This window comes from Scatophagus argus, chromosome 15, assembly GCF_020382885.2.
Source record: "Scatophagus argus isolate fScaArg1 chromosome 15, fScaArg1.pri, whole genome shotgun sequence".
In the NCBI taxonomy this organism is placed as follows: Eukaryota; Metazoa; Chordata; class Actinopteri; family Scatophagidae; genus Scatophagus; species Scatophagus argus.
In genome coordinates, this window is record NC_058507.1 from 13,179,284 (window position 1) to 13,240,231 (window position 60,948).

The following is a 60,948-nucleotide window of genomic DNA, read 5'->3' on the forward strand; positions in this document are numbered from 1 at the left end:
ATCCCTGTGGAGCAGGTATTGAGAACAGAACTGAAAACATGCTCTTCCAATTGAATAAAATGTAGTTAATCTGTTCCAAAGTGTATGTACGTAAAGGGAGCAGTACCTCATTCAACAAAACCTCATTAGCAAAAACATAAAAGAATGAATGACAAATGAGTTACACTTACGTGGAAGTCATTGGCTTTATTGTAGTGCATGTTCAGCGCTCGGAACAGCTCTGAGTCCCTGCTAACTGTAATATCTTTGACATCAACGATGCCCTCAGCAATGGCCTGCCGGGCAAACTTCTCCATCTGGATGTAGTAAAACTCCCTGAAGTTACTGAACCACTTGATCAGCTGAGAGGTGATGCAGCGGTTGAACTGGAAATGGAGAGAAATAAAATTACTTCACCAAATACCATCCGTAAGTACATAGCAGAGGATTCAAGGGACCATCCTGGAAACCCAAGCCCCTGCATTCACAATAATCTGCCCAGCTGAAGTGTCCCTGAGCAAAACAATGAATGTCTGGCTGCTCCAGAAGTGCTTTTCTGACCTTTGATCTCCCTGTGAAGAAGGCAAATAAAAGCAGTGATCATCCATTTCAGCATCAATAAAATTTGTGATTTCAGAATTTAATTTCCGATTTCAATGAGAAAATAAACAAATTCCAAAATATTAATCTCCGTGCATTTCAATTTACAACCAGACCCTTTTCATAACTGGTGTTTGGGACCTGTAGGGTGAAATGTCACTCTAGTGGTCTGTCACTCTACATGACATTAATTACTCTGATCCTTTCCCACCAATGTCCGGGGTGAAAAAACATCTGTCAGGCCTCTGTATTTCTAAACTCAGTCTTGACATTAGTCGTGTTATTCTATCTCCTCATCCAGAAAGACAGAAAAAAAATGCCTAAGGGCTGGGCAGGCATCAAAGACGCTTCTTCTCTCTGGTGTGGTGGGTGAGAAAGCGGCAGCATAAGGACAGAAGGAAGCTTCCCTCTCATTGACTCAGGGTGATAGGATGGAATCAGACACTGGGATTAGGTGCTCTTTTGTTCAGTGCCACTTCCCACCACAGGATTGTAAGCAAGGAGGAGACGTTCGCAGGGCTGCAGCAGCAGCATCATCCCCCCCTGACCCTGGGGGTCAGAGCAAACTGAGAGGCAAAGGCCTGCGCTGGCTCAGAGATCCATGGCCTAGGTGGAAGGAGACGAGTTAGGAGAAGGGATGGGAAAGAAACTCGAGAGGTGTTTGGAGAAAACTGGAAAGGAGCTATGAGTGGGAGCTTGAGCTGTAAACGTAACAGATATGCTAAAAAGACTAAAAAGAAGGGTGTGGGGACCAATAGGATGAATGAAAAGAGTTAACAACAGGATGCAGATAAGGAGACAAGAGAAAAAAACAAAAGATGAGATAGAAGAGGAGGCATGACACGAGACCAAGGCCAAAATACACAGGATGTTGTGTTTAGGGCCAGCTCACCGCCGCCTGGTTGCTGCCGCACAAGTCTCTAATACCAACTCTCTGTTGACACTCAATAGTAATGCCTTGCCTACAGAGTCCTTTGTCACGCCATTTGCTGACTGGAGTGGCTTTTTTAAAGAGAGAATGCCCCTGTATCTCCCTCTGCCCCCAGGACATACTAGCAGCTCACTGGCTTTGTTATTTAAACCCTCTGCGTTTTTGTTTCTCTCCTCCGACACACTGCTGATTTTTTCTGTCCCAAACACACACTGACAAGTCAATATCAGGGAGTGAAACACAGGACAAACAATTCTGCAGGTTGTATGACACATCCAATTTCACATCCAACCATTTTTTATATGTTAAAAAAAAAAAAAGTACCTTGACATCAGGGAAGAAGGTTTTCAGCACATTGGAGCTTGGGTAGCGGGTGTAGAAGAACATTAGCTTTGCCTTCTTCAGATGGCTCGGGGTGAGACCCTCCTGGATGTTCACGTTTACGTTAAGGCAGAAAAGCTTACAATTAAATATAACACGCAGCATACAGTCCTGTGCAAAGTGATAGCAGACCAGAGTATTGTGTTGCCTTAATCTCCAACTAAATTGAATTTCCCTAAAGAACAGCTCGGCATTAACCAGGGAGTCAATAATGACCCTAACATGTGCTTATTGGCAAAACAGAATTACGAATTAGATTAGGGATTTTTAATTAGAGAGCGAAGCACTTCATGCCTAGCAGTTAAGACAGCTTGTTTTGAAATGTTTTGAAAAAGGAGCTGTCTTGATTTAAAGACCACATATGTCGCCATATATATTTTCCTTGGAAAAGCCCTGCAAACCGGGAAATTTTGGTCAAGCGTTACAAAAATGTGAAAAGTTGCAGATTATATTTATTATATTAAGTGCTATATTTAAAACAATTTAAATTGTGTAAAGATGGTTCACCATATATCACGACATATATTTTCTTTATTGCGAATATGAATAAATCCAATACCTGCTCAAGTTTTACCCCCACGGCCATGAAGATATTCAGGAGCATTTCCTCTGTAGTCCACCACCATGCCTTAGGTCATAATATATCCTTATCAGGTCACCACACCATACATTTTATTAGGGAATGCTACCTTTGAAATAAGGAAGTTGGGATGAAAGATTTATGTGGTATTGTTCAAAGAGAAGCTCTTTGCACTGTAAAGATAAAGCGAATCCTGAGAGGCACCACATAATATTCTTCTCTAACGCCTTGCAACAAGAGAATCAACAAAACTGAACACTTCTAAAATTATTTTTGTTATTTTATTAAAGATTATTTACATTATAATCAGAACGAAATGATTTAGCTCATTTAAATTAGGCAAACAGTGATTGAATGTGGATACTATTTAAATCACATTGATGGTGGATGTCAGCATCCACATAATTCTTTTTTTTTTTTTTTTTATATTATTTTGGTTTCCAAACAATGGCCAGATTTTTTCCTGAATAGAAAACTTGATTTTCTTTGAGCTTCCATGAGGCACAGATAGTGTTACCTTACACTCTTTTTCAATCATGTACATTCTAACAAAGGTATCCAACAACAAATGCTCAAGACAAGAGCTCAAGTGTTATGGTTGGGAGGCACTTTTGATTTCCACCAGCACTCAGATGTGACCTTTTAGATGTACCCCTATCACTCTGATGATGGAGAAATAGATCCTGCACCTTTTCAAGTCTGAAAAAACGACGCTTCCTGAAACAGCAACCGATGCTTTCTCTGCCTTTGAAAAATTGGCTTTTGTTCCTGGCAATTCTTATCAAAGCCTTGTATTCCTTTTTATTTGTCTTTTTCTAAACTTAAAGTCATTACTCTGCTCAGATTAAAGAAGATGCTATAATTTTCTATGGGGTTAGCGAGATCAAAGAAAAAAATTCTCCTTGAAGTTTGTTAGTGGAACTGCCCATGCTGCAATGAAGCCCAACCAGCCACTGTTCAGCTGGAAGAGGTGCAACGTAGAGAATTTGTAGAAAATAAAAAGGTAAATACAGCATATAAGATATTATGGAACATTTCCTGTTATATTAGGATTAGTACAGAACAGTATGATGTGACATCAAGGTTTTCACTGCAATTTTTTTTCTCTATTTGTGCAGGTAGATATTTTAAGTAAATAAATTTATGCTGAAATGTAGTCATTCTTTAGACAGTAATGTCACAGTCAAAACCAAACATCACTGTCTATATTTTTTCCTCATCATTATGAAACAATATGACTTTTAATAACACATTAACAAGACGCAAAAAAGCAAAGTTGCTCTGGCATGATTTTTTTTTTTTTTTTTCTTTTTGGCAAAAGGATATGTTGAGCGACATGTAGGGGTTTCGTTCAGCCATGCTCTGCAGTTCACCACACTCGATCTTGACGTGAGGAAGACACAGGTTGTCGACTGTTACTGCCCCCAGGGCGGGTGGACGAGGGTGATGGCCGAGGTGGCTGGACGTCACCTTGGACCTCATGGCAATGCTGTCCCAGGGCAGGTCCACTGAGTCTGGGGAGGTCCTGTCCATTGATGGGGGCATGCAAGGGAGACCCCCAAAGTTGGAATGGGGCCCATACTTAAGAAGATGTTCTAGGATGTGGCTGTCATGCAGTGGGGTGCTGTAATTGAACTGAAATGGTGTCTGGTGCACAGGATAGGGCCTCTTCACTGTTGGGGTGACTGAGCTCAGAGGGGTCACTGCTGGCTTGCGGACCACCAGCGACAGTGCCTCTGTCTGGTCCTGTGGGCTCTGAGCCTCAGAGCTTTCATAATACTCTAAGGAGCGGGGTTTCACTGCAGCCTCCTCGGCCTGGGGTTGTTCCTGGGGGGAACTGGTCTGCTGGCTCTTCCTGTCTATACCCACACTGATCTGCATCTCTGGAGATGAGCACATTCGCTGTTGGGGGGACAGGTCGAGCCCTGTGGAGGACACCTTCTTGAACACCCTTTCCACACAGTCATTCACAGCCCTGGTGAGCTCCTGCTTCAGGGTGTCTTGTAGGTTCTGACTTTCTCTTTGGTGTACCAGATAACCAAATACTTTCATTCGCTCCTTACATTCTGCTGTCACCCGGTTGTTTTTCCTCTCAAAATCATCTTCAGTGCTTATGTAGTGCGGCACTATACTTTCTCCCAGGTTCTCGTGCTCAACAGCGACTTTTGTCTCATCTCTGTCATTGCATTCTGGGTCTTCCTGGTTGTAAACCTGAAGAAACTTTTCTTGGAGCTGACGTAGGAGCCTCTGCATACTGTGAAGCTGCTCTTTCAACTTGTGACACTCCTCATCCTTGGTGGTGCAGTTATCACTATTGCTGCTTCCGGGTCTTCTGTTTGCTGGTCCTCCAACACTGTGTTCCTGATGCTGAGGCAACCTCTGTTTACGTTTATTCTCCCTATACGCTTCTCGGGCCTCTCTGGTGTCTCTAGTGTCTGTTTCGGACCTCTCACTGTCTCCAAGCTGCCTACTGTTGGGAGAGCCTGCCATGACCCTGATAATGTTCTCTACTCTGGCCCTCTTAGCCTGCAGATGGTCAGTCATGGGATGCTCCACCTCCGGGCTGGTTCCTGTAGATACGTGAGCAGTGGGAGAGGCAGCTTCCACCGTGCTGTCCTTTGAGGAGACGCTGCTCTGGTCCTCCTGGCCTGAGTCAGCAGCATTTGATCTGGAAAGGTAGAAATGGCTTTCATCTAGTGCCCTCTTGTTGTGGATTGTCTTGCGGAGGAGTTGAGAGATGATGGATCCGTTGGAGTATGAGGCCAGAGGCTCGTCGTACATGTTTCTGCGGAAGCAAGGCAGCATGACATCAGGTTTGTCGTCCTCTAGGCAGCCTTCACTGGAGCTGTGCATGTTCTCGTCGGAATGACTGAGGTTCATCCTCACCGAGGCAACCGGTTAGGGCTTTGGCTACACGCGTTTCAGAGTCAGAGTTATGTGAAATGCAAGAATCTGAAATGACAGCAAATGAAAAACAATTGTATTGTATTAAACTGTATTATTGTTTTTATATCAAATGTCAATTTTTATATTGCTTATTGTCTCTTGTGTATTTGCCTGTTGGTGAACGGTGGCATTCAAATAAACAGTAATGGTGACAGCAAGAAATGTCTCTCCTACCAATTAGTAATGGAAAAAATTTATAGTTGCAGACAATTTTGTAATTTTATTTATAAAACTCACATGTGATTTCACACGTGATTTTAAAATTGTTACATTAGTAAGCAAATGTGGAATAACTATGATAGAAAATCAAAGAAGGCTGCCTTATTTGAAGATTGTCAGTTCTGTAAAAAAATAAAATAAAAGAAAAAGAAAAAAATATCCTTGATCTTAAGCTATAAGGGAGTGCATTCTACTGTAACAGTGGTCTAGTAATAATGGTTAACACAAAGGATATAAAAAAAAAAACATCTGTGATATACCCATGAAAGATAAATTATCAGCTTATGAAAGCACAGACCACGGAGAAGAAACGGCTCTCTGTTTACATTATTTACAAGAAAAAGATCATCTTAAGGAATGATCAAGAGATGATCTTCAGTGCTAAAAATAAAAAGCTCAACCTTCTTCTGCCTCATTCCTTTAGGTGTTTATTTTCAAATATTTTATAAGCTGCAACACACACTTACACGATGGGCTGCAAGTTCATTATTAAACTAATTAAAAACACTTTTGTGTATAGGCACAAATAGCAAGATGGACTTAAGAACAGATTCGAGTTCACATTTCTACTAGACAATGGCTCTGTGAGTCCCAATTTTACTTTTAATATGAATAAACATTATATCAGGAAAACATAGTAGGCCTGTGTAAGAACAGGTGGACTCACCTATCCCACAAAGCAAATAATATAACCTGTGGATAACAATAGTAAATTCAATGTTTAGTTAACTCTTCACAGTTTGTGAAGAGGCTATAGACATAACGATTTGTGAATAAATAGTGAGCCAGCTGATACCCCCTGCCTGAAGAAGAACATAAAATTAGGAGCTGAAATGAAACTAGAACATTTGAAACTAATTATACATATCGAGTGACGGCGCACAGTGATTTGATTAGCTTCTTTTATCCGAATAAAAACAACCTGTACATTCCCCCAATTAGCGATAATAATAACTCAATTAAAAACTCACCAGCTGCACTTAAAAACATGCGTGAGAGTGTCAGAAACATCCACGAAACCAAATCCTTCTCAAGAAAAAACGAAAAACTAAAGAGTGTTGAGGTTTTTGAGGCAAGGTGACTTGCAAGCACACACTCAGTCACACTCCTACAGGGCAGCAGTTTAAGCGCCGTTCACAGACATGGAGTGAGCGGCTGTGATGGGACCTTACCTGTTGCGCTGAGACGTGGTGCGGAGCTGATGGCCTGCGCAGACTGTGTGGATGGACAGTAGCAGTGCAGGGAGTCGATGCTTCAAACTGAGCTGGGGCGTGGCCATGTAAAAGCAATGGGGTAGTCGTACATAGTGTCAAGAGAAGGAAATTATCTGTAAGGTGTTGGGGCAAGGCCGTAACCACTCACTCAGCATTGGGTGAACCGCCCCCACCCACCCCAAACACACACGCGCGCGCACACACACACACACACACACACACACACTGTGGCTAAGGATTTATTTATTTATTTATTTTTAATTTACAAGTTAACTATGTTGGGAAGCAGGGGCATTTGCCCTGCTCTGCTCTCATTTTCTCCACTGGTCCTTTCTTCTCTTCTCCAGTGCTTTCTTTGGCTCTCCAGAACATTCTGGCTTACACTGTAATTCTAGAACCAGTATTAATATTGATATCTATTTGGTAAATATATTCATGATTACATTTGCAGTTGCTATTGTTTAATTGATCAATAACTTTATTTGTCTTCAATTTGCCTCAGCTGTGAAACAGTGATAGGATAAAACACAAAGGACACATTAACACAAAGGAGACAGGAGTGAAAACCAGAGTACACAAACTGAAAAAAAATCAATTATGAATAAAAATGTATTCTCTACATTCTTTATGGCATCTCTGTATGTAACAGTCTGTTCAAAGATTAGTTTGGTCAGTTGACAAGCTATTCTATTCTATATTATATTCTGAGGTTATTTTGGTTCCTGTAGACTTATCTTCTATTTCTTATCAGTATCCTTATTCTATTCTATTCTATTTATTCTATTCTCTGATTTTACATTGGTACACCACCTGTAGACTTTTTAATTTTACCTTGTCTCGAGTCTGTTCTATTCCGTTACACTGGCATTTGTAGGGTATCTTGAAAGTGTGTCTCACTGGTAGTTTTTTGTAGAAGTAGTAAGTAGAGAATGTCGGAAAGGGGCGGGGCGGGGCGGTGCGGGGAGGGGACCACATTGAGGACTTCCCGCTACCCCCCTCCACTAGGAGCAAATGGTTTATTCCACTCTACTTCCTCGGTTCTTGTCCGTGCCTATCCTGGTTTGTCGGTGTGAGCAGAGTTTCCCTTCCGCTTACAGGCTGCTGTCATACAGCTACCATGTTATCCCATTCCCGGTGTCTCACCAGGAATTTTTGCCGTTCTCTCTCTGCTATCCGCCAGGTAGGCATCAAGCAAAGAAAATGTTGTCGTTGCCACTCGCCACGGGACTCCTCGGTGTCTTTGGTTTTGGGTGAAGTAGCAGCTTCTGCCCGTTCAGCTCTAGCAGAGCTAGCACTAGCATTAGCCAGCTCGCTGCTGTAGGCCACGGGCAGGCCGTAACATTGCAAGCCAAGGACAGTATGACACTTTCCCCTCATAAGACTTTGCTGCAGTCTGTATTAAAGTTAAATGCAGTACTCTCTGTGTTCGGTTGGGCTCGTCTTTTGACATTATTGTGAAATGTGTTTGACCTAAGCAGAAAATATCTGATCATTTTTCATTTTTAGTTGAGACAAACTTAACCAAAGATATTTATGTACCTAACAAGAATATGTTAGCCATACCAAGCTAAATATACTGTTAGGTAAGCTAGGCTCCTTTAGCAGTCTTACTGAGGTCATACTGAGGTTGTAGTAAACATAATATCAGTATTTATTTACCTTTTTCATTTATAGTATAACTTTCTATAGCTACATTAGAAGCTAATTCAGCGAAGTCGAATGTGAAGTCCTTGTCAGTCTCTAACTGTTAGCGTGTCAGTAAGATTAGCAGTAGATCATTAAGCTTTAATGCAGCTGATCGGTCAGCGGTTCGAAAAACATTTTATGCATTTGCTGGTTCAGTTATCGTGTAAAACCACACAAGCCACCTGTTTGACAGATAATGCCATTGATTATGTCAAAGGTCATACTCTAGCGCGTAGAAGTGACCTTTAACCGACATCCCTGACTTGTCTTCGTTTAAGTTTATGCTGATATTGATTATCAGTGTCGGACATAGTTATTTAACTTATAAAGCTCATATTTTTATGGACATGTTACGCTTGTGAAATCTTGAAAAGTTGTTATTTTTGCACGATCCTAACATTTTTAAAAGTTGTAAACTAAACTCAAATGATTGACTGTACCTTTTCACAGGGGAATAATGTGTTAGCTCGTCGGGCCACGGCAGGTATGTGTGTTTACTCTTCAAACATGAATTCTCAAATCCCAAGCTTTCCTTAGTGCTTCTGCAATAACTTACTAACACATTGCTCATATCTATTTTCCTACAGCTCTGTCGGTTAGCCATTCTATCACTTTGAACAACAATGTGTAAGTACACTAACATAAAAACACCAAACTTCTTGAAGTGACAAGTAACTGTCAGAATTAAACTACACCATTCACATCATAGATCTGATGAATGGGCTGTATATTTGTGTAGAAGCAGGGTTTCTTGCACGACTCGACCTACTCTGGTCAAAAGTCCAGCAATACTTGCAGTATGTGGAAGAACTTAATTGTTAGACCAATGCATTTTAACTTGTGGCAGCCGATGTAGTGTGTGCCATTGCATACAAACAAACCAGATCTTATATATCTTATATATAAATATATGTATATATATATTATATTTATTGCCTTCTTGGTTAAATCTGTTTATTTGTGGGGTGGGCGGCGGGTGGTGTTAATACCTGTCTGATTTTATTTTATTTCTTTTTTTTTTTTTTTTTTTAAATCTTATTATATATTTGTTTTCTTCAGAAAATCGGATCCCCGGTCCAACGTCTTCCAAATCCAGTACTTCAGGACATCTGTAGCCCACAGTAGGTTTGAGTCTGCTTGCATTTCATATCTGCAGTTATTGGAATATGAAGCGCATTCAATGAAGTACGAGTTGAACTAATGCATTTCTCTTCTCTTGTTTTTGTTCTCCAGGAGATGACGTTGTTACAGTTAAGACTCCTGCTTTTGCCGAATCCGTCACAGAGGGGGACGTGAGGTGGGAGAAAGGTAACTCTTTTAATAAAGATACCAGCCGTATCACAAACAAGCTAAAAGGTGATCAAGTCAGATGCTAAAACAGTTTTCTCCTTGCAGCTGTTGGAGACACTGTCATGGAGGATGAGGTGGTGTGTGAAATTGAAACTGATAAGGTAAAACTAAGTATGTCAGACAAATTCCCTTTGTTTATGATTGTTAGTAACTGTTTGCCTACAAAAGTGAAGACTGTCAGGGTGTGTGACACAACATGAATGAAAGAATTGAACCTTAGCATTTTATATTTCTTATTGCTGACTGTTGTGTGAGAGATAAGAAAAGGGGCAAATCATTAATTATTTGTGTATTTATATTTATATAAATATTTCTGTAAATATTTTATTGAAATATTTTTCAATATAAAACTAACAAAATATTGAAGTTTACGCTTGTTAGTTTGGCAATGTTTGAAAACATATGCTATTCAGAATTGTGTTTTGTGTTTTAAACTTATTTTGACTTTTCTCTACTATTAGACATCAGTGCAGGTTCCCTCTCCTGCTGCTGGAGTGATTGAGGAGCTTTTGATCCCTGATGGAGGAAAGGTTGAAGGCGGGACTCCACTCTTTAAGCTTCGAAAAGGAGGTCTTAGATATTGTATTTTCATTGAAAAATGTACAAAAAATAGTGTTAGTCAGATTATTCTCCAAGGTTAGTGTCATCTTAACCATTAATCCTGTGTCTTTAGCTGGTGCTCCCAAAGCTGCAGAAGCTCCAAAAGCCGAGGCCCCGGCTGCTGCAGCCCCCCCACCACCTTCTGCCGCTGCTCCTCCTACTCCACCTCCTCCCACCTCAGCTGTAGGCCCCATTCCCACCACGATGCCCCCTGTGCCACCTGTGCCAACACATGCTATGGACTCTAAACCAGGTTAGTTTTAATGAGCCAGACGGTCTGTGTCATGTGAGAACACTGTTGCTTGACATCTGTGCTCTTGACCTCTAGTTTACATGATTAATCATTGTTCAGCTTTGTAGAGGCAGGGGCTTTCACTAGTTCCACTAAACTGATATCTAACTGCTTCTTGATGTCCTTTTCATAGTTTCCGCCATCAAGCCCGCTGTTGCTCCAGCTGCACCAGCGGCCCAAGCAGAGGGCGGAGCTAAAGGAGCCAGGACAGAAAGCAGGGTAAAGTGCCAAAATCATTGATGAATCTCCGTTGATGGCTTTTAGATTTGTCCATTGGTCTAATAGGGTCTAGTAAGAGTTGGAACATTTTTTCTGTGTCTGATCTTTTTTTTTTCTTTTTTGATATAGGTTAAGATGAACCGCATGAGACTGAGAATTGCCCAGAGATTGAAGGAAGCCCAAAACACCTGCGCTATGTTGACTACGTTTAATGAGGTCGACATGAGGTAGGAAATTCTAAATAAACTGACCTAGATTATTAAGCCCTCAGTGCCATTTAGGTAGTAAATGTGAAATGTGCTCTGCTATATTAACACATATAAATAGAAGCCATTGAGGGAAAAGGTCAGATTTGATGTGTAGAAATCAAAATCTGTTCAGAATACTTAGAAACACGTTAGTAAATGTGAATTCGAATGCAGCATGAATACAGTATACATATTGTATGTTTGTTGTGTTAAAAGCCAAAACAAATCTTGCACAAGTGGTTATAGATTGGAATCTGCCCAACAGAAAAGCTTTTTGAAACCTGATATCCTTTTAAACGCTGGAATGTAAATATTTGGTCGTAATGCCATCTAAAACAAAGATAAGAATGGTTAAAACAGGTTTTATTAATTTACAAGGAAATGTTATTGTCTGCACTTGCCCCCTGTGCTGAAGAGGACACTTTGAGGATTTCTTTTCCCCGCAAATGTGTGGTGTCAGCTTTCGGCTATTCAGGGTTTTCTGTGTATCCTAATTGAATTGACATTGACAGTCTGGAGGAAGACTTCCCAGGCTAGGGCTCATCTGGAGCCGAAGGAGGTAGTCAGAGCAGGAGGCTGGAGCATCTGCAGGGGCCCACAGAGACCTGCGCTCTGAGTGGAAGAGCTGCCTCAACTGATATGGGCTTTTATGACAGCCCAATAAGATTTACAGGCTCTAGAAAGTGAAGATTTTTATCGCTTCTTCTCTCCTTTCTCGGAGAGTCTGTGTCTTGGGAGGGGCTAATTATGTTAGTGGAGAAACCCTAGAGCTTCAACAGGGTTAGAGACAGGAAAACAAACAATTAAAAAGAGAGATACAAGAGAAAAATGAGCAATGGTGAAATGATTATCAGGCCAATTTCAATAGCTTTAATTCATCCCGATCTGTAACAGCTTTCTTTTTAGCCATAAAAAGGCATAGTTTGTTTTTCCTTTAAAATGACACTAGATTTGTATGTTTCATGACATGGTTACAATACTTGAAAAACTATTTTCGTGACGTTTCAAGCAAAAGCCATGGGTCGTCGTGCTTCGGCTCATAAATAGCAGTTTTTTTTAGATGATCTTGAATTTTTGCTCTCTTTCCTGTGCATGCAGCAACAAAGTAGTAACAAACTAATACCTGTCAAGTGCGTGGAAAAGGATTTTAATAATGTATGAAACAAAAGTTGTGTCTGAAACTATATGAGATTTAAGAAGCACGCATTATGGGTCTGCTGAATTTCATTGATTCAGAGTTACAGGCTTGACAGACATCTTGAACATATGATTAATGTTTTTTGTGTTAAATATCATTCTTAGATAATCATTATGAAAAGAATCCTTGTTTTTTTGTGACTGTATAATTGTACACTTATGTCTTTTTATTTTTATAACTCCCATAAAATCCAGTAACCTTCAGGATCCAATCCTGCTTATTTCCTTAATGCCAAGATCCAAGTTGTCAGTTGAGCCTTACATTTTCTTCTATTTTCCTGCAGTAATATCACAGAGATGAGGAAATCTTACAAAGACGCCTTCCTGAAAAAACATAACATCAAGCTGGGCTTCATGTCTGCATTTGTGAAGGCTGCTGCCTATGCTCTGGCTGACCAGCCTGCTGTTAATGCTGGTAAAATTTTAACTTTATAAGACTGTGAAACTTCACTTTATTGTGTCTTTGAATGTCTCGTGTCAAGTTGCTGCAAATGTGAAGAAAGTTTCAGTATAGTCATTGCCAGACCTCAAAACCAGCACTAACTTATTTACTGCCTTTATACCACCCTGACCTATTTAGAAAAACCACAATGAAGCAGGGATGGTCTGCATTGCTGGTTTTCAAATATCTAAAATAGCTTTACATGCCTGTAACAGAAAGTGGTACACGTGAAAAGGAAATTCTTGCATTATTAGCAGTAGTGCAGAGATGATTTCCAATTATTGTATGCATAATTTGTTTATGGACAATATTAATACTTTCTTTGTTTTTTCAGTAATTGATGACACAACAAAAGAGATTGTGTATAGGGACTACGTTGACATCAGTGTGGCTGTGGCCACGCCAAAGGTAAGACAAATGTATTATACTGTAATTCTAAATTAAAGTGCTTCATAGTCCACTTGTCTCTTGTCACAGAAAATTCTGTAATTTGACTTTTCTCTTAGGGTCTGGTGGTTCCTGTAATCCGAAATGTAGAGGGAATGAATTTTGCTGATATTGAGAAGGCCATCAATTTGTTGGGAGAAAAGGTAATAGTTTATATGCCACATAGTGAGACAGAAAGTCGTGTGGTTGTCATAGATGTTTATACTTTTGGGTTATATAAACCTTAACTATAAACACCTGTTTGTTGTGAAAGGTTCTTGAGATGATGTAAAGTAGTAATTATTTATTAGTTTATTTATTATTTATTAGTTATTGATGTTTGTTTGTAGGCCCGTAAGAATGAGCTGGCTGTTGAGGACATGGACGGAGGAACCTTCACAATCAGCAATGGTGGCGTGTTCGGGTCCATGTTTGGTACACCTATAATCAATCCACCACAGTCTGCTATTTTAGGCATGCACGGCATCTTTGACAGGCCAGTTGCAGTTGGTGGCAAGGTTTGTTTCCTCATTATTAAACAGACAACACATTTGTAAAGATCAGATCTATGTCAAATCAAGCTTATTTTATTGTATTTATCAAATCAATTTTAAAAATCAATTTTAAGAGAAAAACTGTCTTTTTTGCCAGTTCTGTGAATTAGAATTAGAATTTGGTCTCAGTTATTTTTCTCTTGTTTAGGTGGAGATCCGTCCCATGATGTATGTTGCCCTGACGTACGACCATCGTCTGATTGATGGAAGAGAGGCCGTCACTTTCCTGCGCAAGATCAAGTCAGTGGTGGAGGACCCCAGGGTGCTGCTCCTTGACATGTGAAACCTTTGGCCCAACCAAACAAACCACCCTACACAGTTTCTGTACTCACCTGATGAACATTACCGTAACTGCAGTTGATGTCTTGTTGTATTGGTTGACTAGAGAAAAAAAAAAGGATTTTTGGAGAACAGTTGGGTAGTGAAATGAACATTTATAAGGCTGGCAGTGATAAAAGGTTTGGAGATGTTGTGAAGAAATGTCTGGCGATTCTGTGCTGCTGGTCTCTAGATCAAAGAAAAAACGCTATTCTATAACTCATGTGCTCCATATGTTGTTTTTTTTACATACAACTTAAACATTTTCAACTTAATGTGAGATGAATGGCAAACAGATAAACTCAATAGTATCATTTGATTATTTTGGTCGAGAGAAGAACAATGAGCACATGTTGGGCCAGAAACCAAGTAACACTATGTTTCGAAATGTCCAAAGTGAAGAAACCCTCTGAATTTATGCCATCTGTTTCACAAAAAATCTTGTTATGCTGTGTTCGAAAGAGTATTTAAGAAGAAGAAAATTTTAAACAATAAAAGCTGCATTACCCAACTGTAGATTTTGTATTTTTTGTTTTGGAGATACTTGTTTTGTTTTTGGTCTTTTGTATTGACACTCTGGGCTGCTAAATTTACGAGAATAGATGCAGAGCATAGATAGCTTGAAAAGTGATCCATCCAAATACAATATAATGCAGAAAAACAGACAACACAAATTCAGTAGTTTAGTCTCAAGTTATAGTTTGCTGATGACCACTTGTCATGCAGCCGTTCAGTGGAAGCATTTACTGTATGTAGGTTGTGGATTATTTGCCAATAAATAATAAGATAAAAATTGCTTCCTAACCTAAATATAAATCCTCCAAAACTGATTGACAGGATGCAATTGAGTAAGCTGAATCCACCCTCCCACCCTCAATGCACAGGACCCAGAGACTCCAACATTCTGATGCCGTTGACAACAAAACACCCACAGAGGTCCCGTGTCCCTTCTGACAGGTCAGGGCGGTGTGGATTCGGCATATTTCGGTGCATTCCACAGATTCTTGATTGGGTAGTATTAAGACAAAGACTCCAACTGTGAGTAAAATGCCTTTGATAAGAAGAAGTAACAATTTATTGCCTAACATTATTTTTTTAACAGCATTTCATGACAGACAGTCCAAACATTTGTAAATGTCATAAGTTAAAATAATATAATAATACCATTTTCTTAACAATAATAATGATCCACTTAATGTTTAATGTTTCCGCTTTTATTTTGTCATTTTTCTTGGGAAGCACAAGATGTGAAGGAAACCAGGATTTAGTGCTGCATCCATTTTGACCACATAAAAATACTTGGATCCTATGTCAACTTCATTTCCAATCCATGAAAGAGGAATCAGAGATTCAGCATCTGCACCTGCTAGCAGCTCAGAGCTTTCCAGGAGACGCCGCTGAAGAAGGGATGGCACTTGATGTCACACACACCTCCACCTCCAGAGCCCAAGCGATAGCCAGCATCAAACTGAAGCAGCTGTGGAGCAGCACAACAGAGAGTGAAGATACTGCAAGATTAAATTACACTCTGTGTGTGTTGCAATCTAATATTTAGAACAGAAGCCTTGTGGGTGTTTCAATCCTCAAATCTGACCTCAGTGAGCAGAGACGCAGCTGCAGTGCTCAGGTGGTCGGGGATGAGCAGCTGGGTGTGGGAGTGGATTCCTGCTGGATGGAGCTGCCACAGTGGCTGGAGGCACAGTGAACAGTGTGTGAGAAACTGTGACCTAGTGACAGAGTTGCAATTAAACTCTGGAAGACTGAAAATGAGTATAGAGACTTGCTTTACCATTCCTGTTAGGAGTTCAAACAACAAGGCCCCAAGACTCCACCAATCACATGCCTCTGTTACCCTGGACACACCACCAATTTCTGTCAAAGTACAATGAGCTGAGTTAAGATTCATTTATGTACAACATTTCTTTATATTCCCCTTGACTGTGCTGTATTTGGTGCATTATTCTGAATAAGGTGGACCAACTGATCTTGCCACTAGGTGGCAGGTTACACCATGGAACAACAAATGGTTTCAATTTACAGTGACGGATATTTTTACCTGGAGCACAATACATCTGTTCCATGGCTTTGGAGCAAATCTCTGACTGAACCTCACTCCACTGGCCAAAAAATGTCAAACACACCTTTCCTGTGAAAATATGAAAGTGATTTATCAGTATGGAAAGTACTACAGTTTTCCAGATGCAAACTTTTACAGCTATTTGGTGAACTCACCGTTGCTGGTGAGCATAACGTTTCTAGGGTTGAGATCTCGACACAGGATGCCTTGCTGATGCAGACTCTCCAGAGCCAGCAGGATCTGAGCCCCCCAGACACGCACCTCTGTCTCGGGAAGCCCCCAGCAGGTCTGCAGGGACTTATCTGTCTGAGAGGTCTTGACAGGGAACCGAGGCAAGTGGCACCAGCCATCCACCTCAATTATCCGGTCTTCTCCCTGCCTCTCAGATTCTTCTGATTTAAGGAAATTATCCATGTCCTCTCTGCTGCTGTGGGTTGGGCCTTCAGAAGGGCCAGAGATGAACCAGCTCACAAATGATCGCTCTTTTGCTGGTACCAGTTTCTCTCTCGGACTCAATTCACAGGCCTCCTCTACACTGTTTCTTGCCTCAGTAGAACTTGTTTTGTCTTTGTACTTCACCCCTGAGAGGGCAACAGGGACCCCTGAAAATGTCCCCCGTTTTCCTGCAGTGCTGTGGCAGAGGGATGCAGGTGAAGGCCAGGAGCTTTGTGAGGTGTTCTTTGTGTCTGTGTGGTCAGAAAATACTGCTCTGTCGGTGCTCCTGATGACTACCATCCCATTTCTTTCATCTGTGGTGGGACTAGTGCTGTCAGGCTTTGAGTCTGTTCCTATATCTGAGTTGTCGCTCAAAGCAGATCCTTGGTGAGAGTCGTTATTATCCCATGATGCCCTGCTGCGAATCTGGGTTTGGCAATGGAGAGGAAGATGCAAAATGGCTGGGGATGAACTCAAACCATTGTTTTCACTGTTTGGTGATCCTGCTTTTATAAACGAGGTCTGATGTGTATGAGGTGCCGTTTGTCCTAGCGTGCTTTGTGAATGACTGTCTGTCACTGCATAGGGGTTTATTTTCTCACAGTTTTGTGCCTGGTCGGCAGCCTTCCAAGCCACTTCAAACTCAGAACTGCACTCTGTCAGTCCCATTCCAGCTTTCTTTTTATGGAATTCTGACATTACATCAAGAGTTAGACTGACACGGGCGCAAGAGAGAGGAAGAGCAAGCTGTTCCTGAGTTTCACTGGAGTGCAAACACAAACTAGGAGCTGGTGGATGGATGCGGGGGTTGGCCTGTGTCCTTGTTGAGCCAGAATACAGAGTTAGCCTATCGAGTTTGGTATATAATGAAGCTCCAGACCGTGTGTTCTGCAGACAACCTGTCTCCTCAATATAGGAGTGGGTTCCACAGCTCTCCAGTCGCTGCTGTGTCTCATCCCATGTAGTGAGGAATTCCGTGTCTGGACTCTCATTGCCTAATTTCTCTGGAATCACTCCTATGCTCCCTCTGCTGTTGTGCTGGTAGTCTGTGCTGATTGTGGGTGAGGTGTAACTGGTCTTCAGCTTGACACTGTGCTGGCCAGAAGGGAAGCATTCTGGGTGTTCCTTGGCCTTCTCATTTCTCAGCTTATGCAGCTTAGAGAAGAGCCTCCCACCTAGGATTGATGTGAACAAACACTAGATCAGACAGTGTAAAACAGGGAACTTTTCACTGATGCTAATGCTATAGTGTAACCTTGCTTACATGCTTATTATTGGAAAGAAAATCCATTCAACATTATTGCAGCAGCACTGAGACCAGAGCAGTTGCTGGTGAGTAACTCACCTTTGATATGCTCTAGATGCAGATACACAGCATCCTCGCTGACATAATATCTTAGCAGCTTAACCATATATGGCACCCCCTGAGGAATGATGGTTGGTTGGTCCCTGCTTTCCCAGCTCGACTTGACCAGACTCTGAAAGAAGACATACATAATGACTGATATTTTTAGGAAGGGGAAAAATAGACATAGTATAATGAAAAAAGTATGCCTTAAGTCAAACATGATTGAACAAAAAAACTAGAATTATCACCTCACATAATATACTGTATTCAGGAACTGATAGAGAGCTTTGTCACATGGTTCACCAGAAGCCCAATATCAGTAAAAGCAATGCACTTGTCCTTGACTACAAGACTTCAAATATGGATGCTGCTGCAAAGAGGCTACAAATCCTAAAATGTGGATGCTTCACACACGTCTTCAACCCGGCAACACAGAAGAACTATACAATCCGCACAGTTTGGTGTCATCAATTCAGTATCTGACCAAATGATAATTAATTGCAGTCATAAGTAGTTCATTTATGGCCAAAACATGTTTTGGAAGATCACAGTGGCTTTAACCTTTGACCACAAAAATCGAACCGTTTCATCCTTGAGTCCAAGTGGCCAAATCTGAAAATATTCCCCATATGCATTTCTGAGATATCATGTTCTCAAGAACGGGTGAGAGGGACAACCCAAAACCATAATGCATCTGGCCACAGTGGTTGCCGGCACCGAGGCATAAACTACTGCCTGGATTGCCCCTTTCAAGATTAGTGCCTGTCTGTTACATTGACCTTCTGGTCACTGAAATTTGAGGTGCACTTGCACAGACTAAAAGGGTGAGAGCTCTCAGGCAGATCAATGCTGGATGATACTCAGGGAGACAGGATGGAGAGAGCTCCCATCGACTGGCCTTCCACACAATACAAGGACTGGCTCGCTGCCAGACGGCAACCTCCAAAACATTTCTGCTGTCCATGGATAGATGTTGGCCAATGGACCTGACTTTAAATGCATTATAATATGAACAATGCCCGATCAATTTTTTCTTCTAGGATTCACCTAAGGGAACAGAATACTCACCTTAACAACAAATGTCTCCTTATTGACCATACTTTGGACAATCAGGACCTTTGGAATGAAAAATAACATCTTCATACAAAAGCAGAATCAACAAAGAGTGTCAATATACAAAACTGATACTGCAACACATGAGTTCACAAAAGTCTGTCTTACCTTATCAGTTACTCCCACCACCTTACACATCTCCAGGTCCTCCACGGGTGAACTCAAGTGTCTGATTGGACGAAATCTCAGACTGCTGTAACCCTGGTGGTGAAAACCACAGGGGATATTAGAAGCAGTACAATGCAGCACATTGCAAGCAAAAAATTGATTTTTTCCACAATATGTAAGATAAATAAGGCTCAACATGGGGAAAACAGGCACTTAGTCTGATGTAAGGAGTAACACAGGTGTTTTCAACACTCAACACTAAAATTCTGTTCACTACTTTCAGAGCAAAGGAATGACATTTTGAAGCGGTCAACAACACTTTCCTTTGAGAAATGATAGTAAAGGATGAATGTCTTACCCCTAAATGAGAGCTTCCTTTCCCGAGGTTGTCCTGCAGATGTGTTATGAAGATTTCCTCAGCTCTTTTCAGATACTGGGTTGTCTTCCTCTTCACTGCCTCACGACGTTCCTTGTTTGGATCCACTGTAAAACAGTTAAGCTCTATCAAACACCAGCAGAAAAAAGGAACTCTGTAGCTGTGTAAATAGAATAAATCTAACGGACAAGTTCCTTTCGTAACTGTAATAAAGGCCAAAGTTTGGTCTTTATTAGGATAAGGATTGCTAACACACTCAGCTACCTATTGACTCTGTGGTGGAAAATGTCTGGCCAACAGGAAAAATTGTCTTTAACCTTTGGTTTGTGACTTCCTGTTTTTATTCTGGTCCACACGGTCCCGTCACATGTCTTGTGCAAACACGCTTCTTCAGATTCTCCATTCAGAGTATGACAGAGCCTTAAATACTTGTGTGAAGGACCAAAGGTTGTCCACTTACACTGAACTCCATTCAGCAGCAAGTCCACCCCATTCTTATAGTAACTGAAAGCTGCCTCATAGTCCTCATTGACCTCGCTGTCCAGTGCCATGCGGATCTGCTTGGCCGCCTCCACAAGGTAATCTCTCTTTGCCATTGCTGACTTGTTTTGGACCCGTCAAGGACCAGAAGGGCCTGAGCATGAGAAGACAGAAATGACTGTTGATTTAGCTGGGTTAAATTTAGCCATGGCAGATAGAGGTGTGACCAAGCTTCTGCATTAAATTAGAAACAGAAACTCTTTAGCTGCTGTAAGTGAATCACAGTGCTGTTGTTCAGTTCTTAAAGAGTATTTAAACCATAACAGTTTAGAGTGGGACTCACCTTTGCTCCCTTGTCCTATCAATAGCAGGACACATCTCTATCCGTTGTCACTGGGCTCAGTCTGTGTCTGCCCCCAGTAACTCCAGGGTTCAGGACTTTGCACCAGAGCATGATGATCTGAGCCAGTAGAAAAGCAAAGAGTTAACCTCCGGACCAGTACAGGAAGTGAGTACAAGGATGTGCATACTATTTCTGATGAATGGAAAGAAGCAAACGTCCACGATGACGGGGGATGACTCAGAGCACTGAGGCAAATTGTTGTATGTCACAGATAAATTACACAGTCATTTATCTATGCAGGATGGTGGAAACTTAAAGATTACACTGGAGAAGGTGCCGACACCCAAATCTTACATTATTATCCTGAATATACAATGTACAACAGCAGTGTTGTCTGTGTATGCTACACTAGATCAACTGACACATTTAACACTAATCACATGAAATAGATTATTTCCAAGAAGCAAATAAATTCTTTGCTAACAAGCTTTTTCAAAATCACTATTATGACTATTTTTATATTATACTAATGTATTGCCAGCCAGGCAGTGTAAGCTAATGTTGGAAAGCCCTCTACTAATTTAAAATATAATGATTCTTTTCTCCATATTCAGCAAATGACTGAAAGACAAACATCACACAGATACACACCCCATTCTGGTTACAGTCATGGAGGCGACATCATTTAAGGAGTGTTATGAAACACACAAAGCCATCTTCAGGCTCCTCCATCATCATCCATCATCTTCTCAACATGCACTTCCATAGCCATTAACATAGCAATCCACCATAGTAAAAGAAATGACCAAATAGCGCACTAAGCAAGCACACATGTTCAAAGACACACTGTGTACCTGATGTGAGACGAGCATGTCCTGGATCCTCCACCCCAGCAGTAGCATCAGCAGCACCAGCAAGCCCGTGTCTTCAGCAGCCTCAACACACTCATCTCAGGAGAAAGGGGAGGAGGAGAGAGCTCGGGCAGGGCTGCCGATTGGCTGAGCATGATGTCACTTTAGGGTACCATTTCACACAAGGCACTATGTCTACGCTCACTTCCCCCCTCTCATCCGACAGATGCTGGCCAGTTTAAAGAGACAGTACTGTTTTTGTGTACAATGACTAAAGGCCATTTTTCATCCCTGACTTTCACTTCCAAAATGAAAATCATGGATGTTTTTGACTTGTAGTGTAGACTATTGACAAATCCCATACAGAAAAAGGCTTAATTTATAAGATTATCATGAATTACAGTATTTCTTTGATGTCATGCATTATGAATGGAAGGGATCACCCTGCCCAGAATCCATAATTTGCTGGCTCTTGGTGCTCAGTACCAGATGGAGCCAGGCTCCAACCACAGCACAAAGGAGAGTCGTTACCCCAAGGGAAGGCCGGTGGTTTACAGAGGGAGGTGAAAGCTCAAGCATGGTGGGCAGGAGGGGGGCTGTTAAATGTATCAGATTCAACATTATCCAAAAATCCAAAAGACGAGTATGATTTATCACAAACACGTTTACTTACACTGAAACAAAACAGGACATATGTTAATGCTCAGTTTGATTTTATTCCAGAAAAGGTGTTATTTGTCAGACAGATATCAGGATGTCAGAGTGTTAGAGAAAGTCAGTGAAGATTGCTGTGGTACAAATAGAGTCTCTCATCAGTCAGATGGCCCCCTCTGTGGCATAAATTACCCACAATCCTTTCTCATCAGCCGAAAAGTCCAGGTACTGGTTTGTTGAATAACTGTAGGAGACTCTGATGAAGTCACATTGCCAAAATCCAATCCCCCACTGGCTGTTGCCTGAAAAAAAACCCAACACATTTATAATCATATAGTCATTTATAATGAATGACAGATTCACTTGCATGTTTTTATAGAAAATAAGCATCACTTACAATACAGGCCAAAGCAGGATTGAGAGCTTGTAAAAGCAGCAGCAGAGCTGGCAGCAGTATGTCTCACTTTACCTCTCAAGTGTCTCCTGTGGGCTGTCAGACTCTTTTTAAGGACAAATCTTATCACACCATCACAGACACCTTCTCTCTTCCCACAGTTATGGCTTGACAGGCATAATATTTGTTTGTTCACAGCATTTGAAAAAGCCAACACATCAGGTGTGATCTGAACGTACGGTGTGGATGAAAAGAAAAATGCCATATGTAGTGAATTCTGGCAGTACCTTGTTATGGTTATGGCCTGTTGGTTAAGTCATGTTTGTACTATATGGTAGAAAGAGGTCATCCACAGGCAAACACTGTGTCAGGCAGTATAATTAAACTTTTTTTTGCACAGTCACCATCTTCACTCTCAGTTCTCACTGTATTGTGAAGGAAAAAAGCAAATTCCTGGCTTGCTTTGTATCGCTTCCTCATTATCTTCATTGTGTAATCTTATGCATGTGATTTGGGTGGTGCTTTTGAACAGTGTCAGTCATGAAAAAGAGATATTGTGCCACAAGGGAAGAACTTCTGAGTGAAACCAGGAAATCACTATGGATGTACATAGTTTGATTTAGAATAAAAATGATGTGAATTACAGTACCTTTCAAGTAGTCTTCTAGAGACATGAGGAATTCATGCTAAGGCACACTGAAGCTGTGCTGGCAGCTGTTATAGCTCATAGCAGTCCAATGCCTTACTAAGACTTTATTTAGTTCTTTCCTTTAGTTTGTTACCCCTCTGTATGAACTCTGCTGTTTCTGTTGGGTAGTGCCATTCAATTCCATTCAATCCAGTTCTATATGTCTACATTTTTTCAATGTCATAAACCATTGCAAATGCAAATAAACTATAAATAGTGGGCTGCCAACATACACTGAAATTGTGCAAAGTACTACAATGGATGGGTAAAATGAGTGAGGTGAATTAATAATACCTATACTCTCATTTTCTGTCATTATAAAAAATATGTTCAAGAACATTTCGCACAAAGACACAATGAACACTTTTGTAATGCTTGAGCTCATTTATTAGCAATTAATAAGAACAAATGATGCACTGTTAAACATGTAAGAAAAATTAGAGATATACTCACTGATTTACTCAGTGCTGAGATGTCATACCTCAGTAAATCACAGGTAAAGATTTAGCTCAGGGGAAATGGTGACTTCAGCTGTGTGGTTAAAGCACAAATGGTAGTTAACATAGTAGTCATCATTGTACATGCAGAGTCTCTGGTCAGTGGGATTGTAGTCCAGGTTGGAAAACTTATTGTGGGGCCTCTGAAAAGGAACACTAATATAGCTCTCTTGTATGGTTTTGGTGTCATACTTGTAAAATATTTCTTCATGTCACACACCATGAAGGCATTGCGCACATCTGGGTTATAGATACTAGTCTGCCATATCTCCTCAACCCCAAAAGAAAGCTCGTTTATTTTATCAATGACCATTCGGCCACCAGACTCCTCTGTAGCATAGGTCACTCACAGGCCAGTTTTATCAGCAGCACAGTCAAGGTTCTGATTGTTGGAGTTAGAGTAGGACAATCTGTTGCCAGCCCTAGGAATCACCCTTGACTCATAGTTCATGGTGGTTGGGCTGTTGGAGAGGAAAACAGATCTGGTGAACAGAACTGTTGATTGAGGGACGAATGCTGAATATACAGAGCACAACTGTGATTTTTAGAGATTAGAAGCAGGACAAATACTACTTTTATTTTTATTTAGAAATTGTGTGTAACAAAGATGCTAACAGTGTGAAGCAGAAAAAAAAACAGTCTTTCATAGCATTGTATAATGTTTGATAGTCACTTGACAGTTTGTGTGGGATTCTTTGAGCTTTGATTCACACGTTTCACAGTTTTCTTTTTCTTTACTTTCTTGGTTTTGGCTTTAGGCTCTGGCTGCTTGACATTAAGAGCAGGCCTTGATCTGGTCAGGTGGTTAGCCGTGGAGCTTAGCTTGCTGTGGCCCATCTCTGGATCAGAGCGTATACCCTGGGCAGAGATGGACTTGCCTTGAACGGAGCAAGAAGAGTCATCCAGCAGGTTTGGCTGGGAGTAGGAGCGCATGGCTGGGGAACTGGTGGGACGGTAATGGGTGGTGCCTCCTATCATGGGCAGGTGGACATACTCATTGCTCAGATTAGTGACAGAATAACGACTGCTGTTGGACATGACAATGTGGTGCCAAGAGCTTAGAGGAGTGGCAGAAAAGTGCTGAGGGCCACTTGAATCCTCTTTGGCAGCCCCTGGAGATATGACCATGGAGCTGCGTGGTGTTACTGCCTCCACTGCACTCTGGAAGGTCTTGAGGATGCGGTCACTCTTCTGCTTCTCTTTCTTCTGACGGGATTCAACCTTCCTCAGCTGGCGGCGGTGATCCCTCATCATCTGTTTCCTTGTGTCCGCCAATCCCCTGCACACAAACAGATAATCCTATGAACCTTTCAGGCTGCTATGTGGGGCTCTTTTGCAACACCACTGCTTAATGCTTTGCAACAATCGACCATAACACATTACAGGCTTGTGAAGCTTTTAAAAGGCCCATCTGTGAGTGAGAGCAAACAGTAGATGCACTCACCTGTAGTCCACCATTCCTGTCCTGTCACGATCAAGTCTCTGAATGAGCTCCTCAATCTGGTAACGGTCCAAAGGAATACTCGATTGCTATCATATTTTCACAGAATAGAAGGAAAAAGTCAGGATCAGTTAACTTGAAGTTTCTTCTTTCAGTGATTCACCTATCCTTTACAACAGGCTTTTATTGATTCTCTAACGCATGTTGGTCAGTGATTTGCATTAGAAAAGACTTGTGAAAATGATTAGAAGAGAGCTCATCATGCATGATTTCAGAGGATAATTTCAAGGTATGCTATCAGTGAAACTGACCAGTGCAGCACACCACGCAAATGTCATTGACTCTGCATTGTTCGATATATCACTTAATTTGGAAACCTGCACAGCCTTCCTGAAGTCAGCAACAGGGACTCGCATAGTGCCATCTTTGTCAATGTTCCGAAAGAAATCCCACAGACGTAGTTTTCGCTGGTCCAAATAGTCCTTCAAAAACATTGGGAGAAGACATTTTGACAGTTTTGAAATTAATGCAAGATAATATTTTCAAACAAATAGAATGGAAAGCAACCATTCATTTCAGATTAAGGAGTACTTATTCTTATTAGGTGACAAAACAGACCTGGATGACTTTCATGGGATCAACACGTTTTAGTGGTTTCTTAGCTATGAAGCCTCCAACTCCTCCATACTGTACATCTAGACCAGGATGCTCCTGACATGTTACTTCCAGCAGATGCACAAAGTTCTCATTTACCAGCACATTCTGCTTGGGAAAAAAAGTGAACAGACAAGATGGTATATACAACATGGTATTAATTGTGCTTTACTTCATGGTGACAGTATGTTTTGTCTGAACTATAATCAAATGATATGAGAGAAAGACAAAGTGACTAGAGTGGGAGAAGGTGTCACAGTAACTCACACAGCGCCGTTGCTCCGCACATGCACATTACGCACAGTGCGTAGGGAACCAAGTGCCAGCGGGGGCACCAAAAAAAAATCATCAATCATCATAATAGGCTAGGCACTAGTTACGATATGGCACCACAAAGCATTTGTGCTTAGGGCACCCAAATGACTAGCAACGGCGCTGAACTCACGCATATGTTGATCTCCTCCAAGGCAGTTTTTGATGTGTTCTTCACCACATTAACCAGGGCCAGTGCTCCCTCTACTGTTAAAGAGTTGTAAGCCAGCTACAGGAGAGTGAGACAATAAAACTTCAAATATATCTGTAGCCAAACCAATGCATGTTAGCTTAACACAATCTGGTCCACCCACCAGTAGGACTCGGAGTGTGTCATTGAACTCCAGACCCCTGCACAGCATGCCAACGCCTTCATTGGTGAGGCGGTTGTTGTTGAGGTTGAGGTGTACCAGAGTATTATTGAATTTTAAGGCCTCTCCCATGGCCAGGGCACCCTCATTCCCAAAACCATTCCACGATAAGTCGAGGTGTTTCAACATCATATTTACCTATATATGGAGAATGTGATCAGATGTATCAGATTGTATACCAAGTCAGTGATTTTATTAATTTGTCATACAGTCATACCTTGAGACCAGCACAAAATGCCACAGCCCCTTTCATTCTAATATGATTCCAGCTAAGATCCAGCACCTCAACACTCTCATTGTTTGCTGCACAAATGGAAGGTAGAATCATAAAAAAGTACATGGATCCTGTATCCACTTTTTTCTACATTCATCAAGTGAAACAATGCATTTGGCCACATTTACAAAGACAGTAAGATGAGTCAATTTTACTGTACCCAGCAGTTGTCCCAAATATTCCCCTCCTTTTCCACAAAACTCATTATGGCTCAGGTCTACTTCCTTTATTCTGGAATTGCTCTAAATGTAAAAATATTATCAACATAAGAATTGCAAAAGTAACCAAATAACCTTCCATTAGTTAATAGCAAATCACAACTTATGATCCTCAACAGTATGATCACTTACAGACAAGGCACCTGCAAAATATTTAGCATCATCATCAGTAAATCCATTTCCTGTAAGGACAAAATATTAAAAGTTTAAATATACAAAATACTTCTTGGATGACTAAATTCACTGATCTTAATCACAGGGTTAACCCTGACAAGCACCACAAGCTGGTTGAGATTCACTGTTTTGATTAAGGACTTGGTGGAAACTTGAATCTGAATCCATCATTGTGTCTAGCCTGGTCTATGGAGGCCATATCATTACACTGTCAGTACAGTTAAATACTGATGAGGTGCACAGTACCTGAAAGTTTAATACATTTTAATGAAATGTTGTCCAGCAAGATCTTGGCCACACATTCAGCTCCTGCAGACTGCAGATAGTTGTTGGACAGATCCTGAAAACAGGACAGATGCTGGTACAATCTGCTGTATTCCCCATTGCAAAAGTCAAGCAAAAAGTCACCTGAAAAGCGCTTGTGCCCTCTAGTGGCAGGTTTTCTTTCCAACATACCAGGTGTTGAATGGTGAAATTAGCCCTCAGCATCTCTCCAAGGTATTTGGTTCCCTCAGCCTCAATGTGATTGTCTGCCAGTTCCAGAGTATTGATGTGCATATCAGACTAAATACAAAGCGCTTGTCAGAAATGTTTTATTTGTAAAAAGATGCATTCCATAACTGTAACACACTTTCATTTTAAGCTTACCACTAAAGCAATAGCAAGCGCCTTGCAACCCAGGGGTCCTAGCCCATGGTGGCTGAGGGCCATGGTTGTAGAGTCGAGGTTTCGTATAAAGTATGAGACTGGCACCACACCCACCAGCCTGCAGGCCTGAAGGTACAGCTCAGATATAGACATCACCTTGTTGCTCTCCTCTTTTTCTGGAAATGAGTAAGCCAATATAGTATTCCAGTCTATGCATAAAGTCATGAATGTGTGTTTTACACTAACACTTTGTCAAAGCAAACATTGTTTTTTTGAAATTAGAAACGTTTTACCCCTGAATTGTGAATTAAAAGTATAAATTTACAGATTTACAGTTTTAGCGGCATAATTACTTACAATATCAAGAATGAATCCAGAAATGAGTTTAATGTACTTACCATCTGACTCCAAGTCTGTGTCAAATTCATCCTCAGTGTCTTGGGGTGAGGAAGAACAATCATCATCCTTTAAGCAAAGGGACTCAAAAGAGAGTGTCGACATTGCTCTCTGCTGTCAGAGACAATGTTTGAAAGTATTTACCAGACAAGGTAAGCACAGTCTTTGGTTTATTTGTTAATTTATTCCTGTGTGTTCTGTAGGCCTGTGCGCCAGCAGAGTGAAATGAAATAGGTCTGTGCTGGCCGGTGGCAGGTAATTTTACCCCTCAGGTAACATGTCATTAACAATTTATGGCTCAGTGTGGTTACAATTGTGACTTCAGGAAATCCAAGCAAAACTTTAAGCACAACATGACATAGTAAAATAACTTTTCATAGGATGTTGTCAGTTTTCATTTTATCTTTTCTTATGTAGAATGTTGAATAAATTTGTCTTGTTTTATTTATTTTATTCTTTATTTTTTAACAGAGTAAGAAACAACAACACAAAAACAAAAACATCAATTTGGAACCCACACCAGTAACATTTGACTTGACCCTTAACCTCTAACTTCTCACACCATCAACAGAACGCGCATGCGCTGACTTCAGCGGAGAAACATGATTGGCAGCCTGTTATTTTATGCGCTCTATCCGTTGTCACGGTACCTGACTAATCGATTCTCAGGTAAAACTTGCAGTGGTGTCCGTGTTTAAAAGTGTCTTGAATGAGAACCGTGCGTGTATTTGAGTTCAGTAACCATCTGTTGGGAGCTAACGGTTGCTAACTTTAAATGTCGGTCACTGCTGATTGGGCAGTTTGTCCGTTTCTGTCATTACCAGTTTGGTGAGACACGTGTCCTGTTGTCTTCCAGTGACATATAATACATTCTCCTTTGTAAAAACAAAAACCTAATATACATTATGTTGTCGAACTGTACCTAAATCTGACGTTGGCTCGCGGAAACGCTCATGTTTGCATTGTTTTTTTAGCTCGCACTTCCCTCTTTACGTCACAACATCAACACGTGTGACTGCTTTGCCGTGTGGTTTATGTTCAGGTTCAGGTAGACAGTTTTCATATGTGGCGTTCAACAGTAGTTGTCAATGTTTTGGTAAACTCAGTGACACAAATTTTGACTCTGATCTTGTCTTAAAGGGGCCTCAAAGAAGGGTCTGCCACCTGCAGTGGTTTATGGAACGGCAGCGTGGGATGGTGGTACTGTCACAACCAGAAGATTTATCCAGTCTCAGACAACCCTGTTGGACCAGTGCCTCAGTCCAAACTGTGGGGTGGCGGGAGAAACGAAAGAAAGGATGAAAGAACCAAGCCTAGAAAAAGATGACAGTGTTAGGCTTGACACTGACAAAGAACAGCTGACGACTGTCCTGCATGAAGAAACAAAAAATGAGGCTTCACAGATGTTTGAGCTACAACCCCCAGTTAAGGAGAAAGAAGCTGAGACCAGAAATAGACAACAACAAGACAAAGTGGAAGGTCCCATGCAAGAGGATGAGGAAATAATTCACCATAAGGTGTCCTATATGAAGAAAAACACAGAGTATGGATGCATTTTTCCAACTGACCGCATTAGTCCAGAGCAAGAACTTAAGGTACAATTGGAGCACCTGCAGACAGAGGACAGTTCTCCAGAAACCACCTGTCCAGTGCAGAAAAAAATAAAGATACCAAGCTTGGAAGAGTCTGTAACTTCAGCTGAGCCCAGCATATCAGAAACCACCATTCCATTACAGGAGGAGATTCAGACACCAAGTGTGGAAGTGTCAGACAAAACTACAGCAGAAGTGACGGAGTACTGGGATGAATATGCGTTTCCCACTGCTGATGGAATCAATGTTTGGGAAAGCTCTAAGTTGATATCTGCCTCTCTTCTCTCTCACACTCAAAACCACCTTAAAGTCGGTGAGGAATATGATAAACAAACTGGCTGGCACTTTCCTGCAGGTCCTGGTCTGGCCGAAGCGCAGTGCCCACTGTGGCAATGTCCTGCAATGAGCTATTACCCTCCAGCAGACCCAACAGTGCCTTTTGAAGGTGAGGATCTTAATTTTTGTAATTAAGATCCTGGAAATATGTAATATTTCCATGGGAGTGAAATTTGTCTAACTCACCAGTGGTTTAATATCCAACTGTATGGATGTGTTTGTCATCCACCCAGTAATGTGGCGAGTAATGGAGGAGAGGGATGAAACTGCCTCTGCAGCAGAGCCTGTCCTGAAACCATTCCCATTCACAAAGGCCTTGATGGACTTCACTGTTATGTCCTACAACATCCTTGCAGAGGACCTACTAAAAGCCAATCAGGAGCTCTACACACACTGCCCCCTGGAAGTGCTGGACTGGAGCTACCGCTGCAGCCTACTACTCGAGGAAATACTGAAATGGGCACCAGATGTGAGTCAAATGCACCTTTTTTCCTGAAACTAGCTACATTTTATATCTAATCTGAAGTGTCCACTACTGAGTTGCTTATGTCCTGCATGTAGATTCTGTGTCTCCAAGAGGTTCAGGAGAACCACTACCACGAACAACTGTATCCAGCCCTGTCTCAGATGGGTAGGTCATCTGAGACAATATAGTGGAACAGTCATGTTTTGAGGATATTATATTATGACATAGACATTAAATATATTGTCCTCTTGTTTCCTCTCTCTTCCAGGCTACGCCTGTGTGTACAAGCGCCGGACAGGGACCAAGACAGATGGCTGTGCTATTTGCTATCGTAGCAGCTGCTTCTTGGAGTTATCAGTCACACCGCTGGAGTTCTTCAGGCCTGAGACGGGGCTGCTGGACCGTCACAATGTGGGCATTGTTTTGTTGCTTCGTCCGGTGGTTACTCGGGGGTCAGATGTTAAGGCGTTGGGCCCACCCCTCTGCGTGGCCAACACCCACCTGCTCTTCAACCCCAGGAGGGGTGATGTGAAACTAGCTCAGCTAGCCATAATGCTGGCAGAAATCGACAGAGTGGTCAAGTCCTGTAAGGCCAAAGGTGAACACTGTAACCTTATATTGTGTGGGGACTTTAACTCTGTCCCCCACATGCCTTTGTACCAGCTGATCACCACCGGTGAGCTCTATTTCCAGGGGATACCAGCGTGGATGGTGAGACTAAAACATTGCAAAGACCAACTTAGTATAATCAGTGACTATAAAATAAAAAATGATCAGCTCTTGCGGGAATTACCTCTGTAACTATGTGTGTATACATCCATATGCAACAGGTATCCGGTCAAGAGGACTTGTCATACAAAGTCCTTTGTCCCAGACTGTTTGCTCCCCTGTGGCCCAGCTGTCTGGGAATCACTTGCAACTGCCAGTACGCAACTGTCCAGGAGATACTTCAGAGCCAGAGACAGAAACCAGGTCAGTGTTTGAAGCTGTTGCTTGCTTTGTACCTGCTGTTATTATTATAATATTGTTCCAAAGAATGAATTATATTCTTTTGTGTTTCATTTCTTGTCTCGCTTCACGTTGTATATTTGTTGTTCCTGTGTAGGGAAAGGTCAGTACAGCCACGACTTCTTGCTACAGCTGCGCTTCTGTCCAGCTGCATGTGTCCGGCCTCTGAACTTGGAGCTGATCCCTGGCGTGACTGACTGCACACCAGGTACAGTTTTGCAGTACAAAAATGATAACATCACTTAAAATTTATCCACCATTTTCTTATATTTCTACATTGGTTTGAATATCTGGATCTTCTTTGTTTTTATGCACAGATGCTTCAAGGGAAAATCATCAGCCTTATGATAAAAGGTCAGTTAACATGCAGTTTTTGTCATCTTGCCTTCATACATACAGGCTATAGTATCAGATACCAACGTAGTGTCACAGCAGTAAACAATACAATAAAAGTCCAAGTTTCTTTTTTTAAGTTCAACTTAATCTTAATCATTTAGCAAGTTTTGCATGTTATTTGTCAGGTTCATGTGTGATGAACAAAATAAGAAGATATAAAAATGGGGCATAAAAGCTCAGTTAAGTAGAACTGAGATGATTTTAGTAATAACTTTTGTGTCACAGGTTCAGACATACTATTTGTCATCAGTTGGACTTGGAGTCCGTCTACAAACACGTTCTTCAAGGCTCCGGCAGCCCAGAAGTTACAACCCTGCACTCTGAAGTGGGAGCCACTGTCGACTACATCTTCTACAGCCCAAGGCGCACCTTAACTGCTGACGGAAAAGGTATATGACACAAAGGACAGTGTGCATCCCTGAAAGAGTTTGCAAATGTAGATAACTTATTAATTTTTTTCTTTTTCTCAGCTGGTGGTGACTGTGTGAGAGAGGGTTTGAAGCTGACTGGTTCACTCTCGCTCCTATCAGAGGATGTCTTGTGGTCAATGAAGGGCCTTCCCAATTACATATTCCCCTCTGACCATCTCAGTCTTATGGCCAAATTCCAGGTGGACCTGAATGCCTCATGACTGGGTGAGCCCAGAGATGTTGCAGGATAAGTATGTTTCTGTGCAAATGATTCGTGTTTCGCTCTGTGCACATTTGTTTTTTGTTCTTGTTTGTATGGTAAGCATGGAAAAATAATGTTATGCTAGTGTATTTGTTCCACTTGGTTTTCTTCAAATTAATGATGCAGAGCTATTACTGAGATATGACAAATCTTATTAATGATGATGCTGTAATAGTTCATTTAAAAATGAAAGGCAGTGACTGCTTTAACTTATATTCTTGTGATTATCCACTGACTTGTTCATTTTGCCGTCAGCAACTGCTTTATCATATTTTATTTTAAACTCAATTTTCAAATGAGAATTAGATTTATTTGATGAGTCAGTTCTGTTCTTTCAGGTAGTAAAACTACTGAATATTTTTTTTCTTTAACACTTTAAAGAAAGCAAAGTCTGCCTCCCGAGCTGAGATTTTGTTACTCTTTTCTGGGTTTATAATGTAGCACAGTTAAATGCATCCAACAGCACTAAATCCTCCACTTGGTGTCTGACTCTTTGTGTATCCTGCCCGAACTCTTGCTGAGATTGTGACCTGAATATTGGCTCTGCCCCTCCCATCCCACTACACTAAGGCACTCAGTGCGTCAGGGCGAAGATGTCTGTGTATGGTAGGTGTGTGTGGTTGATGCATGGATGAATAATTCATGCAGATAGTTGAGTGTTCATGCATGACAGGGCTTGGCGAGAGAGCTTTGTGTTATATGTGGGCAGTATGATGTCTGCACAGGTGATTCTCATCAGTCTTTCACTCCTCATTCATTCTTGTCACTGTGTTAATGTATTCGCCGTATAATACAGTCATCCGTGAGTTGAAAACGTTAATGTATCAGATTGTGTGTATCTTTACTCCCCTTGTGGCATCAAACGCATGCAAGTAAACAAAGTAGGTCAGTAGGCTTTCTTCACTAATAGGTCATTATGCCTTCTGTTTATCTTACAAACACTGGTGGACAAAGTGTTTTGACATCTGGAATCTGGGGGAAGCCAGGATAGGGATCTGTTTATCATGACTTCTCTTCACCAAGGCAACTGCCATAACATTAATAAAGCCTTGTTTTAAGGAGCTCACTGGCACCAATCTTGCCACTCTTTCACACATGTAGTTGTAGAGTCGTATCACAACATTGAGAGGTATGTTGTTGGCTTACTGCTTCCTTGCTAACATGTTTTCCCATTGATTGCAGGAGCCATTAAGCCATATTAGCTGATGGCTGCACTGAGGTGGACTTGCATCCATCCACTGGAGGATCCATTTAACTGCACAATCCCTGATCACACATCTAAACAATGTGGTGAATGGAATAATAATGGCAAACAATGTCAGACTTGTTTTTAAATTTCAGATGTTGCAAGTAATCTAGTAGATATTGTGAGATCCAGAGTGTGAACACACTGAAACTGCCCCATTTGGTTTGACTGGGGTGTTTTTAATGCACTGTTTTGCTGCACACAGAGGGTTATTCTTTCCTTTTATGGAGTTGTTGGCATTAAGTTTCCTTTGTATAAACGGGTAGCGTTAAGAGCTCTCCCGAGTCCATTCTCGTCATCATTTGCCTCGCTGCCAAAAGCTGCCCTTCAACTGAGGACACCCTGTGCTCAGTTTGAACTGTTGACTGTTTTGGCCCCATTTCCTGTCTGACAACTGATTACAGTGCTGAATATCTGGGTTTTTTTGGATTTAGACTGCTTAAATTAAAGCAAAGTAATTAAATACATAACTGTGAGCTTATAAAATCGCTATCATTACAACATTGAATAGGAAAACAAAATTGTCGTCACAATCAAAATGAGACTTTATTGTGATCCTGTAAATCAACAGTCTTCTAGTATAAAACAGCTGTGTTACAGACAGAGCGCTGAAAGGAAAATGGACAACACCTACAGTACTGGACACATTAAAATGACGGCTGCTGCAACATTTTCAAGTGTGGTAAATATTAAGCGGTCCACTGGTGAACACCAACACTGAAGGAGGTATAAAATGACAGAATATCTGATTAAAAAAAGATTTACAAAATGCAGATAAAAGTGCTGTAAACAAACTTCTTTACACCTTAAATGGAAGTCAGTTGCTTGGATACCATTTAAGGCAAGTGAAATATTGGATAAAATTGCTACAAATCAAAGTTAGAAACAAAGCAGTCATACAGTACATATAGACTGACTTGTCATTACTTTACATCTACATAAAATGCAGATAAGATCAATCAGCTGCATTGCCATGGAAATCTCGATAGCTGTCTTGGTTCATGTGAAAACTTCTGTTTCTCAGTATCACTCAACAAATACTCTTAAATACACTTAGGTATATTGTGTATCCAGTCCCATATTCAGTCAAGATTTCAGTAATTTACAGAGCATGCTAAACATACTAGCATCTGGATATTAGCTGTCAAAGAACTGTCTCACACTATTCATTCATTTTCAGTATTTTGGAAGAGCAGAGATTACACTGCTTTTTATTCAGTTATGCAATGAGATAATGTGGATATAAAAAGTGTTTTTCTTCTCTTTGAATTTTCATACAAGGCACGAGGGTAGTGGTGGCAAACTAGTCACTATACAAGCAGTAGCTGTCCAGCAGAGCCTAAGTGGATGTAAAAATCACATTACATATATTTGCACACTTACAGTACGACGATACAGATTGCAGACAAACCTTAAGAGCTTTTGTTGAACATGATAAAACCACAGAAACCTATGATATGTCCAGTAGCACATTTCCCTGACACTGGGAAAGATTACCACTTAGTGTAAGAATCATATTTCTCATGGTGTTGAGTTAGCAGAACTCTGCAGTTATTGAAAAATCTTTACAATGTACTGCACATTTGACACCTTTTTATGATTTGGGAACATTGGGAACAGCACCAATCACTATCCACAGTGCAGCTCCAGGAAACGCCTCTAACAACACAGACATGGGGAAGTGGAATGAGGCGTTTGTTTTGAGAGGAAAAGTTGCTGGTGACCTATTCAACACTGCATCCTGTGAACAGGCCAATATGTGTACAAAAAATAGTAAGAAGAGTAAATTGATGACCCTATGAAAACAACTGTGTGGTACCTTGTGACTTTACAAGCGAGCTAAAATTCTTCTTCAAACTCGAATCTGGTATCCATTCATGTCTGCAGATGATTTTTGCTCCAAAACCTTCTTCTCTCCGGAGGGACTGCAACGAAACAGACACAAGACAACGGGTTTTATTCACACAAGAAGGAAACTGTGACCAATTCACGAAGTACTTCACCTTGCTCATAAGACAGTTATAGTGTTTCCAGTGTCTAAAAACATGTCACATCAGTGACTAGTGCCTGTATTTTTAGTGCAGATCCAAGTCATGTGGAACACATGATTAATCGTACCGTCGCTCAACACGGCTGATCCTGCGAATGGGGCTGCTCGGCCCTCTGAGGGGTGAGCCCATGCTGTTTCTTCGGTCTTTGGTAGGAGAGGGTGGTGCAGGCTTTCCTATCTGCAAAAACAGTTCACAGAATTTCAATCATTTTGCATACAGGCAAGTTGACTGTGCTCATGTCCCTGTTGTACTTGGGGGGGGGGGGGGGGGTCAGTGTCTGAAATGAGTCTGTATTTTTAATGTGACTGTGCAGAGTACCCACTGTAAAAGATCAGCTAGATAGATTGAGCCAGCTGTGCATGAAGCGCCGCAGAGCCGAGTCAAGCCATCACATTAGTTTTATTATGCACAGAGCTCAGCATCAAAGCTGCCTTCATTATGTTAGCATGAGTGGTGATGAGAGGGCATCATTTGAAAGAAATCACTCCTCAGATAGCAGGTCAGCTAAGTGTCACTGTGACCGAAGACGTAGCACGTCAACAGAAATCTAATAAACGGAAAGGAGGGGCAGTCCTGCTGAGATTTGATTACATTTCTCATCATTGTCTTCAGTCCTGCACAGGCTCAAGCAGCCTGTACTGGTGTCAACCGCAATGAGATTTTAAATATACAAAATTTTAACAAAAAAAGAAAATTTGAGAAATATAAAGCAAAAGTTAAATGTGCAAAAACATTTGCTTAATGTTTGGATTGCAGTTTCCCTGCACTGACACTGACAGTGGTTAAGAAAACTCCAACACAGTGCTGTACCTTCAGCCTCATGTCTCGAGTGTGCCTCTCCAGCTCCTTCCGAAGCTCCTCCTTGCTCAGCTTCTCCAGGTCTAGTATCGAATGTTTCCATTCTATCTGCTCCACGCTGTGAGGGTCATGGGACACGTACTGGCCGATCCTGACCTTACGCAGCGTGTGCCAATAGCCCCTGTAGGCTCCTTCGAATTCTTGCACCAAGTCCATCAATGTCCGGAGCTCCAGGGGCTTGAACATGAGGTCCTCCCTTCGGCTGATGCCCAGCGCGCCAAAGCGCCCTCCACTGTGGACTCCTAGCACGATGTGGTGGAATTGGTTCCCTGAGAACTGAGACTGAAAGCTGAGGGGGAAGCGCTCCACACCCGGCATGTTGTTAGTGAGGTAACTGTGCAAAGCTGGGTCAAGGAAATTCTATCTCTGATTGTCAAGTCTTGAGCAAAATTTGGAAAGACAACGTATTTTAAGTGTACCACATAAGACATCACACCCCACTACCGGAACAAGTTTGGTTGTTGTTGTGTGTGTTTTTTTAAAAAAAGAGCTTTCAGTCTAAACAGTCATGGCAATGAAACTTCTAATCAAAACATAGAAAGTGTAAAGTCACATGCTGTAAAGATACATCCCAAGGATCACCGCCTCCAGGCATTTGATTGGCAGAGCCTCCCGTGTCATCTCTTTAGCAATGTCCATCAACCTGTGCAGAACAATGGAACATTGGTTATCCATGATATAAGACACTGGTATACTACTGCGTGCACAGCAGATGATATGAACACCCTGTCAACAAAAACCAGGGAAATCTGTGCTACTAAATTTCATAAAACAAGGTCCAGATTCTGTTCCAGGCCTGTACTGCTTGATGTTAATTTCTACTCACAAAGCTCGGAGATACAGCTTCTCTGTATGTATCAGCAGCATATGCTCAAGCACAAGAAATCAACACGCACTGTCGAAGACATCTGGTGGCTGCTGCCATAAAGTTCTGAGTCTAAAACTGATGATCAGTCTTGGATAAAAGTAAAAATGGGCTTACGCAGTAAGAGGCCGGCTTTTCTTAATTTCAAAAAACTGTGTACCCGTGTGATTGTACCTGTACGACAGAGTTAAGGTGATAAAATAACAGGGAAAATACTGTGTACAGCAGGGAGGGGAGAGAAACACTCAGTGCTTTGTGTTATTCATAGTTTGTTTGTTAATTATAGATGAATCTCTGCTCTGACTGGAAATGAAGCCTAATATAGTATCTAAAGTGGCCCACTTTTTAATGTCGGGCCCATATTTATCAAAGTGTGTCAAAACAGTTGGTCAGTAGGATTGATAAAAGGTAGTTTGTAAGCATCATCCTTACATTTTACAGTGCATAAAATATATCTTCCATACTATAAACGAGATGTTATCAAAAACAAATTACTACTGCTGCACTAACAAGTCAGCTGTCCCAACTTAGTCAAAGGATACTGCAATTCCCTGATGTATTTCTGTATGGCTTCCAAGCGCTGTGGGATAGTGGTGGTAGGCTGGTATGTAGGCACACTCGGTATTGGAATCTGTGGGGCAGAGCAGGCAAATGACTGCATCACCATTGTACAATCCCAATATTCATTGCAGCTGGAGAATGTAGTCTTGTGTAACTTCTATGCTCCTCTCTATCTATCTTAACAAATGACAAGAGTTATCATAATTGCTCTTTAACTTGTCATTCCCATGAGAAGTGAATGAAGAATACCATTATTCTGCATCTTAATCAATCTGTAGCATTCAAGTGTACTGTGAACAAAACAAGCATTGTGCTTTACTACTATTACGACAGCACAAATTATCATAGTAGGCAAGTGGCATATGGATTTGTATATTGTCATGTGGGACTGCAGAGCAACACTGTATTCAACATTTTCCACGACACTAAACTGCTTCTCCACTACGTGTACATTTCGCACGCACAGCGTGAAGCACACCAGTAACTCCTGTCATGTGGAATCAGCTGCAGCTTTCCAAAGCCAACACTTTTACCTTGGGAAAGTCGGTGGCACCCCGGATCTCCCTCGCCAAAGCTTCACCACTGGGGTGTATTCGGGCCACATGGCGCCACATCCTCTCCCAAGTCTCCTCATCCACCGGGAGGCCTCCTCTGTTCACATAGAAAGGCACCCCTCCATCCCTCAGCTCTTCTTCACCTTCATCCTCCTGCTCCTCGTCTCTCTCCTGCACCGAACCCACAGTGGCCCTCAGCATCTCTCTTCCACCAGGAATCTCCCACTGAGTCCAGGCACACAGAATGTCCACACGGATGCCTTGGACCTATTCGCTGGTTAATCTGCTTGCGGGGTTAAGTAGGTTCCCACAACAGATGGCCAACTCATGACACACACAGCACCATGTGGCACCCGCGCTTCAAGTCAAAAGTCAGTGCTGTTGTGTCTTAAATCTGCTGTAATTTAACTCACCTTTGAAACCAAGATGAAGCAGCAGGAGAATCAGCAATAATGTCACAAGCGAGGTAAAAAAAATAAATAAAAACAATCCTCTTTTTTTAGAATTAAGAATTTTTCTGTAAGTATTCAGCACTTTGGTTCAGTCTAGCAGCCCACAGGCCATTCAATGATCACATACTCATCTAAATAAAAACTAGCGTTTACACGTGTAGGCTATTTTAATGACGATGCTGTGAAAGTTCAGTAAGCAAGCACAAGAATGTAACGTTATCAGTCTGAAAGAGGATTGACTGCAGACAACAAAGTATTAGACATCACAAATTTCCTGCACCGTTAGAGGTCATTCACGTCACAGATATCCGCCAAATCACCGCTGCTGTACAACCCATCACCTCCACCCTCCTCAAACGTCCGCTTCATCTCCGTTTCAAATCGTTTTCTTCGAAGTCAGCCAGTTCATTGTTCACAAACACACTCCTGGGTTCAGCAAATGCGGGTTGGATTCACGTCCAACGAGCTGCTCAGACACTCCCAGACCCCCCTCTACTGCGCATGCTCCCAATTTGGCAGATGATCTCAGCCGTGACAAATGCTGCATTCAGGTGCTCTCCGAAACACTTTCTTTCAGTCTTACTATTGATAAGCTAACAGTCCAAAATTTGGTGCTTTGGTGTAAGGATGAATAGAAGTACACATATTTCAGGGTAATTACAGATTACTTCCACATAAAGTGAAAACTATTAAAAAGTAATGGCAATTGACATCGTGGGATTGTTCTTATTGATATGGTCGGCCAAAGTGTGACAATGATTTTTTTTTTTTTTACGTTATTAATCCCAAACCGGGGAATTACTTTTCTGCATCACTGATTGAAACACACACACATGCAACATGCAGTGAAACACACAGGAGCAGTGGGCTGCTACTGTCAGGTGCCCAGGGAGCAAAAAAAAAAAGAAAAAAAAAAGGGTACATCAGTGGGCTAATGAAGGAGGGGTGGGGGGTTGGGTGTATGATTTATCACTCCATCACACCCAAATTTTTCCTGGGGAATCAAACCGGCAACCCTCTGGTCACAAGCTGCTTCTCCAGCCACTAGGTCACAGCTGACCCCGAATTGTTTATACTAACAGTTTAAATTCCAGCATGCTCTGGTCATGTTGGCCAGACCAGTTGACTTCATTACCTTTTCAACTGCCACTGATTTATTAGTTATGCTAAAGTGAACTAATGCAAGACAGCAATTAACACACACAACAACAAACCTAATATTTCCCTGGGTTATCTTTCCCATTGATACACTGGTGTCTTTCCTCATAAACATGCCTGTACACATTTGTGGTCTTGGAAAAACTGGAAACTGAAAATGACATGCATTGCAACATTTCATTTATTCTTCCAACAACATGTTTTATAACAACAAAACTTAAAGTAATCTGCAGTTAGATCAAACACACCCTATCCTCACAAAATCCACCTTCCAAACCTCACAAAAGTTTTGAGTTCTATAAAAAGAAAACAGGAAAGCAGGAAACTTCAGTCTATTTACAGGTCCATGGTAGTTGTAGAAATATTAAAACCTTGGAGCACCATAGTCATCAGGCATCCGTTCTATATTGTACCTATGCAAAAGAAAACCAAAACAAAATCAGTATAGTTTTTTGATTTAATAGGTACTTGATTTTAACATTTTATGCAAAAAAACACACACAAATGGCTGCCACATATTTAAAGTTAAACCTGAAGGACTGTTACCTGTGGTTTGAGATGTACATGATGGGCACTCCAGGGATCTTCCTCACTCTTCTCTTTAGATCTCTGTCCACAGTGGCCAGGATGTAACACTTGTGCTGCAGAAATATGTATATGTAATTAAGTCTCCAAACTAAACACAGGTACATGACATCTTTATCTGCTATTATAAAATTATGACTGTTTTACCACCAGGAGTTCATGTCAGTTGAGTGTAATGCTGCTAGAAGTAACCATACTGTTAAAAGGGGGTATAACAATCAGGAACATTGAACAAAGCCAGGCTTTCTTTAAGTGAGTTGGCTCAACAAAAAACAAAGTCCAGTCAGTGATAAAGATTAACAAGACAGTGGTAATCAAAATTTTTTGTTAATACAGACTTCAGTTCCATAGAAAGGGTCATTTGCTGCATTGACTTGTATGCCGCCTATTTCAGTCAAGAGAACCAGGCTGCTATAATCAAGAGCACTGCTGCTGTACAAATAAATCATAACTGAATAAATGCAATCCCAAAGTGTAAATTACTATACAACTGAAACTGCCAAATAATATTTAATGCACAATACTAGAACTGCAATACAATTAGCTCACTTAATAAAACACAGTCATATTAATTGTTATTGTGTTCATTATGAAGTTATGGCTGTGCATTAGTACATTACCTGTGTTACCCGTTGGACTAAACAGTCATCAGCATATGTTCCCTTGTGTGTGCAAGGCAGGTGCTCAAACCTCGGATCCTTGGCTATCCTGTATAAACAAATAAAGCAAAAAAAAACCAAAAAAAGTCACAAATGAAAAATTATTACTATGAAGTTAATACCCCCAGTGCCATTTTATTTTCAGCAGCTTGTACCTGAGTGCAACTCTGTACTTCATTCCAAGCTTTTCAATCTCAGCCATCACACAGTCTGTGATATATGGAATACCTGAAATGGATGAAATTGCAGAAAAAATGAAGGTGTTATTTGTATGGTTATATTAAATCATTTAAAAAAGGTATTATTGCCACTTTGTAATAGCAATAGTACTTACATTTTGCATACAAGCAATCCATCATGGACTGAACAATGTCCAGTTTGGCTTTGATGGAAAAGTTGATGAAATTGGTGTCGACTAAAATGTGGTATGGCGGACCAAGCTGAGTGTTGTACTGGAAGAACATGCACGATGGGTACTTTGGTCTGCACAAAAAGTTAAAGGACATAAAGTTAAGAACCATCCACCACAACTGGTCATCATCATTGAGCTTTTGCGTGGCCAACTTACACTTCTGTCACCTTAAGCTCTGAAGGATCTTTCTTCTTTTTCTCTTTTGCTTTAGCGCGGTCTTTTTCTTTTCTACAGAACAACAAATAGTTAAGACTGGTTGCACATATCTTAATGATACCCACATATCTGTTGTATGCTTGGAAAGAGCTAACCAGAGAGAGCTAACAAATAACACAGTTAGACCAAGGGTGATTAGCAATCATTAAAACTTACATTCTTTGGTCTTTCAGATTAATCATTCTCTTCATTACAGCAAACTTCTTTGTTTTCTGCTTCCCCTTGAATGAACAAGTAAAGACATACAAAAACTGGTTACAATATATCGCAACCAACAGTATAAATTGTTTTCTAGCTGGCGTGAACATTGTTAAAACTATGTTATGAAGGGTTTGAGACGATAACAACACACGCTCTTTATTGATTAAACAAAATATCAGCTACTATCTCTCACAGCAGAGAAACAATACTGGCTCATTAATAAAGCTGTTTATTTGTGAAGTTGACTGATATGACTACAATACTTACAAAGCTAACACAAAATTCATGAGCCAAACACGAACAGTTAAACTCAGGCTTCACTTGTGACCATAATTTTTTAGGGAGAAGTGCCGACTGAGTTTCATTAGTATTGTAACCAAAGCCTTTAGAGTGATAAATGTAAAATATATATTTAGACGAGTATTTCTCTCAACAACTGTACGTGTAACACTAGGCAAGTTAATTTAGCTTACTTAGCGTTAACACTTAGGCGCTAGGCTAGCTAAGTTAGCTCAGTGGCGTGCCTGCCAAAAGCTTTAACGTCTCATAAATGACACACAAAACGGCATACCTTAAGCGACAACGACCATCATGACAGCCGTTGTGTAACTGTAACATAGTTAGAAATTACATACCATGTTTTTAATTTGGGACCACGGCTCTCATTAGCTGAACGGAACTTGCTTCCCTTTCCCTCGTGCGTCGATGCGATTATAATTGACGTAATCAAAAAGCGACGCCGTTTCTGCGCATTTTCCGTTTGCTAAGCTACTGGTTGACAGACGAAGGTAGATAATGTTATCATCTAGATTTAGTACATTTTTGCATTTGCCTTTTTGCTTTGTGTTGCTGTGCGGTTGCAAGCGGCATGTTGTGGACGTGTTGTGATGTGTATCTTGATAACCAGTATAGCCTGGCGATGAGTTTTCTAAAATTACGCTGACATTGTTGGTTAACTTGGCTAGCTGTTAGCATTGTGCTGTCGCTAGTAAACTAATACAACTGTAGCAGTTTGTCAGTGCGATGCTAACAGTTGTTAACATTAGCCTCCAGCTTTACTCTGCGCCTGGTGTAAATAGACCAGGGAGAATTGATGATGTTGCAGTTAGCTTAGCCTCTTTTATGTTCCGCTCTCGGTGTATTCTGTGTTTGGAAAGTTCGTTCAAGCAGCTGTGGGTAAACTTAACTTAAACTGAGTGTTTAGAGAGGTTATTTAGTTAGCTGTCCGGTTCTTTGTGGTAGTGGTTGCGGGTGACACTTGAAAACGTTTTGACACCTGAGCTAACACGTATAGACAGCTCATCACTATCAGTACCATCGTCATCGTCTGGGCTGTTGTTGAATGGGGTCTGGTGTGTAATAAGACTGCCATTGACCTGATTTCTTTGACTTCTATACTTTGACCTGGCTAAACAGATGACGGTGAGAGTTTTATGACCCCTCATAAGCCAGGGTCTTCATGCATATTTTAGTACAGTGGTTATTGCATGTAATGTAATTCTCCCACCAGCCGACACTTCTCCAAGGTGACACTTAAATATTCATGCTTTCTTGGCAGAGCGGCTTATTGTGAAGCACTTAGGCTTAATAATTTCCTGTCTGTTTGACCAATGTTCCTCATTAGAATCCATTTATTGAAAATATCTGTTGTATTGAGCGGTTTCATCTTCAATTGTAGGACACTTGACTACCCCCCTGGAGAGAGACATTGTTCCTTTGAGCACGGAGGGGTCTGAGTGAAGGTTGAAAGATGGTCTGATGGACCGCTGCTTCTTCCTGACCTTCCTCTGTTGCTCACTGTCGTGGATCTTCTTCTGGGAAGTGCGCTGGAAGAAAGGAAAAGAGAGTCAGATTGAGGAATGGCTCCAAGAACATAGCCTCTCTCAATACAGACATTTATTTGAAGGTCAGTGAGTTATAGTCTTCTTCATTTGAGATTTACATGATTATTGAAGCTTATAAATTTGGATGAGTTGAAGTAAGCAGGTGTAGCTCCAGGACATTTATGCTAGACACAGTGCTTTTGCAGAAATACCAGATGTAAGTGTCATATTTAGCTGAATTTGAACTAAGTTTAATCCAAGGAGATTGTCTTGCTTATTGCATCAACCCTGTTCATTTTTTGGTTTTGAACACTGAATATTAAGGCTTATGAGATTCTGTGGCACACATGGGCAATAAGCACAGGCTTAAATACTCATTACAGTGGACTTTAATGAGTATTTGGGTCTGCGCTGGGGCATTACTAACGGTGATATATTGGCAGGTATGTGCTTGGGGATTTTTTATGTGCTGTTCATGTGTCATCCAGATGTACAAACGTTGGAGGAACTAAGTCTGAGTGTACTGAGTCGTCTGGAAGAGGTGGTGAAGGAACAGCAGTGCTGGAGGGAAATTGCAGAGGCCCACATCCAGCTGCTCCGAGACTTTGCCTTCCAGGAGTGGCTTTGTTCCCAGAACCTGGAGCACTACTACCATACGTAAGGAATGAAAGGTCTTAACTTAAACATTTAAACCAGTCTGGCAATGGTGTGCAGCTTTTTTTTTAAACAGTTATTTGGTGGCATGTCATAAATGTAGATTTATTTATTTGTTTTCTTTTTAATAAATGCCATGAATTGTTGGTCTCAGTCATGCTGAATGCTGGTTCACGCAGGCTGTATTTATTTATGTCCACTTGAGGGCACCCTCTCCATTCATGGCTACCTGAGTTTGCTGACACTGAGCTGTGGAAGCTGCAGTGTTTCAGAGGGTCACTGCAGTAAAAAGTATTCTTTAGAGACTGGGAGCGTGAGACCCTGCAGCAATGCAGATGTTTGTGTATGTGTATTGAGTTCTCTGTTGATGTAATCAGAAGAGGCTACCACCTACTGCTTCATCAAAATGCTGCGTATTTACTCTGCATCAGTTTCAGGACAGTTAGTTGTAATGTTTGCAAAGGTCAGTTGTGTTTCTCAAACACACAATCATGTCGTAGTTATTCTGTTGTTAAGGAAAAATATCTGACACTTATAATGGAGCGCAATGTCACATTTCTGAAGGTCATGGCTGTCAGTGGAGAAGTTGAAGTTGCAGACTCACATACGCCTCTCATTAGTTCTGAAAGAAATCATTTAAAAATTTAAATCATCATTTAAATTTAAATTTAGGTACAGTTATTTGTGAATAAAAAAGGAGGACAATAGTTGTGACGTGAGTAAACTCTGAACGCTGAAAAATGTCTTGTTTAATTTACTGCACTGTTTTTACATATAAGTATGTGTTGATACTGCTAGAAGATTTTCCTCTTATTTCAGTTATTATTGAGATAATATTGTGTGCTGCCATTATAATCACACTGTGAGATTGTTTGCAGCACAAGCACATTTGTAGTATTAACAAACAAAGACACAGTACTGCGTTAGTAGCTGTAATAGTTTTGATTGTTACATGTCAAGGCCAGACAAAACATGCCGCACCTCCTCAGTACTCCCCTTTGACGTGAAGAGTTTAGCTGATAAGACCGTGGTTAGTCATGTACAGTTTTAGAAGCACTGGTGTTTGTTCTGTGTGTGGGACAACCTGTTGTGCAAAGTTTGGCAGGAAGCGACTAAGCAATCTTGCTCAGTGGATGTGGACACAACACTAAGTAATACTAGGGTTATATTCAACATACTGAACTTTTTAGCTTCTGTTCATGCCATTTCTTTTGCATTTACTTTCACTATCGTTTTCCACTGCAGACTGAAGACCTTGGGTTATATGAATCTGGATGATCTGTCTCAGTTTGACAGTCAACTGCAGCTGTCTGTAGCTGCCTGGGGCTACTACTACGAAGACTACATAAGGTTGTCTACAGGCATCAAGATCTTCCAGACATCCAGGGGGAATCGTGACCAGGACTACGAGATCCGGCTGGTGCACAGTCTTGCTGAGAGGCGTCTGAATGAGAAGTGGTCAATTGGTGAGATTCTGATTGCTAAGAGTTTTTACAAATGATAAAATGTTGCGTTGTGTTCAGTGTTGTGTCATCTCAGTGTACAGCCCAACATCTGCATTAACAATGCATTTACTACTGAGATAAATGTAGCACAATATAAAATAAATGTCCCATTATGGCATTCCTGTGGTGCAAACATAACCCTTGTCACACTGGTATTCTTGCCCAAGGTGTGGTTTTTAACTTTTCATACTGGTTACTTAAATTATACCATTTCTTGGCACACCCTTTAACATATAGAAGTGCTGACATTCAGCACGGGATTATGTAATCATCAAACATTATCTTAATAAGAAAGGAAAATGACAACCACTAAGATTTAACCTGTATGTGTGGATAAGTGTATTTTCTCTTCGCTTTAATTACTCATCGGTACAGTGTCCACTTGTCTTTTCAGCGGGAGCTCTCATATTTGGCTGTACTGTGGCGCTGTGCTTTTTGATAAGGGACCTCATGTTTTACGTGATTGGTGAGTCATGTGTTAGCTGTTTAGATTGGAGCTGATATGGCTTGTTCTGAAATTGCTACCAAGTGAACAACTTTAACTTCCCCCTTTTAGTGTTCTTTCTTTTTTATACTATTTAAAATGAGTAAACTCTTTAAATTATTTGCAGCACATTCATTCTCTCTCTTTCTTTCTTTCTTTCTTTCTCTCAAACACATTGAGAACAAATCTGTCTCACACATTCTGAATCCAAACATGATCATACCTGCCTCGCTAATAAGGAGAGGTATAAGGTAACATATGAATACGGCTGGGTTGTTGAGGTTCTTTATTTTTCACAAATAAACATTTGCAGTGGAGCACCTTATATACTGTAATATTTAACAGATAATTTAAGAAAGCGTGAGTGTGCCTTTTTCCACACACACATGTGCACCCCATCGCTTAATGCCACAAATATAATCAAATTATGCATTTTTACTCTGCAAGCACGGCCAGTTTTATAAATTGCTTTATAGCATTTGCTCTGTTTTACTAGTTAATCAACTTATTCCAGCAACCTCTTTCCTGTGCTTCTTCCCTTCTTGTGGCAGGTGGAATTACTGTTTCCATCATAGCGTTTGTCTTTACCATCAAGTTCCTCTGTGAGCTTGCAGCGAGGGTGGTTAGCTTCCTGCAGAATGAGGATCCAGGGCGACGCGGTGACCGCAGCATCTACGACTATGTCCGGGGCAACTATCTGGACCCACGTTCCTGCAAGGTGTCTTGGGATTGGAAGGAACCGCAGGAAGTGGGGCAGACTATGAGCTTTAGAGTCCAGGTGAAGACTCATTCCTCTTGTCTCACTTTTTTTCAAGCAACTTATGAATGCAGCAGTATTGAGAATATTTGGTTGTAAGACATGTTTACAAATGTAAAACTGACTTTTGTGTTGAAAATCATACTTCTGTCTTCTCAGCTGTTCTATAAGAATGGCCAGCCTTTCCCAGCCCACCGGCCTGTGGGACTGAGAGTCAACATCACCCACATTGAATTGGCTCTGGACATCCCTGTTACACAGGAGGTTCTGCAAGAACCAGAGTCCAATGTAGTCAAAGTAGCCTTCACAGTGCGAAAGGCTGGACGCTATGAGGTTGCCGTCAAGCTGGGTGGCCTCAATGTGGCCTACAGCCCTTATTATAAAATATTTCAGCCAGGTATTACTACTGCATCTATTTTACATCCAGCCTGTATTTTGCTGTGTGTAATTATTGATGTGAAAAGTTCATATGGAGTAATTCCGTTTCCATTTATTTTTTTGGTACTTTTCTTCTCGCATCAGGTACAGTTGTCCCATCAAAAACCAAGATAGCCTACCATTTCTCCACCCTGGTGCTAACAAATGGCCAACAGCACACTTTGCAGATTGAACCCAGGGATGAGTATGGAAACCCCACCAGTAACTCCACATCTCTCACAGATGAAACCAACTACAGTGTCCATGTGCACTCTGTAAGTCAGTAACCCCTTTTTCTATTAGCTGCTATATTGTCATTTGAAGATTTATTTCTTAATTCCAAAAATGAAAGCCAGCATTCCTCATCATCCTTCTGTTCCTAGTTGCACAATCATTAGCTTCAAGGTACAGCAGAACAAGTTGTTACTGGTCATTTCCAAAAGTCTGAGTGTTTATTTCAGTTACCTTGTTCTTCCAGCTGGGCACGGTGGATGATGACAGTCTAGAGGAATACTACAGTAAGTCAGTCTCACTCAACAAGCAGCAGTGCCAGGTCCTGCTGAGACTGACCCTGAAGAGGACGGGTTGTTTCAGGGCCCGCATTTCCTACAAGGACCAGCCTCTCAGCAATGGGGAATTTGACATTATTGTTCTCAGTGGTGAGCAGCCTTTCTGTGCTGAGTACAAATACGCTACTACAGAACAAACTGTACCAACGAATACAATGCACTTTTTAAAAATAACCTTTCAATGCATCAAATCTATTTTTATTACTTTAGCCTGTGTTTTCAAAGCCTAATGCTCACGTTCTCTTCGCATATTTCAGAGAATGAGAAGGCCTGTGTGGAGAAGAATGTTTCCACTCCAGGCATAAGTATCTACTTTGAGGCTTACCTTTACAGCAGTGGGAACTACAGCAGTTCTTCATGGCAGTTACCAGCCTCCTCTTTGCTAGCACCCCAGAGAAGGCCCTCCATGGGAGAAGAGGAGGACGAGCATGACTCTCCTGTGGAGGGACAACCTGAGAAGGTCAAGAAACCAAAAAAGGTCTACTGTTACATATCGCCAAAGGTAAGAGGCCAGCAGTCGTTTCAGCTTGTAAATATAAGAAATGTAAGATGTTATGTATTTGAGAGGGCAGAACTTTACATTACTGCAAAATGACTTGGACTTGTATGTTCAACAGCAACTATCCGTGAAAGAGTTCTACCTGAAAATTATTCCGTGGCGCCTTTTCACCTTTCGAGTATGTCCAGGAACAAAGGTGAGCAGAACTGATGTCAGAAAACCCTGAAGAGCGGCCCTACTTCGATCTGGTTTAACAAGCTCACCATAATCTCATGCTTTCTTCTCAGTTTACCTACTATGGTCCTGACCCGGTTCACAAGTACCTAACTCTAGTGGTGGATGATGGGATACAGCCTCCTGTGGAGCTCAGCTGCAAAGACAGGAACATCATGGCTGCCACCTTCATTCGCTTCCTGCACAAGAACATTGGTTTGTCTCAGTCTTATGCAATCACTGTTGCCTTGAGCAGCTTTGAGTAAGTACTGACTTGAGTGACTACTGTAGCAATAATTGGATGGTGATGTCCATAGGTGGCTCAGAAACCTTCCAAGACAAGGTGAACTTCTTCCAACGTGAACTCAGGCACATCCACTCCAAGAGACCTCGCACCAAGACCTGCCTAAAAATCACTCGACACGCCATTCTAGATTCAGTAAGTGCTGCTTTACTGTGTTATAAAGCTGTTTTCCCAAACTATGCATTGATGAAAATGAGCATGTTGTTGTAATAGTGATCATTTTAACTCTCTCAGTTGTCTGTTCCTCTTACTTAGTCCTTGAAGACTACAAGGAACTTCTCAGTGTCAGACTGGAGTAAGAACTTTGAGGTCGTCTTTCAGGATGAGGAAGGTAAACAAAATATCTGAAATAACTGAGATTCAGTCTTCAGTGTGTGTTTCATACATTTTTGCTGTTGCACCAAGCACTATACTTAAAAACAAAAGCACTTTAAAAAGACATCATAATGAAAATAACAGACAGTAGACCACGCTGTTCAAAGTTTTGATGTTTCTCTGCAGCTCTGGACTGGGGCGGACCTCGCAGAGAGTGGTTTGAGCTGATTTGTAAGACCCTCTTCGACACCTCCAACCAGCTGTTCACCCGCTTCAGTGACAACAACCAGGGCCTTGTAAGTTAGTGTGTTTTTACCACTTAAACTAAATTTAAAGACATTTTCAGATAGAATGTAAAAAATAAGCGTGCACCCATCTTCATTTCCCAGGTACACCCAAATCCTGACCGGCCAGCCCATCTGCGTCTAAAAATGTATGAGTTTGCAGGCCGTATCGTAGGGAAGTGCCTGTATGAGTCTGCACTCGGTGGAGCCTACAAACAGCTGGTACGAGCTCGCTTCACACGCTCCTTCTTGGCCCAGATCATTGGCCTCAGGATGAACTACAAGGTATGGATCACAGCACAGGTTGTGTTTTGATCGTTTACCCTCTGCTGTCGGCTGCTCTGTTTCATCACTTTAACTTTCTTCACAAAGCCAAGAAACCTGATGTGTTTCTTGGCTTTATTTATTTCGTGGAGAAAAAGCCAGCATGTTTTGCTGTTTCTCCAACTTCCTAAGATTTCAAAGCTGAAAACTAAATCCAACCCAATCATCTTTTTATCCTTCCACTGAAATGATGAAATGCCATGTTTATTTGGAAATGTGATTTTCTTGTGTTTTTGCTTTGCTTTCCACACGCAGTACTTTGAGACAGACGACCAGGAGTTCTACAAAACTAAAGTCTGCTTCATCCTAAACAATGACGTGAGTGAAATGGACCTGGTGTTTGCTGAGGAGAAGTACAGCAAGTCAGGACAGCTGGAGAAGGTGAGGCAACATTTTTGGAAAGGAACATCCTCTTTTATCCCTGATGTAATTTCATAGGCGATAGGAGCAATAAATCAGACAAGAGAAACCATATTGGTTGTTTGGCAAGTGTTGGGTTTAACTGGCTGTGTAACTTGTGCCGAAATATGGTTCTACCTACTTATTTTCATTTAGACAAATCATTTTCCAAAAGGACATTTTACTTTTAAGATGAACTTCCTAAACATTTCTACTAATACATGAGAGCCAGTTTAAGCCTGTATATATTTGTTTTACAGATCAAGAAAATTTCTGAACTCTTACCAAACTCATTTTCTGATCCTGTCTCCGCAGTCTTGTCTTTGCTGGCTCACACAATATTCGAGTTTCAAACTGTGTCTCATGACTGTTTGTTTGTTTTCCCCTTTTATGTATTCCGTCTGACATGTATTTCCTGCCCTGTGTTTTCTTGCAGGTGGTGGAACTGATATCAGGGGGAGCTCAGATTGCCGTTACCAATGAAAACAAGATGCATTATCTCAACCTGCTGGCCCAGTACAGACTGGCCAGCCAGGTGAGAGATGAGGTGGAACACTTCCTGAAAGGTAAGGAAACCAGCACAGCTGCAGCCTGATCATTTTTGCCAGTTTCTCTCATTTGAGATTTCTGGCAACGTGCACGTAATTAGTGTAATTTTCTCAACAATTGCAGGTTTGAACGAACTGGTTCCAGAAAACCTGCTAGCCATATTTGATGAAAATGAGTTGGAGGTATGTGTGATGTTTGTAATAAAATCCATTTGATCTTCAAAACGCCACTGGGATAATTCTAAGTTTTTCCATTTAATCTCTTCAGCTGTTGATGTGTGGCACCGGTGATATAAACGTGCAGGACTTCAAGGCCCATGCTGTGATTGTCGGAGGGTCGTGGCACTTCAGAGAGAAAGTATGTCACAGATGTTCTCTGTCGATGTTTTTTTCCAACAGCAGGCCACTAATGAAAAGTCTGAGCATACTGGTCTTCTGTTGTCACAGGTGATGAAGTGGTTCTGGGCTGTGGTGTCCAGCTTCACTCAGGAGGAGTTGGCTCGTCTGCTGCAGTTCACCACCGGCTCCTCTCAGCTTCCCCCTGGGGGTTTCAACACCCTTTGCCCCTCCTTCCAAATCATCGCTGCCCCCACACACAGCACCTTGCCCACTGCACACACGTGGTGAGTAGGAAAACATAAGCAGATGTACTGTCAGTCTGTTTTACAGCTGGCCGGTCCACCCTTTTGGTCCAGACTGCAGTTGTAGTTGTAGCTGGTCCCAGCAGATGAATCCTGTCAATTTTTTTGTGATTACTGGCTTTTTATCAAGCCAGACTAACAGGTTTTTTCTGTGGAATATTTCAGTATTTACTACACTATATAGACAAAAGTGTTGGGATGGGGCTGTTTTTCACGGGTTGGGCTCGGCCCCTTACTTCCAGTGAAAGGAAATCTTAATGCTTCAGCATACCAAGACATTTTGGACAATGCTATGCTTCCAACTTTGTAGCTGCAGTTTGGGAAAGGCCCTTTTCTATTCCAGCACGACCGTGCTCCAAAGTACAAAGCAAGGTCCACAAAGACATGGTTGGATGAGTTTGGTGTGGAAAAACTTGACTGGCCCTAACTAGACAAAAATGACTATATGTGTGGTATTGCTCCAAGCCAGTCACTCCAAACACTCATTCAATTTAATGCAATATGTGATTGGCCCACTACTGTAGCAGCTCTAACCCATATAGTCTGTGGTATGTTGAAGTCGTGGGTGATGTTTTTTGTTATGCTACACACCAGTCATGTTCACTAACAAGTTTATGCATAACATAGGGAAGAATTATTTCAGTAAAAACTTGGAATATGAGTAATATGACAAAGCATGTACTATAGATAAAGCAGGTATTTTGTTTGGTATCATTTCAAGGATACTGGTATTGGTATTGTAATTTTTTTTTAAACCCTGTCCTGTTCTGACTGTTTGTTGTCCTCTTTTCTGTACAGTTTTAACCAGCTGTGCCTCCCTACCTATGACTCCTATGAGGAGCTGCATAAGATGCTGAAGCTGGCCATCAGTGAGGGAAGCGAGGGCTTCGGCATGCTCTGATTCTCGCATCAGTGGCACTGTGGTTCCATGTGTACAAGAGGAGATGAACACTGTCCACTCTGGTGTCCAGTTCCCTGCATTCATCTACGTTCAACAGTGGGCTTCTTAGCACAGGATCACCCAGACTCTCCCCTATAACTACGCTCTCAGGATGAGAGGGCGTTACTGGAAGTCCCTGAAGGTTGTTCTCAAACCAGGACTCAATGAAATGAACTTCAGTGCTACTGTATGTATATAAAACATCTCGCTTTTGTAAAAAAACAAACAAACAAAAAAAAAAAAACAGGACGCTAGGAACTGCTGAAAAATGTGAGGTTTTGGCTAGTTTTATTTCTTAATGCTAAAGTGTGCTTAGTTTTATATGTTTGAAAGACATGATGCTAGAGCAAAGGCCTTGAGTATTATTGTATAACTGCTTCTTTTGCATTTTGCAAACTGAGGAACACTTAAGTGCAACAGCAGCCTACATGAGATGTGGGTGACGCGTGCATCTACAGCACTTTGGCCTTAATCGATCAGGGACTGATGTGTGTATGTAAATATATAATATCACTCTTTTATTTCAATACTTGTATATAGTAGTGTGTATACATAGGTTTTCATCTGGTTACCTTTTTGATTTGACCTTTGAGGAAAAGGGATTAATGTATTGTTGCACGGTTGATGGGTTGAGAGTTTATATAATTTCTATAAGCTTTTTTTTTTCTTTCAGAAATGAATGGGTTTTAAAAGAAGCCAAGTAATTTCTATTGTTTATACATGTTTTTAACTTATTGTGTCTTGAAAAATTATTTGTGTTGAACCCTACTGTTTAAAATGTGTTCGTCTGGAACGGGATAATGTTTTTGTTTTTGTTTTATAACCTGCCTTATTCATGCCCTTTGCCTCTGATTGTATCCAGAGAGGTGCGTAGGTGAGAGATGTGTCATCGACAGGTAATAGATATATTATGACATTTGTAGTGAATGCAGGGGTCACTGTGGATGTGAGTGCTGGTTGGATGCTGTGGAGAACCTGTATATAACAAACATTTTGTTATATATGCTGTATGCTTTTTCCCTTTTCATTCACAGCCTTTTATGGGTTTACCTCAGAATCTCCTATGCCACCTTTGCATCTTCTGACACAAGTGTATATGTGTTCAAACACATGTACAGTGAAGCATACACTTACTGTTTGTTTATAGTTCCCTCCTTCCAGTCCTGACTGTACAACATTTAGCCATATTATCCCACATCCTCAGTAAACCGAAGCATTATATCAGTGGCAATGCTGTCTTTTATGTTATTGTAAAACTATTTATCTCTAATGCTATGTTAGTACTGTCAATATCCTGAGCCAACAGAGTTGTTTTTTTTTGTTTGTTTGTTTGTTTTTCCTGTTGATAATTGTGCAACAGTTCCTTTTCTGTTCCAGAGTTTACATGCTCATTGGCTATTTCGTTATAGTGTGTGCTAACAGGCAGAGTTTTTGCAGAGCATTTAGGAAAACTCATGTTTAGACTTGGAGGCAAAATGAAAACTTGAATGGATGATTCTTCTCGAATAGTTTGAGTCGAATACCTTCATGTTCCGACACGCAGCACTCTTCATGCAGTTTCTCTTCTGGACATTATTTTCACAGTAGGCAGTACAAGTTTGACTGTGCCACTAAGGGATTTAACTTCGTTGTTATTGAATGGCGAAGATGTCACATTTTGACTGTAGTTGCTGCAAGTTGGGATCAACTGGATCGCATTAGCTGGCTTTTTACAGTGTTAAGAGGTTTATGGATTTGTGTTCGTTTGGGTTGTGCAATGTTGACCTGGTGTACCGAGGAGAGCAGTGAAAATGTGCTTATAAAAATGTTTCATTAAGGATGTGTTTTCGGCACCAATACCAATGGCTGATGTCATCATGTTTATCTGAAGTAAAGGTCACTGAAGCATTACATGTGTTAGTTGTCCCATTAGATACAACCATTATAAACAAATATGAAGGAGGTCTTTCCTGTAGTTTAATGTTCTTGTTTAATGTTTTGTTTTTCATGAGCATCTGCTACTCTGTTTTATGTTTGGGTTGTTTCTGGGTTACGTGAGTGTGACTTTTAGCAATGTAGATGTTGTGAAATATTTGCCTATGACTGAAGCTGGGGTACTTTTTTCTTTTGTTTTTTTAATGGCAAGTCTTTGCTGATGAATGTTTGAGATTCTCTGCACTGCAGGCCCTTTGTTTATGGGAATAAAAAAATGATGGACTAAATTCTTATCACCTTATCTAACGTTTTGTACATCATATTTGGATTGTGTGAAGGAGTGTGATGGCACACCCTTTTTTCACTTACAAAACCTGGATTTGGTTTTGAGTACTGAACAAAGAGAGCTTGAGGTTATGACTTCTAATGTCTCATCACTGCTATTTTTTTAAATACGTGGCACAAATTTTTAAAGTGTCTAAAGAGTGACTGTGTCATTAAAAATAAAATTATTGTAGCTCCTGACCAAAAGTCTGTGAATGCTCGTTAGTAATAGTCAAACTTTAGTTTCTTTGGTCAGATGGGATAGATGTGGTATTTGATGAAGGCAGAAAGTGAAGTTGAATCTTCTGTTATCAGCTGAGAGATTCAGATTATTTACAGATGTTTTTTTTTTGTACTACTTCAGAGCCATATAATACACAAAGATGTCTGCTAAACTTGTATAAATTCAGAGTGCATGTTTCAGACACAAGGGGGCAGTGGCTCTCCATGTGACATGAGCAGAGGGTACATTCTCCTGCTGTCATCCCCTTGGGAGAGCTTAGGAGCAGTAAATGATGAGAAGCTTTCCTCCACACTTCCAGTACTCAGCACGGAGGACAAGCAAAACTGAATTCTCCTCCATTTCAGACTTGCTGGTTTCACATCAGCTGAAGGACTAATGAAATCAATCTTTTGAGAGCTCTGCTATGTATGAAATGTGATAATACCAGGAAAACAGGGGCTCCCTTTCCTTTCACCAGGCGGAGGTGATGGCATGGATGACAGTCATATCAGCACAAGACGCGATAGGAGCACACTATTGCATGAATGAATGTTTGCCTCCTGAGTCATACAATGTTTGGCAATGGACTCTGAGTAAAAATCCTTTTTTAATTGCTTTGCTTTAAGACTGTGGACATGCAGGCCCCATGGCCCTCCATGCTACACCCACATGTTCCTGGCATGTCTCCTCACACTGTGGTCTGAACACTATCAGGAGCAGGCAGAAAGGCATCTTGAAGTACTTGGAGACAGGAGTCCAGTTATTTGGTCTTGGCATGCACCTGTGGATTTGCATAATGGTCTCTCTCTCAAATTTCCCCCAGGAATGCTTGCTAAAGAGGGACCACAAATCAGAAAGTCATCCTCTGGCACTCACTAAGAGTAATGTACCATGTTGGAATGGTTGTCCTTCCCCAGAGAAACTGGGAGATCGTTCAGCAACAATACTGTACATTTTTGTAAATTCTTCTGATGATACTAATTCTCTGGGAAAACATGTTTTCTCCGACAAATTTTCCATGTACTATTCCATAAACATCTCCAGACCTGACTGCAGCTCAGTTCTTATGGTTCAGGTTTGCCAAGTTCCAAGGAGAGTCCATTTTTGGGTGGTTCTCCTCAGCTAAAGAATTTACATAATTGAAAATGCAGTGCCTCATTTCCAGTCTTTGAGTCAGACACTGCCTCTCGGGAGCTGTCCATCACTTTCTCTGATCAAAGATAATTATCAACAGACATTGATCTTCACAGAGCAGACAACACAAATGTGGCACGCCTTAAGTATCTTTAGAACATGACTGCTCTCCCTCCTTCCTGTTAAACGGCTTTGGGATTGTCTGCTTCCCCTTCCAATATGCAGGTCTTCATTACCTGATTGGACGCCACTGATTAACTGCCAACTGTATTGGCTAAAGGTATTCATCATCTATGATGACTGGGCCAATTCAAAGGCCAGTATTAATCAGGGTTGTTGAGGGACAGGAGAACATCAGTCCAGCAGCTAGCCTGGACTGAAGTTTTGCTTAAAAGTTTGCGCTTAACTTTATAGAGTATAGACTTCATGTTACGTGCGACAGGTCCTTCAGGCTTTAGTCCAAACACTAGCGAGGATTAGGACTCTGTGTGTGAACATGCAAAGTCCTCCTCTTGAACAACAGCGACTACAAAAGATGAGAGTTGTGCATATAAGAGTCCTCTTGCATTTTTCATGATGTTGCCCACTAAAATGTTTTGACTGTTTGGCCTTCGGGGGGGAATTTCTGCCTCATCTGTGTCTTCTGCAGTTGCTCTACCAGGAACCGGCATCCTTTATGACTGGTGACAGCGTGGTTCTGCAGTTGACATGTTTGAGGATTATGTGGAAAACGGCTGTGAGAAATGCACATCACAGTGATGACAATGGTCTGGCAATGAGTGCAGCAAAGGAATGCATGGATGGGATGCTGCTGCTGATTAAAGAGCTTTGTTTTGTTTTTGGGGTTTTTTTTCATAGATCCCATGCTATTTCACAGATTCTCTGTTGCCCCTATCAATCCTCTGTGATTTAAGTGCTGAATCTTGGCTCTCAACACCCCTGCTGGAATGCAACAAGTCCACACTGGGCAACATGTACAAACTGCCACACACAGATGAAAAAGCCTCATTAAAATACATTCCTCTATCAGAAACAGGACCGCCAACACATGGTTTGTTTTGAAAACGATATAAACGTCCATGTGTACAGCTCAGGTCAGAGACAAGCAGAAGCTTACAGCCACAACCAAGAAAACTGCTAGCATGGAGATTAAGCGTCCCCCAGTTGATGACTGTCTAAGTTATATATGATGTTGAGAGAGAGACTATTGATTCATGGGGTTAGTTGTCCTGCTGGGATGTGCAGCTGTATTACATTCAATGTGTCGACAAACATTTCAGTCCTTATATTTTTCTCTGTGAAGACAGGGCCTCTGTAGACGGTCCAGCTGTTTGATAAACACCTATGTGCCTCGCCACGCTTACTGTCAGAGTGGTTGTCACCATAGCAGATATGAATAAGCTGTGAAGCAGGATTCATCTCGATTTCTATTTGAAACAGGTTACGTGTCTTCAGACAATAAGCAGCTAAATCAGGTACTTCTCAGCTCAAGGACTGGAAACTTTCAAAGGGACTGGAGCCTATTGATAGATTTGCAGCCTTTAATTGAACAAACAACTGTTTGAACCTTTAATTAGGATGGTGAACATGTTAACATTGAACCTGTTAAATGTCAACATATTATTATACTGAGCTCAAAGCGGTGCTGTGCAGCCTAAGGCTGGCTGTGGACTCTAGATCTTTTCTCTCCAATGGCACATAAACTTCACCGTGTCAAATTGTCCCTTTTACTGTACATGCATGTAAAAATCTTCATACGGTTTCCAAACCGTGGAGAAGAACTGGGTGGTTTACTATACATTCTTCCAATGTGATGAAAAGCTGCGTAGTTCTGGCTTAGGGTTACAAGGTCAGGACCAAATCGTTGTCTTTAATACTGACTCCTGCACTTATACAGATCAAAAAATAAAAATGTGTTAAAAACAATTTGAAAGAGTTTCTTAACAAGCTTAACAGTATTTGTGAATGAAGCACCGTGTTGGTATGCGGTTTGGACCTCATCTTAATGTGAAAGTTCTACAGCTTTTAGTCATCTTTTGAGCTAAAAGTCATTGTAGAGTTTTTCACAACTCATGGGGGAATTCATTCATTCATACTTTGTCCAGATAGATGACTATGTTTTAAAAGGGCTACACTGACCACAACCATGCAACCACAACAATAGTAGCCACATCTGGTCTGCACATGTGTCATTTCTTTTTGTGTACAGACAAGGCCAGCTTACAGTGTTTTTACAGTGCAGAACCTTATATCACCTTCACCTCTGTGCTGTGCAGTTCAATCTGTTGAGAGAAAAACAGTGTGATGCCAGCATCAAAGGTAAGCTGGTAAAAGGACTGTGCATTCGAGCACATTCATCTTGGCTCAGAGATGCCAGTGTGTCTAGGCTGGCATCACATGCTGCATTACATACTATTAAATGTACTCAAGGGGAACTGCCAGGAGCCAGTGAGTTAGGGATGTGGATGAAAGAAAAAATGAAGTACAGCACACCTGCTGAAAACTGCTGATAGAGGGAAGCATGTTCCCGATCCCTGCCAAGAGACGGGTCAATACAGTAGGGACCACCCCAGTGAGACAGAAAAGGTGAGGCTCTGTTCAGACTGATAGAAAGATTGACTGCATCCTATCGGCTGCTGCCTCCAAAATGTGCCCAGCTCTCAGTTTAGATAATGGCAGACTGCCGCCTAAACCCTTTGAAAAAGAGACTGTGAGTTTTCAGCATGATTTCCTTTCAGTAAAGTTCCCATTAATAGCAGATTCACATGACCCATCTGGAGGGTCACTGCCGCATGTAAAAGTTAGATTCGGTGTGTGGAATCATGAGGAATAAGCTACAAAGCATGGTATTTTTTCGCAAATCTTTTTTTCTGCAGGTCCCCCTTCTCATAAAGTTATCATGTTCCAAGTGCAAAACAGCCTGAATAGGATATGATGTAACTCATCCAGGCTCCTCTCTGCTTTCTGTGTTAGCATTGTGGGTCATGGCAGGAGTCCCTTCCTGTTCAAGGGTGTCAGCCACCCAACGGGATGATGAGGATACCATCCAGGACACTCTAGAGAGGCCAGAAACAAGTGAGGACATGAGAGAGGCCATGGACATGGCAGAGAGTGTTTGCTTTGCTCTGGGTGTGAGCTATGCGAGGATCTGTCTGTATATTTTTCTTTTTATGGTGACTGGTTGAAACGAGGCTCCGTAGAGGAGCCCCCATCAAGGGTCGTCATACTGCTACACCAAGTAAATCTGTATTTCAAAGCATGTGAGTTTAAAGACCTTTTGCTTCTTCTCATTATCTGAACACATGACTTCACAGATTTGTTTACGTGATGAGAAATATGACCCATTCTCCTTGAGTAATTTTAAAGAATAGACTCATTTGTGTTTAATGCTACAAGCAACTTCTGTTGCTTGTGGTCTTTGTGAACAGTTACTCAAAGAATCATGTGGTGCTAACAAAACAAAGAGAGCATTTATTCTGTACAGTTTTCCACAGACACATCAGCAGAAGAGAATACAACGGACACCGACTGAGATCCAAAACGGGGAGGGTTTGTTGCTGTGAAATTCCAGCATTAGGTCAGTCAAAGAAAATACGTGTTCCTGCTCTGGGCTGGTAGACAGAGGAGAGACATGCTGACATGACGCTGATTTGTTTGCTTCATTTGGACAAACCTGAAGAACAGGGAAGAAGGCCCACCAGTGACACTGTCCAAGCCGTGAACACACTGAAACATATTTGTATTCACTGTATCTTCTGCCATTAGACCGTCATCATAATCGATCAGATTGGCTGTTAAGATGCTGCCTCCCCCTTTGCTCTTTGTTTCTTTCCCAGCGTTACCCTTTCAAATCGCCCAGCATATTTCAAGGACCTGATGGAATCTCCCAACTTTTGAAGCCATCCTTTCCAGACTGCCGTCACGATTTCAAAGCCTTGCAAATTTTGTCAGATATCCAACATTGTTCATTGACTGCAGATGAGAGCTTTTCCATCCACTGAATTAATCTGTGATCTTGTGGCCGTCATTAGAGAATGCAACAGCAAGATTTTTGTGGCAAGGTACACATTACATCAGCAAAGAATTTGCCCAGAAAGACTTGGAATTTCCAAGCAAATGCAGGATGTAACTCGTAAGTTTTGTCAAAATTCACCAACACCCTATACTTATTACCACATAAATATGAAAACCTTCCATTTTCTGTCTTTGCTAAGTATGATATAATAAAAGCTGTTACGCAATTAAAGGAGTTCCTGGGTGTTTGTGACAGGGAGATTGAGCTATTTTGTGTTTAGGTTTGTGATTAACAGTCCCCAGGTTGTTTCCAGATGTGGCCTCAGACACAAATTGAGTAC

At 41.3% G+C, this 60,948-nt stretch overlaps 8 protein-coding genes across 17 annotated transcripts in view; 3 read left to right on the forward strand and 5 right to left on the reverse strand.

Moving 5' to 3' along the window:
- Positions 1–6,998, reverse strand: part of prox2 (prospero homeobox 2) — a 9,485-nt gene extending 2,487 nt beyond the window's left edge. The window contains exons 1-4 of the mRNA XM_046413917.1: positions 6,809–6,998; positions 3,798–5,423; positions 1,835–1,942; positions 171–365 (exon numbers count right to left, since the gene is read on the reverse strand). Of these exons, the coding sequence (XP_046269873.1) occupies positions 171–365; positions 1,835–1,942; positions 3,798–5,351 (1,857 nt within the window). The 5' untranslated portion in view covers positions 5,352–5,423; positions 6,809–6,998. The remainder of the gene's footprint in view (positions 1–170; positions 366–1,834; positions 1,943–3,797; positions 5,424–6,808) is intronic.
- Positions 6,999–7,877: 879 nt separating this feature from the next.
- dlst (dihydrolipoamide S-succinyltransferase) lies at positions 7,878–14,698 on the forward strand. Its single transcript, XM_046413294.1, has 15 exons — positions 7,878–8,030; positions 8,987–9,020; positions 9,124–9,163; positions 9,596–9,657; positions 9,770–9,844; positions 9,932–9,987; positions 10,348–10,456; positions 10,560–10,739; positions 10,912–10,997; positions 11,127–11,224; positions 12,727–12,857; positions 13,219–13,292; positions 13,391–13,474; positions 13,661–13,828; positions 14,013–14,698. Exons 1-15 carry the CDS (start codon positions 7,968–7,970, stop codon positions 14,145–14,147), a joined length of 1,395 nt encoding a protein of 464 aa, XP_046269250.1. The 5' UTR covers positions 7,878–7,967; the 3' UTR covers positions 14,148–14,698.
- Positions 14,505–21,422, reverse strand: rps6kl1 (ribosomal protein S6 kinase-like 1). Its single transcript, XM_046413293.1, has 12 exons — positions 21,317–21,422; positions 20,463–20,579; positions 20,100–20,273; positions 19,622–19,746; positions 19,264–19,356; positions 19,111–19,158; positions 18,040–18,172; positions 16,415–17,869; positions 16,239–16,328; positions 15,972–16,054; positions 15,777–15,872; positions 14,505–15,659 (listed from the first exon to the last, which is right to left on the reverse strand). Exons 3-12 carry the CDS (start codon positions 20,233–20,235, stop codon positions 15,549–15,551), a joined length of 2,370 nt encoding a protein of 789 aa, XP_046269249.1. The 5' UTR covers positions 20,236–20,273; positions 20,463–20,579; positions 21,317–21,422; the 3' UTR covers positions 14,505–15,548.
- A 2,145-nt stretch (positions 21,423–23,567) lies between these two features.
- On the reverse strand, positions 23,568–28,212 carry LOC124071944 (leucine-rich repeat-containing protein 74A). The gene is made up of 13 exons (XM_046413023.1): positions 28,037–28,212; positions 27,639–27,814; positions 27,447–27,554; positions 27,237–27,330; positions 26,949–26,998; positions 26,759–26,840; positions 26,542–26,627; positions 26,268–26,462; positions 26,087–26,182; positions 25,606–25,749; positions 25,365–25,469; positions 24,991–25,076; positions 23,568–24,825 (listed from the first exon to the last, which is right to left on the reverse strand). Exons 1-13 carry the CDS (start codon positions 28,137–28,139, stop codon positions 24,216–24,218), a joined length of 1,935 nt encoding a protein of 644 aa, XP_046268979.1. The 5' UTR covers positions 28,140–28,212; the 3' UTR covers positions 23,568–24,215.
- A 339-nt stretch (positions 28,213–28,551) lies between these two features.
- On the forward strand, positions 28,552–34,125 carry angel1 (angel homolog 1 (Drosophila)). 4 transcript variants are annotated; one of them, XM_046412067.1, is made up of 12 exons: positions 28,705–28,837; positions 29,008–29,082; positions 29,175–30,071; positions 30,196–30,431; positions 30,524–30,593; positions 30,697–31,139; positions 31,259–31,400; positions 31,534–31,644; positions 31,754–31,790; positions 32,058–32,221; positions 32,303–32,467; positions 33,687–34,125. In XM_046412067.1, exons 1-11 carry the CDS (start codon positions 28,810–28,812, stop codon positions 32,461–32,463), a joined length of 2,364 nt encoding a protein of 787 aa, XP_046268023.1. In that variant the 5' UTR covers positions 28,705–28,809; the 3' UTR covers positions 32,464–32,467; positions 33,687–34,125. The 4 variants fall into 4 exon arrangements, with proteins under 4 accessions (XP_046268024.1, XP_046268023.1, XP_046268022.1 ...); XM_046412066.1 differs by lacking the exon at positions 33,687–34,125 and having other exon boundaries at positions 32,303–33,328; XM_046412068.1 differs by lacking the exons at positions 28,705–28,837; positions 29,008–29,082; positions 33,687–34,125 and adding an exon at positions 28,552–28,703 and having other exon boundaries at positions 32,303–33,328.
- A 152-nt stretch (positions 34,126–34,277) lies between these two features.
- vash1 (vasohibin 1) lies at positions 34,278–39,599 on the reverse strand. Of its 5 annotated transcripts, XM_046412073.1 has the most exons (9): positions 39,372–39,598; positions 39,053–39,065; positions 38,619–38,922; positions 38,067–38,155; positions 37,642–37,698; positions 37,228–37,302; positions 36,612–36,993; positions 35,869–35,978; positions 34,278–35,675 (listed from the first exon to the last, which is right to left on the reverse strand). In XM_046412073.1, exons 3-9 carry the CDS (start codon positions 38,838–38,840, stop codon positions 35,603–35,605), a joined length of 1,008 nt encoding a protein of 335 aa, XP_046268029.1. In that variant the 5' UTR covers positions 38,841–38,922; positions 39,053–39,065; positions 39,372–39,598; the 3' UTR covers positions 34,278–35,602. The 5 variants fall into 5 exon arrangements, with proteins under 5 accessions (XP_046268029.1, XP_046268028.1, XP_046268027.1 ...); XM_046412072.1 differs by having other exon boundaries at positions 34,278–35,409; positions 35,570–35,675; positions 38,619–39,599; XM_046412071.1 differs by having other exon boundaries at positions 39,053–39,598.
- An 813-nt stretch (positions 39,600–40,412) lies between these two features.
- On the reverse strand, positions 40,413–43,102 carry fcf1 (FCF1 rRNA-processing protein). Its single transcript, XM_046412076.1, has 8 exons — positions 42,958–43,102; positions 42,278–42,342; positions 42,062–42,133; positions 41,828–41,976; positions 41,649–41,721; positions 41,455–41,542; positions 40,796–40,890; positions 40,413–40,662 (listed from the first exon to the last, which is right to left on the reverse strand). The coding sequence occupies exons 1-8, from the start codon at positions 42,958–42,960 to the stop codon at positions 40,614–40,616; spliced, it is 594 nt and encodes a 197-aa protein (XP_046268032.1). The 5' UTR covers positions 42,961–43,102; the 3' UTR covers positions 40,413–40,613.
- On the forward strand, positions 43,004–55,199 carry arel1 (apoptosis resistant E3 ubiquitin protein ligase 1). Of its 3 annotated transcripts, XM_046412063.1 has the most exons (22): positions 43,004–43,110; positions 44,001–44,228; positions 44,634–44,802; positions 46,045–46,265; positions 46,699–46,770; positions 47,340–47,566; positions 47,705–47,942; positions 48,068–48,237; positions 48,441–48,621; positions 48,789–49,033; positions 49,149–49,226; positions 49,318–49,459; positions 49,561–49,682; positions 49,803–49,878; positions 50,049–50,158; positions 50,252–50,431; positions 50,726–50,851; positions 51,306–51,435; positions 51,542–51,600; positions 51,686–51,775; positions 51,865–52,040; positions 52,857–55,199. In XM_046412063.1, exons 2-22 carry the CDS (start codon positions 44,081–44,083, stop codon positions 52,957–52,959), a joined length of 3,063 nt encoding a protein of 1,020 aa, XP_046268019.1. In that variant the 5' UTR covers positions 43,004–43,110; positions 44,001–44,080; the 3' UTR covers positions 52,960–55,199. The 3 variants fall into 3 exon arrangements, with proteins under 3 accessions (XP_046268019.1, XP_046268020.1, XP_046268021.1); XM_046412064.1 differs by lacking the exon at positions 44,001–44,228 and having other exon boundaries at positions 43,062–43,110; XM_046412065.1 differs by lacking the exons at positions 43,004–43,110; positions 44,001–44,228; positions 44,634–44,802 and adding an exon at positions 45,678–45,950.
- Positions 55,200–60,948: the final 5,749 nt, after the last annotated feature.

What these genes read in the sequence shown, in the direction of transcription:
- angel1 (XM_046412067.1), top strand. Translation starts at nt 28,810, where the DNA reads ATGTCGGTCACTGCTGATTGGGCAGTTT. An exon ending in TCCAGCCCTGTCTCAGATGG is followed by an intron (nt 30,594 to 30,696) that starts GTAGGTCATCTG and finishes TCTCTCTTCCAG; the next exon opens with GCTACGCCTGTGTGTACAAG. An exon ending in GAGCCAGAGACAGAAACCAG is followed by an intron (nt 31,401 to 31,533) that starts GTCAGTGTTTGA and finishes GTTCCTGTGTAG; the next exon opens with GGAAAGGTCAGTACAGCCAC.
- LOC124071944 (XM_046413023.1), bottom strand. Translation starts at nt 28,139, where the DNA reads ATGTCGACACTCTCTTTTGAGTCCCTTTGCTTAAAGGATGATGATTGT. An exon ending in ATATTTGGGACAACTGCTGG is followed by an intron (nt 26,628 to 26,758) that starts GTACAGTAAAAT and finishes CCATTTGTGCAG; the next exon opens with CAAACAATGAGAGTGTTGAG. An exon ending in ACAGGAATGGTGGACTACAG is followed by an intron (nt 24,826 to 24,990) that starts GTGAGTGCATCT and finishes GTTTGTGTGCAG; the next exon opens with GGGATTGGCGGACACAAGGA.
- dlst (XM_046413294.1), top strand. Translation starts at nt 7,968, where the DNA reads ATGTTATCCCATTCCCGGTGTCTCACCAGGAATTTTTGCCGTTCTCTC. An exon ending in AGCTCGTCGGGCCACGGCAG is followed by an intron (nt 9,021 to 9,123) that starts GTATGTGTGTTT and finishes ATTTTCCTACAG; the next exon opens with CTCTGTCGGTTAGCCATTCT. An exon ending in GGACGTGAGGTGGGAGAAAG is followed by an intron (nt 9,845 to 9,931) that starts GTAACTCTTTTA and finishes TTCTCCTTGCAG; the next exon opens with CTGTTGGAGACACTGTCATG.
- rps6kl1 (XM_046413293.1), bottom strand. Translation starts at nt 20,235, where the DNA reads ATGGCAAAGAGAGATTACCTTGTGGAGGCGGCCAAGCAGATCCGCATG. An exon ending in CGTTATGCTCACCAGCAACG is followed by an intron (nt 16,329 to 16,414) that starts GTGAGTTCACCA and finishes ATATTTTCACAG; the next exon opens with GAAAGGTGTGTTTGACATTT. An exon ending in CTGCGTCTCTGCTCACTGAG is followed by an intron (nt 15,660 to 15,776) that starts GTCAGATTTGAG and finishes GCTGCTCCACAG; the next exon opens with CTGCTTCAGTTTGATGCTGG.
- arel1 (XM_046412063.1), top strand. Translation starts at nt 44,081, where the DNA reads ATGGACCGCTGCTTCTTCCTGACCTTCCTCTGTTGCTCACTGTCGTGG. An exon ending in ATACAGACATTTATTTGAAG is followed by an intron (nt 44,229 to 44,633) that starts GTCAGTGAGTTA and finishes TGTGTCATCCAG; the next exon opens with ATGTACAAACGTTGGAGGAA. An exon ending in TGACATTATTGTTCTCAGTG is followed by an intron (nt 48,622 to 48,788) that starts GTGAGCAGCCTT and finishes CGCATATTTCAG; the next exon opens with AGAATGAGAAGGCCTGTGTG.
- vash1 (XM_046412072.1), bottom strand. Translation starts at nt 38,840, where the DNA reads ATGCTGAGGGCCACTGTGGGTTCGGTGCAGGAGAGAGACGAGGAGCAG. An exon ending in GTGCCACCGACTTTCCCAAG is followed by an intron (nt 38,156 to 38,618) that starts GTAAAAGTGTTG and finishes TCTGCCCCACAG; the next exon opens with ATTCCAATACCGAGTGTGCC. An exon ending in AAAAGCCGGCCTCTTACTGC is followed by an intron (nt 37,303 to 37,641) that starts GTAAGCCCATTT and finishes TGTTCTGCACAG; the next exon opens with GTTGATGGACATTGCTAAAG.
- fcf1 (XM_046412076.1), bottom strand. An exon ending in GGATTGCTTGTATGCAAAAT is followed by an intron (nt 41,722 to 41,827) that starts GTAAGTACTATT and finishes CATCCATTTCAG; the next exon opens with GTATTCCATATATCACAGAC. An exon ending in TAGTCCAACGGGTAACACAG is followed by an intron (nt 40,891 to 41,454) that starts GTAATGTACTAA and finishes ATATTTCTGCAG; the next exon opens with CACAAGTGTTACATCCTGGC.